Here is a 72089-nt window from a genome sequence, read left to right as displayed (position 1 = left end):
ACAAATCATAGCGTCTCTGCCAGTATGTGCTTGACCATGGTACATTCGGGCCATATCTGAAATCATGCTATCGGGCATTACTGGTCTTTCATCTTTGTAAACCCAAATTTCATCTTCCTCCCTTTGTCTGCAACCTGATTTTAACTAAATATCTTTTTCCTCTGTTCCTGCCTCTTCCTCCATCTGCTTCCTGCCAAGTCTCAACTACCGTGGTTAGCATTAAAGGACTTGGAACAAGTTCTTCAGTTTTTTCTCGATTGATTGAAATTTGATTCTTTGCGCAATGCTTTGCAATTGCATCAGCGTAACTCTTTTCTTCTTGTGATATAATCTTCTCCTTTCTTGTGAGCGGAACATTTTACCACAGCCAATTTTTCAGGCAACTGTATCACATCAATCAGTGTCTTTACAAACTCTGCATTCCAAATGGGTGTTCCTGCAGAGGTCAAATAACCTCTTTGGGACCAGAGCTGTCCATACCCATATTGACTATCAGTCACTATGGTTACTTTCACCTCTTTTCCCAACTCACATGCTCGTATCAAAGCAATCAACTCAGCTATTTGAGCAGAATTAATTCCTTGCAGACAAGATGCTTCCAGCACTTCTGCCACTGTACAAACAGCATATGCAGCACTTAGAACACCACTCTCTGTTCTCAAGCATGATCCATCCACGAACATTACAAAATCTGATTCGTGCAAAGGTTCATCTTTAATGTCTGGACGAGGCTTTGTGCAATACTCCAGAACATCCAAACACTTGTGATCAAGCTCACCTTTCACTTCTGCTTCAATTGTATCAGGTAACAGTGTTGATGGGTTGACATTTACACACCTCGCAATTGTCACATTCTCAGCTCCCAAAATTATTTTCTCATAACGTGTCATTCTGCTGTTAGTCATGTACTGAGTCTTTGCTCTTGTGAGGAGAATCTCCACTGAATGAGGTACATAGACTCTCACAGGAAATCCCATCACAATTCCTTCACTTTGCTCCAGACTTACGCTGGTTGCTGCTACTGCTTTGTGACAACCTGGCAAAGCCTTTGCAACAGGGTCCAAAACAGCTGAGAAATACGCAATCGGTTTTCTCATTCTTCCATGCCTCTGAATTAATACTGACAGAGCACATCCTTCTCGCTCACTGCAGTACAGTTAGAATTCTTTTTCATAATCAGGCATTCCCAAAGCTGGTGCTTCACACAATTTAGTTTTTAGCTGTTCAAATGCTTCCATCTATGTTTTGGTCAAAACAACAGGGTCTCTGATGTCTTCCTTTGTCAGTCTCTCCAATGGTTTTGCAATCAATGAAAATCCACTTATCCACTGTCTGCAATAACCTACCATTCATAGGAACATTCTTACCTGTCTTTGAGTTTTAGGGGGCTGCATTCCTTGTATCATTTTAATTCTCTCAATTGTGACCTGTCTGATTCCTTTAGCAATCTTGTGACCTAAATACTGTACTTCTTTCTGGAAAAACTGCAATTTTGATGGAGACACTTTATGTCCCTCCTCAGCCAAATGATTCAATAATGCCACTGTGTCGGTTACACAGGCATCCTTTGTTTTTGATGCAACCAAAAGATCATTAATATACTGTACTAACACAGATTCTCCAGGCATGCTCAAATTTTCCAATGATTTCTTTAGCAGCTGATTAAAAATCGATGTACCCTTGTGGGATTCTACACCATGCTAGGATATGATTTTGGAAACGAAACGCAAAAATTGGTTGGCTTTCTGGATGCAATGGAACAGTAAAGAACGCATTGCACAAATCAATCACTGTGTACCATTCTGCATCATGAGGTATTTGGTACAAAATCACTGCTGGATTCGGGACAATTGGACAACATGGGACTACAATTTTATTAACCTTTCTCAAGTCCTGCACAATTCTAAATGTTCCATTTGTCTTTTTCAATCCCATAATTGGTGAATTACAAGGACTACTCTCGATTTCTCTTAGAATTCCCTGCTCAATCATTTTGTCGATCACTGGAGTAATTCCTTCAATTACTTCGGCAGTCATTTTATACTGCGGTATATTCGGATAATTGGCACCTTCTTTTATGGACACTTTCACAGGATCAACTCCTTTCATCAAATCTATATCTTTTACAGTGAAATCCCATACACTTTCTTTCACTGCCTCTTTCAATTCAACAGGAATCTTCTCCTTATCAAAAACAGGAAACAGTTTGTCTTGTTCTGCCTCAATCATGAGCATTGTCAGTTTATACAGACTATCTTCGTCTGGAGTCTGCAATTCTATGCCATCTGGTGAACAGTATATGGCACAGTTCATTTTACACAATATATCCCTGCCTAACAAATTAACAGGACTGCTGTCACATACCACAAACCAATGCATATCTTTATACGTCCCAATCTCTATTTCAACTGGTTTTGTCAAAGGAGTATTTATTTGTCTGTTAGCTACACCTACAACCTGGATTGTCTCACCTGAGAGAGGAAGATTTTGAATTTCCACTGATCTAACAGTAGAACGGGTAGCACCAGTGTCCACTAGAAAAGTTATTTCCACATCATTCACCTTTCCGCTCACAAATGGACCTGACTGATCTACCTCAAGAGTGGCTCCAAGCACACACTCTTCTTCCTCCCTCAGGCACCGTCTGTAACTTTCATACGGCTCACTGCCATTCTCTTCTTGCAACCAATATTGAGGACACGCATTTACTATTTGCGGTCTTTTTACCTGCTCACCACCGCTGAATCCTGTCTCTGCACTGTATCTCTGCTGATTCCCACTGTATGGCAATGGCGGTTGCGGCACCTGACTTTGCTGATTTGCTATCTGCTGTTGCTGCGACTGCTGCTGATTTACCTCAAACTGCACCTGTGGATTCAATGATGTATGTTCCCCATTAACTCTAGGCGGACATTTACACTCTCGTTTCCAATGCCCTATCTTGCCGCAGTTGAAACATGGCATTTTCTTCTTCAATTCCCTAACAATTTAGGTTTGCCTTTAAACCCACCTTGATCCCCTGCATTCTTATTCTCCATCTGTGCTACTTGTTGCTCTGCTACTTTTACTTGTGCCCACATGGCTTTCTCTTTCAACTTCTTTTGTTTCGCATCAATCTCCTCACTACAATATTTTGCTTGTCTCAGTACCTTATCTACTGAACTCGACTGCCAATCCATCATGCTATGCCTAACCATGTCTGAAATTTCTGGTCTTAATCCATATACAAACCTATATACAAAGTGACTCATATCTTTCTCATTTAATTCCTCATAACCACTATACTGTTTAAAGACTAACAACAACTTTTCATAAAATGAATGCACAGTTTCTTTCGGCTCCTGTGTTGTTCTGTCTATCTTTACCCAGTCAGTTTCTTTTGGAGGTATTTTGTTTTTCAACCATACTATCACTTTGCTCGTACTTCCTTATCACGTCTGGTGAGGGAGCTCCCGTTTTCTCATCTCTGGGATACTCCTCCCTTGGCCAATCCACAGATATTTTACATTCTGTCCATAAATCTGTTGGTACCACTATGTCAAATAATCCATCTAAATCAATCCATAGTACTTTTGACACCTTTACAAATCTGTCAACTTGTCAATACCATTCTACTGTCTTCTCTCTCAATCTGGGGAAATCATTTGTAAATGACAATATATCTTGTCTGCTCCAGGGCACATGTACATATCCTCCTCCAGGAATATCTCTCATAGGAAATTCAGTTGCCACTTTTCCCTTTTCTCTAATGGGGAAAGCTAAAGTAGATTTATCACTATTTTCTTCTTTCTTCTTTGCCCACTTGACTCTCCATTTACCTACATCACCCCATTTGCGCAACAACACAATCAAATCTTTTATCTGAGCTTGTCTTCCTGCAGTGTTCATTTTTTCAATGTCTCTTTCTGCAAAATCTACTCAATAGGTTTTCTGCAATGACTTTATTTTGGAAAAATCTATTCCACATTCACTTGCCACTTCTTCTGATTGATCGTACATTGTCTTAGCTCTCCCTGGTATACTTTTACATAAAAACATGAGCTCATCATCCTGATAAGTTTTTAATCTGTCAGTCCCAATTGTTCCAATTATTAATTCTTCCATGTCCACTTTTAATTTAGTCACATCCAACACTTTTAATTCCTGCTCTTTTAATTTTAACGATTTTATCCATTCACTTAACTCTTTTTCTGATGGTCCCATGGGTGTCTGCGTTAAATCTACTTTATCTGCACTTCTCTCTGGAGTAGCAGAGTCAGATTCTGCTCCTGTCGGGTATCCGCATGACAAATTTTGATTAAAAGTTAACTCTGGTGGATTTACACTTATATTCTGCCTTATTTCTGATAGATCAGGACAAGTACTCTCTTTTGCTCTCTGTAGACTTTGTTTTATTGGAATGGTTAATCTCGGCTCTGTTCATTTTTGATCTTCAAATACCGGTATCACAGGCCCTATGGTTACTGGTAGTTACAGCTTCCATATTCTTAGTAAGGTTTTGAATTAATTCATGTGCAGAACGCTCCTAATCAGACATGTTTGGCTGTTCATTACTTCGTCTTTCCACACTTAGCACAATTCTGTGTAAATCATTACTTTGTACAGGAGTTCCTGTAATTCTAACTACTCCTATCGGTGTACTCTGGACATATCTTGTTTCTACTCTTTCAGGAAAATCTTTAAAATGTGATGGTTGTCTTGGCGATTCATTAACTCTTTCTTCTGCCATCGGGGCATTTGGGGTAGTCCATAAAGAACTTGGTTGATATGGGAGTGGTCAACTATTTAATATTCCTTCTAAAACAGCATCCTCTGATTCGCTTTCACCATAGCTTTGATTTCCCAATTCTGTATTCTTTTTGTTTTCTGTACTTTTTCGTCCCTCATATTCTTCAACCAATCTGACGGGATACATGCCATCGCACATACTTCCATCCCTCCATCTTCGCATTCTAGTCTCATGTGTTTCTCCCCACAAATCTCTGCCTCTACCTCTCGGTCTAAGATGCCTACTCAACCTCTCACTTTCCATTTGATGCATCTCATCTTCCCACTCAACTAACGCCTCAAATTGAGTTGGTCTGGGTCTCGGTTCAAGTTTCATCATTTTGTCTCTCAAATTTCTCAGAATAGCCAAATCAAATGATCCTCCTTCCGGAAAAGCTAACACACCATCATCCTTGGTATAATGTACCCAATTTTCCAACCAAACACACGTATGGTAACCATATTTCGTCAACATATAGGCAGCAGGCGTTTTCGGTGAAGGAAGTATTTTTCCCTCTCTCGTAACTACCTCTTTATCTTTTACAAACATGTTTTTCAGCTTTTTAAACCATGACGATTTCTTCCTGTCATCATCATAATAGTAGTATGAAATTTTCGGTAAACTTTCCTGCTTTCAAAAGATCGCGTACTATTCTGTTGTTGATTCCGTAACACCAACCTATCACAGCGCGGTTTGCACTAATGCACCAGTTAGAACCCGATACGTCACTATAGTGCTTAACCAATAGCCTTTGCTGCTTTCTGTGATGAACCAATCAACTCCTACTCTGTCTCGGTCACGTGGACCAATCCCAGCGCGACACTTTTGACGTCACCAGCGCTCCGGCTTCTGCAGCGCCGACTGAACCCTCCCTTCACAGGGTTTTTTTCAAGAAGCCGTATTTACAAGATATTTTCACTAATCTGTTTCGCTAATAAAGTGATAGAATTTTCAATCGCACAAGTATTCTGTAACCGGAGTAGACGACGCTCATCTCCTCAGAATTTTAGACTCGCCGATAAAGCAACACTACTGGCTTTACCCTTCTATCAGGCAATAACGATCTCGCTTCTCTAGGAAAGCACAAACAGAGATATTTTTCACCTCCTTAGAGACAGTCCCAGAGTTTCACTTGAACGCGTATTGCAATATCATTTACACACGTTCATACGGGAAACCCTATTCATATATACATAAACTCTGTGTTACCAGTAGGCAGCGCGTCCACTAACCCACCACAGAATTCCTCTATTGTTAGCAAAAGAGAGACGCCACTCCCTTTACCCTTCAATCAAGCTCGGGTTAAGACCTATTACTCTCCCAGCAGTAAGTTTTAGTCAGGATGCACGGAATGATCCCTATACTTGAAGGCTGAAATTTCATAGGCTGTCCTCACTATACATTTATCCTTTCACACTAGAGGGCCCTAAACAGTGATATGCGACGATACCACCGCAGTATTCGACAATACTCGAAACAGACTAATTCACTGTGCGACTTTACCTAGCCACACTTCCTCTGCCTGCAGACAGAGGCACTGGCTTCACCCTACACTATGAAGCCTTTTCAGGACTACATGTAACGTAATACAAACTCAACAGACGTTAGTCATAATTGTGTACGTCAAACTCTATATAGTACTTTACCATAGCCCTAGCTAATTTCGTTAGTAACCACTACTCTGCTAACAAGTTTATAACTGCTACAGCGCGGCTCCAGAAATCATTTCTAATTAATACTCACCATTTCCCCGAAACCTTAAAATACACAAATCATGCATCAGTGGGGCCCATAACACTGCGCATTTACCCTGTTCACTTACGCTTGGCTTCAAGGCTCTGGTGAATCGCAATGGAGAAATGCTGTAACATTTGGTGGAGCGTCTAAACCTATTTAGCTATTTATTATTTACACCTGCAGATTTAAACATTTTAGCATGGTTTTATTCAGACTTTAATTATTCAGACACACCACCATAGTGGCAATGGATCTACTAGAATGAAAATTAGGCGTAGGAAGAATCAAAGACCAGCTTTTACTTCTTCATTTATCTAATTTTTATTTAAAACAAAACTTTATCATGTATGACTTTTATGCATTAGTAAATCTATATTCAGTAAAATCTTAAACTTTATTTCAAAATGATCATTTATTTAGAGCTCAAGAAAATCGCTTTATTTTAGAAAACAGTTAAAGTTTAGCAAAGAACAGATAGTTCCAAATTCATTCTCTTCTAACATCCCTAACTAACACCCTCATCTTATCCTTACAATCCTGCAAAGCAAACAAGTAAAAAATCATTAGGATCTTACATCCAGGAATCGGTCAGCAATCGGGCAGCATCTCCAGTAGAAATCGGAAAAGCGACCCGTTCTAGCTAAAACCAGGGTTTTTTATACCCTATTTCTCCAACTTAATCTATCTAAATTGGAACTACCATCACTTATTTGGTTTCTGAATGGACAAAATCGGGGTGGGTGAACATCTCTTCACCATTACAGCATCATTTTCACAACGTGTCAGCAGGAAAATAAAGGGTCTTTGTTTAAGTCAGTCCGTGGCCTAGGCGCTTCCTTGCATTTTAAACATGCATCAACTTTCTCAGGCTCTGAGCATTACATCGTCCATGCTTGGCACCCATCCTAGGTTCCGGGTAGCCTTGAACATCCTCGAGCACAGGCAGTTCACTCTGACTTGCAGGTTTTGGCGTGCCTGCGCTGTCCAGCTCTTGCTCACAGTTTACCCGAGCAGCCATCTTTCGCATAGGCCTCAGAGGCCACTTTTGGAACTATCATAGAAACAAACACAGATTCATGTTAATTATTGAATTTAAACCCATTCTGTTTACCTCCCACCTTACTAATGTTTCCCAATTAGTTGTTACCTAGCAGATAAGCCACATGAATGAATTTTATACTTACATTTTCGACCTCTCCGCCACACAGAAACGTGTAAAATAAGCACATTAAATTGCTTTTGTTTACAATTCAGCTGCACATTAGTTCACAACACGATAACAATACATATTAGCTGGGTTTATTGCAACATGCAAGCAAAGTTAGTTTTCCCCGTGTGTAATAATAAAAATAATGTGTGTATTTTACTCTATGGTTGGTTAATTTCGCAAAACATGCAACCAGTAAATATTAACGTTATGGGACATTAACTTTGTGAGGGGTACACAAAATTTTGCGTTTGCCACCTCGCTCCATCCAAAAAAAGCTTAACAGGAACCAACGAGATGGACACGCGCCCCCCTACCGCAATATGCGCTCACTGCACTTCCCGCCTGAAACAAGGGCCGCGGGTGGAGCAGGAAAGCTCCCGCGGCTCTAACAATGAAATAATAATGCCACGGAGACAATCCTTAAATTGCGCTGCTAGCACCACAACAAGAAACACTAGCAAAGCGGAACAGAACTAGCATCAAGCTACAATAGAATAATCAAATAAACATTCTCCCTCGCCCGAAACGAGCAAGCGGAAAAGACCAGACTTATCTCGTTGCTGAGCAGGAAATGAAAGAGGAATAGTGTTGGCAGCTGCATGACCTCGTCACCCATGGAGCACGCTGATTAGAGGACTGTGCACATCCCCTGAACTACAGGATTGATGGGACTTGAAGTTTTTGGAGTGTTAAAGTTGAAGTTGCTGAAATGGAAAATAAATTAAAGTTGAGCATAATCCTTGACTCCTGTCCTGACATAGAATTAGTAAATCACGCTATTTATGGACTCTTTAACATGCCACTTTGGCCAGCACTTATGAACTTCTTTTACCCACTTGCAATATGGTCGCCACATTGGGTGCACATTACTTACCACACCTATGCCCCCGTGACGATTGTCACGTACAGCTCCCTCCCCCTCCACGTCATGTCCACTCTGGAACAGGTCCGGGGTACATCTATGGCCAGCTGCCAGGTTCACTGTTACCGCCGAAACAGACAGCGGCGGAGCAGGTAATGGTTTGCAACTAAGGGGAAGTGAGTATTTTCTTGCTGACTTGCTCACAGACACAGGTATTTACCAGCGGATTTCGCCTAACTCCAAGCTGAATATGATTATATGATCCCCAGGTAAACTTCTTCACTACCACACGGTTTAGCCGAGGAGGCCAATATTTACAAATTAAGGGATATGAAACAACCGATTGTTGTATATGCTCTATGTGTGCCGATGTTCCCTTTTTAACTGTTTTACTGCATTTTGTGCACTTGCTTTACACTCCTGAGAGCATGATTTATACTTATTAAAAGTAACGGACTGCCACATTCACCATGGCTGACATGCCTTAACTTAGCACACTTTAGAGACATCCCGTTGATGCCATGGTGTCCACGTGAATCGTATTGCATGCAAATACTAAGTCACATTCGGCGTTTCTTTGCCATGTTGAGGTGCCACACCGCCCTGTGCAGGCCACACGAGTGCAGCTTGTCTGCCAGGCACCAATGTGTTGACTGATGATGAAAGGGGCACATTTGACTAAGCATGCCTCTACACAAGCATCCGTGAATGGAAATGCAAAGAATGATTTCTGCATTCCATACTGAGTGAAAGAGCCTATTCACCCTATTACCACTTTCTGTCTTTATTCTTCCCACCAGGTTGGAATAGGGAACGCCAATCATACATCTGACTGTAGGTATCATAGGAATATAGAGTGTTGTCTTCTCTGATTCCTAGTTTTAATATTTTATCTCTCATTACGGTCCTGAAGAAGCGCAACGGCATCCTCTAGGGACAAAGTCTTAGCACGAAACATGTCGACCTGAATCTCACCTGCACTCACACTCACAGATAAGAGAGCAGCAAGACAATACTCACTCCTCTACTATATGTGTTTGAAAGAGGTTCTCCTTATCCTTTGCTTTTAATCTTAACACCCGTACCCCTGAATAAAATTCTGTTTCTGGGTATCGTGGGGGTAATTTTAATTCGCTCACACAGTTTTTAGACCTACACACCCACAAGCACAACTGCAGCGACTCTCCTAAAAGATCTCCGACAAAGAGCCTTCTTGCGTGGCCCATGCGGGCATCAGCGCCACCCCCACAAGAAGCACACACCCGATGATGACGTATGACACCTGCATGGGTGTGTGAGGGCACTTTTCCAATAGGAGAAATTCCTCCACCTTAATCGGTATCCAACCTTTACTATAAACAAGACTTCACTCTTGAATTTCTTTTCAGCAACCAGATTAGGCTGCTTCCTGTCTTTCTCCATTAGAAACAGTTACCCCCTTGTGATTACTACGTGATTCTTTGGAAGCATTGGTACTGGAACTTTCCTTTCAAATTAGATCCCGGTACCCCCCTCTACATTGTGTTGTGGGGACTTTTATGACTCAGGTGGCTTCCCTTTCAGGATTCCAGCAGTGGGATGCCATCAGCATCTCAACTCTAGGGAATATCACACATGGCCCAATCCTTAAATCCTTTCAGGAATTGTAGAATGATTTTCAATTGACCTGCCAACGATTGTATAGATATTTTTAAATACAACCTGCCATAACTCCCTACATACAGGGCTTGCAGGACCTAGCAGAATTCAGCCCACTAGAGGGCAGATTACTGACGGGAGCCTTGGGCAATCATAAAATAAGGAAAGTATCTCAGACACTAGTGACACATAGTACCTCCTAACGCCCGGCCTTGAAACAGACTTGGCTGGAGGACCTACCCACACTGGATAGTGGCAATTGTACCGAGGCTTTGATGGCCCCTCATAAGGAGACGATATAGGCCATCCTGTACCTTATTCAATTGAAATTTCTTCATAGTGTCTACTTCACTAGATGTCATTTATGGAGCATGGGAGTCATTGCCTCGCTGCGTGTCTGAGGTGTGAATTAGCCTACGGCACCTTTATACATACAGTCTGGGAGTGTGCATCCTTGATGAGCTTTTGGAGAGGGTTAGTGACCTGTTTGGAGAGGGTGCTGTATTGGGAGATTCCCTTCCACATAAAGACTATACTTAAATGCACAGATGGCATTGGAGGTAATAGATATAAAATGCACTTACTCTTCCTGGGCTTAACCCTGGCCATACGGGATAGAGCAAGTCCGTGGCGAGATGTGTCCCCGCCCACTGTAGCTGGGAATGGACCATTGCATGTGAATAGAGGTAGAGGTATTCCGAGCACGAGAGTGTCCACATAAACACGCAAAGATCTGGCAGCCGAGTGCTTGGAGTAGGGTTGTTGCGGAGTTCATAGCAATGGCGTCGGCCTCGGTCATCTCCTCTCTCAGCACTTGGTTGATCACTGGTACTGCTGGGGGTAGATCCGCTTTGCCCGGCCACCCCACTCGGTCTTTCTCCTGCTGGGGTTGCCTCCATTGTTTGGCTATCTTCCCCTGCCACCTCTGCTGCATCATCTTCCCAGAGGCCCCTCTCGGGCTCCATGGCAGCCTCACCAGGCCTTGGACATTTCTTACACGAGGACACGTTGCGAGCTATCCGCTGGTTCCCTTTTTCAGTAACCACGAGAGTTCCTTGGACTCTCACCACCTTCCACGGATCAGGCTCAAACGGTGTGCGAAACTTGGACCTAGGGTGTCTGTCTTTACCCACCACATAGTCTCCCACCTGGATGTCCACCGGCCTGGCCCCTCTTTTCTGGCTGGCCCGATCGTTGTTCCTTTGTCGGCGGGCTTGAGACCGCTCCACATCCAGACCGGCAGGAGTCCAGGCATCACTGCTTGGTATGCCATCACGTACAGCTCGTTTCAGTAAAAGATCATGGAGCGCACCCTTGGTCGTGCAATGAAGCGTTTGCCGGTAAGCTCTCAGAAACTGGTGTAGGCTATTTTCCAGATTGACGCTTTGCGCTACTATAATCCGCACGGCCTTGTTCAGTGTTCTCATAAAATGTTCCACATCGCCTTTGGCTTGCGGCCACTGCGGCGTTATTTTCCGATGCTTTATACCATACTGCTCTAGGAACTCTTGAAATTCTTGCCCCTGGAATGGTGGTCCATTGTCGTTCGGAGTCCCCCCGGCAGACCTAGCAAGGCAAAAGTATTTTCCAGAGCCGGCTGCAGGTGTTTAAAAGCCGTTGAAGACACAAACTTCACTACGGAAAATTGGGAGAGGCTGTCCACCAACACCGCCATCTGTCGTCCATCCGGGAAGCTCCCAAAGTCCAAACTTACTCGCTCCCACGGTGACTTGCAGGGACCATCCGTGATGATAGGTGCTTTTGGGGGGTCAGCCCCCGTTATGATGCTGTAATGAATGTGCTATTTATGTGGATAAATAGCTTGATAATGACCGTCGCCCATCACCATCACCATCTTAGTCTTATTTAGCATATTTTAGCATAATATAGTGATGTGTAGGCCTGACTTGTAAGAATAAGTTACAAAGTAGGGTTTAATTATGTCACTTTCTGTTTCCGACTTTACCTTGCTTTATGGCAGTGCTGACTATTGCCTTTGATATGCTCTCATGTCATCTTGCATACTAATTTTACTCTTTTGCGTGAATAGAGGCTTATGCTTGAGTGACTCAATTTTCTGAGCTGTAGCCATTTACTGAGCTTCACTAGGTGAGAAGAACATGTTTTGCTTTTCACTTGTTTTTCACACTTTACTGACTAGAGAGAACTGGTTCTTGTGAGAGGAATGTGCTCACTCTGCTCTGAAGCCATAACAGACGCCTGGCCAGCTGAAGCCGTGGCCTTGGTGTGGAGTGGTACGAACTCTGATGGGAACAGGGGGCGAGGCTCACAGGAGCTTCGTCTTACGTTTCCACTGGAACTAAAGGAGGTGTCTGGGTTCTGTTCCGTGGAAGTTCATCACAGGGCAGACGTGCAGCTGTGGCGGTGGGGCGTATAGTGTCACTACTGTCTCCTAGCTCGGCCGAAGAACCGGACTCCCCTTTGGCGAAGTGGAGTGGGATGGAGAGACAGTTGGTGAGGTGTTCCACTAATCTCTAATTTTCCTACTGTTCATGCTAACTATAACTTTATTTTCAGGTTCCATACATTTATATATATATATATTTCTGCATATGTTTTCCTGATTGCGTTTAGTAATCGCCTAATTGTTAGTTGGTTGTTGGCTAAAAGTAGTACAGATTGGCCTACCGTGTATCATATATTACTAATAAATCCACTCCAAAATGCACGAATTGGTTTCTTCCTTGTGGCGGGAGATTGTATGTACGTATGTGGTGTTTTCTCTGGACGAGTATTCTGTTATAGAGAGGACGGCGAAATTCCCTCCTAGGCAGCGCGTGTCTTCAGAGAAATTGTTGTTGTTCTCCCGGCAAGCGAAGATTCTGTATGAGATTGGGTTTTATCCCTGCCTTGGGTAAGTATTGTAGAGTGTGGTATTTTTGGATCCCAAGGGGGATGTGTCTGCATGACCTGTATTGACAAAAATCGGGTCATTACAGATGCACGCCTGGCACCTCCTCACTTTGTCTTCCACTAGCCTGTCCACCCCCGGGAACCATGCAGGCTTTGATCTTCTCTATTCCTTAGTGCCCTTGGTGTGCCAAGTCGATTGTGTGGTCACGTAGGGCAGCCGGTATCACTATCCTCGATCCTCGCAGGATAATGCCATCCTCTGCCGCACTCAGTTCCCCTCGGCACCTCCACACACCTTCCCAGTATTCCTTGTCTTCGGGTGACCTTTGGTTGTTCCCACTGAGAAACCACTTCCACTGGTGATCACGCAACGTGCAGACAATGGCCTGTAAACATCCATCTTCTTGCGACGCCTTCCTGATGTCCTCCAGCAGCAGAGCATGGGGGCGGGCTTCTTCCAATAGCTGCTTCACGAAGCCTTCAGCGCTGTCATCCACTTCCGGTCCTTGAACTTCCCTCGGAGCCATCGGGTGCCATGACAAATAGTCGGCAGGATTGCTCGCCTCTGGATGGTACACCACCTCAAACCGGTACTGCTGGATCTGAACAACCCACCTTTCAATTCACTGGGGCGCATTCTGCGCCGTTACCACAAAGAGGGGTACCATTGGCTTGTTGTCTGTCACTACGGTGAAAGTGTGTCCACATAAATAGATGTGACAGTGTTGACATGCCCAGTGGATGGCCAGGGCCTCTCTCTCAATCTGCGCATATCGGGTCTCCACCGCTCTGAGTGCCCTGCTGGCATAGGCAAAGGGCGCCCACTCATCCTGGTCAGATCTCTGTAGAAGTACTGCTCCCAGCCCCACCGGGTTGGCATCCACGATCAGTTCCGTCGCCGCTCCCGGCTAAAAATACGCCATGGTGGCCCCTTTGAGCAATCCCCTCTTGACATCAGCAAACGATTGAGCCTCCGTATCCGTCCACTGCCACCTAGTGTCCTTTTTGGTCAGTTGTCTTAGGGATTCCGAGATGGTGGCTAGCTGCGGAATGCATCGGCCACAGTAGTTCGCCATTCCCAAAAAGCTCCTCACTTTGGATGGCGTTTGAGGGATTGCTGCTGTTCTGATCGCCTCCACCTTGGCTAGATCCACCTGTAACCCTTGGGCGGAGAACCGATATCCAAAGAACTCTACCTCGGTGGTATAGAAATCACATTTTGTTCGATGCAGGGTGAGACCTTGCTCCACCAGTCACTGGAGAGTCGCCCAACGACTTTGAGAAGATGAGAATGTCAACGCTGACATTGATGACTCCCACCAGGCCAGACAGCGCCTCTAGCACAGCCTCTTGGAACACTTTTGCCGCCGAGGACACTCCAAAGCTTAACCTTTTGAAAAGTCTTAACCCCACGTGGGTAGAGAACGTGATGATGTACCTACTTTCTTTCGCCAACCTCAGTTGATGGTACCCGGAGTTTAAGTCCACTTTCGAGAACCACTGGGCCCCGTTGAAGTCTGTCACAATTTCATCAATGGTTGGGGTGATATGTCTTTCCCGCCGGTTGGCCTTGTTCAGGAGCCTCATGTCCACGCACAACCTAATAGCCCCCGGTTGCTTTGGCCTGGGTGCAATGACCAGGGGTTTCTAAGGTTTAGAAGCCAATACACATTTGGCGCCCTTGAATACTCTACAGTAATTGACTTTTAATCACTGCCGAGTATTTTAGGGGCGCGAAGTGATTTATGCAGTGGTTTGTAAAGTTTAGAAACCACTGCATATCCCACTCACCAGTGCCCTCCATACTCTGCAGTGATTCAAAGTAATCACAGCAGAGTATACAAGGGGTGGGTGCCAAGTGATATGCAGTTGTTGATAAAGTTCAGAAACCACTGCATACCACTCTGTATGTTTGTCTGCTCTATTGTCATAGTGTAAAATGAACCCTCGCATCTTTTTTTCTAGGAAAATAGCGCCAAAGTCCCAGTTTGCCACAAAGCGGAATTCCATAGAATTTTTATGTATTCTTGCGTGATTCAGCAGAACAAAACTCTGCCGGTGTCACCCACCCCTGCTCTGTATAATCTGCCTCCCAGATGATCACTACCCTGAAGACTGTAACCGCTGCCAGAAGATGTCCAAGGGGACACTAAAGAACAGTCGGAAGATAATGTGGCACTGGCTGCAGGAGAGACTTAAGGAGGCACCTTCAGGAGGTTGTGGGGTGGGGTGATGGTGATGATTTGGCATCTATTCCCACTCCATATTCATGCTCCAAGGACAGCTAGAGGAATCGATCGAAAGAGAGGCATGCACCCGTAGATTATCTCAGTACTTTAAAAAAAGTATTGGTAAGGAGTGAAGGAAAACTGGGTATGTGCATAGGGACTTTCACTACCACCACATTGGTTAGTTTTAGGATATTTCGTCTTAGAACATCTTCTTTACCTCTCTTGCAATTGGTCTCTGCCCTCAAGGAACAGGTGATACAGCTGTTCTTAATCCTGACCTCTGCAATTGCTGCTCCATCTAGACTGCAGGGGAAAAAGACAAAGTGCCAGACCAAGATCTTTTTTTCAGACAGATGGGTCCACCACCAGATTCTGTCATCATTTTGGCAGCTTGGAAGAGCAAAAGAATGGATTTGGTTGGATGAAGATGTGCTGCACTGCAGCTAAAGGCATGAAGACACGTGCATAATTGGAAGTATGTAAGTGCCGCCTCCTCCTTTTTCAATGTTAGAAAGAAGAGAGTGCTCCAAGGCTCCTAGTGTTGATTTTTTATTTTGCTTTTGTTCATAAATTTTAAGTTTTCATCATTTGATCGGGATGTTACAAGGTACAGTTAGGCACTTTTAACAGCCAACGGGTGTTTCGCCCTTACAAGGGCATCCGGACATGGGCATTTTCAAGGCTGCAATCGATTTTAATAAAAAGTCTATGATTCAATATTCAAGAGATCACTCATAGCCCCCACCAAGTACTATGTGACAAAGGTAAAGGTAGTTTTTATTGTGCCATGCGTTGTCAGTCTGAATGACCGCGAAAAGGGGTCAGGGGTAGTAAGCGCTATATAAATGCAATTACAATACAATATCATGCCTTACGTTAGTATGTTAAAAAAAGTTGTTGTCAAAAGATAGATCTAACCAATTCATGCACTGTTGGTCAGTAATGTGTATCATGTCTTAAAGTGATAGGTAAGAAAAACATACTTTTGAAAGAGGAGTACAGCTGTCATATGGCCGCGTCTATTAGAAAGGTAAGTTAGTGCCATGAGCCCATTTGTGTGGACAGTAGATATGGATGATTATGCAGGAAAATACCTTTTAAGATGGTTAATATCAATTCTTAAGTTTTCAATTTTGTTACAGATAACTCATATTTCACAAGTCAGGAATACATATCTAAAACAGGAGAGATAATATAATATTGCACTTCATTGACCACAGATATAGGATTCATGCACAATTGTCACTATTGCCTCATGTAAATAAGACGTTTGCTTTTGTAACATGCTCACTTTTTCTCATGTATCATTTCTGTTCCTATTGTGAAGCGCTCTGACACCTTCGGGAAAGTCCGCGCTATATAAAAACGCATATAAATAAAAACAATAAAATAAAAAGAACAGCGTTATTCTTGGTCGTCTAATGCAGACTAGGTGTTGTTTTTGAGCACCACACGCATAACTTAGATGCAGTCTGATCGGGAGTTGAAATTCGATGCGGTGCATTGGTTACTACTACTACTACCATTTACCACGTCTAGTAAACTTAATCACGTTAAACGGCATAGATCGAGAGAGATCTGTTTAGACTAGAGCAATGTACTAGTTGTTTTTTTCAGATATGTGCCCAGGAGTTACTTACATACGGTGCGCGTCGTGAGGCTAGGCACTGGCGTATTCCATGCGCATAGTTTGAGGTAAAGTTCGTATTTTCTACCGTTCTTAATCTATACATTTACAACAGCGTGTGAAATATTATCATTACGAATCAGCAAGTGCATGCCTCGGGCGGGGGGCGGGGGGGTGCGGGCGCTTAGAGTAGCTATATTGCAACGCTGTACAAAATATAATAAAACGCGTCAGAATGAGGTTGCAAGTGAAAATGGAAAGCCAAATCCTGTGAGGCCGGGTCATATTGCTAGCGATTTAAGCATATTGCTCGAAATAAATATTATTGAGGGGTGTAAATCCTCATCTGTTTACTTGATTATAGTCTGTGCGACGACATCTTCCTGGGTAGAATCCCAATCCACAGATGGTGTTTTCGCGTGTGATGCGGGCTCCATTATTATAAACTCGGGTTAGTTCATGCCTTCCTTTGCGGAACAGTATTAGACCACTACGACAGGTCCCAAATGGCCAAGAAAGCACAGGAAAGATTTGTATGAAATACATCAGCAGACATGCTTGTTTCAAATCAAGTCTTAAACACAACACTGGGTTGTCGACTTTCCATTTCCTTTCAAATGACTCTTTCCTTCCTCTGCTTGCCTCTATCTGTGCACGTCTTACTGAAAGTCACATGTATGTTCGCATGAGTTCTTAGTATTGTATCTGTGCAAACTGGAAGCTCTTGTATTAAAACCGCGGCGCCAATCAGTGCATGAATTCACATCCCCGGCCTCTCCATTGAAGAGCACAGCTAACTCCTGTCCATTTAATCTACCACATAGAAACTGGCATAAATGCTTGAATGGCTTCCTTAAAAAAATTAAGACTAATCCCAATAGCCAACAATAACACAGCAAAACTACTAACCCTCTGTTCCGGAGCAGCGTGCACATGGGTAGTTAATGCTATATAAATGCAATTCCACTACAACAACAATATACAACCCACACTAAACTAATTCCATAACACGCTGCAGATGGGCAGTCATGGTATATACACGCTGCATCATTTGACACACGACTGCTAAGGGTAATGACCATAATCCAGTACTGTACCAGTCGACAGCAAATACACCCTACACCACTAACTGATTAGGCATGGAATATCTGCCAGATGCTACAGGCCAACAAAGGATTTTAATTTAGTCCAGGACTGCAGGTCCCAAGTAGCTACATACATGACCTCTTCCTGGCACCTGACAATGACAATCGGATATAGGTTAACTTTAACAAAGGCCATGCCAGCACATCTCTCCCTATGCCTGCTACGGACCATAAACTTTAAATAAAATATGACCGATAGGGCAACCCTGTGCAGTAACTAACTAAGTGGACTATGAATGTAAGAAATTCCATAACAGGATCTGAAGAGCTGATAGCTTACTGAAAATCATAAACTGTGCACCTGTCTCTTGCACTTCTTCTTCCATCACAGTCCTTAGAGCTGTGTCCCATAACATGAGAACAGCACCCCTGTGGTCCTGTCGCATGACATGGAAACACTTTCTTTGTAGGATCAAAGCGGAGAGAACACTTCCAACCTTCACCCTACAAGGTGTAACATGCTACTCATGTAGGCAAGAGTTTCTCAAAGGGGTAGTAAGTGCTATGTAAATCTTGTATTTCAAGACAAGTAGGTGCTCCATCAGCTTTTTGGCTCAGAGTCAGATCAAAGCCAACCACCACTTGGAGATGACAATGGAGACGAAGGGGGTGATTTCTCCCCCACATTCTGACAACAACAACCTATTTATGGACAAAAAAGAGCCTAGTGGGCTGGATACTTGCCTTATACTGGGATGATTGCCCCACCAACACCCAACAGAAGAAAGTGCATCTTTTGCTGTGGCGATTGGATTTTCAGCTAGACCTACTCCTCTCCTCTCTAAAAGTTAAAACAAATGTACTTAGAGAAGTTTTGTAGCCTGGGCAGGCCCCATCTGAGCCCTAATACAGTTTAATGAAGCCCTAGCTGATGTGTTATTTCGGTCCTGCAGGGCATTTTGGTCTGAGCCCATTCTGCAAACCCTCCACCTTGGGAGCTACTGCTTTTCGTATCTATTCTAAAGGTGAGGAATCTGCGGTTAGAATAATCCATCAGAAAAAGAAGTTACTTACCTTTGGTAATTATCCTCCTTATATCAAACCGCAGATTCCAAATGGGAGAAAGGCTCTTATGCCTAACGTGACCTGGTTTCTCTTGCATAATTTACTTATAAACCCATTTATAATGTGGACAGTACCCTGATGTGATAGAGAAAAAATGCTGGAAGGTTTAAAAATGTATTGCAAATGATTTATTCCCCAAAAAATCCACACAATAAGTGAAAATAATACAACACTAGAATCATCTCTACACCATATGAAAAACAAGTGCCTCAGTGAAAATATGGGGTACATATTTGGAATTATCCAGGTTTCAGGCAAGTGCTGCAATCAGAATTCACTCCAGTAGTCTTTCCTTGTGCCCACTTTTGACCTTCCTCAGACGCAACATTAGGCGTGGCAGCTCAGAGGCAGCTACGTTGCAACCAGAATACTAGTAAAAATGTTAATACAATTGCCTGTCACTGGATGTATCATTTTTAATCTACAGCACCCCCCATAAGCAAACCCATATAGCAAAAGCAATAAACTACCAAATAATAGGGAGGACAAAGTCAAACAACGCTTGCAGATAGAAACCCTCAACTGAGCAACTTCAGTCTCAAAATGGAACATTACATAAGCAGATTATCTGCAGTAGAATATTTAAACAGACCAAGGACCCTGCAGAGCTCTATTCATACAGAACTCTGTGCATCCATATAGCATTCTTTTATTAACATGTGAATGATAATGTAAAATTAAGGTTTTCTAAAAATGCAATGAAGTTCTCTGGTACGATACCAACTAGTTGCCTTTATACAGAGCATCTGATGGAGACTTCTATCTGCAGATTCCTTAACTTTCAATTGCCCAGGCATCAGGCTGGATTCAGAAACTTTTGCGTGAGAAGTAACCCATGTGCTTGCCATCGGGTGGCTCCACTTGGCTCCACGTGCGGTCTTAGGCATTGTTAGCCTCGGTTATGATGTCGGGGTCACCTATGTAGGCGCCACCCAGGCATGGGTGAGTCTGTAAGGAATCTGCAGCTAGATATTGTGTCTACCAGATAATGTGTTACCAAAGGTAAGTAACTTGGTCATCTGATAGACTTCTAGCAGCAGATTCCTTACCTTTGAATAGATACCCAAGGCATACCATCCTGACAGTAGGCTGCAGGCAAATTCTCACACTAAAATGTCCTGCAGGACCAAACAGGCAAAATGCCTGTCCCTGCGGACTTGACTGTCTAGACAGTAGTGTTTGGCAAACATGTGCAAAGACGCCCATGTTGCTGCCTGGCAGATGTCCAGGACTGGGACACCCCAAGACAACGTGAAACAAGGCTTAAGCGCACAGCGTTAGGTTGAAAGGATGGTAGGTAGGAGAGCTAATGTAGGGCTCGATAGGATGAAGGTGCTCCAACAGGTGACGCAACTGGCCAAATGCGTCCGTAGATGCTTGAGGTGAGTGTGTTACGCGATGCGTAGACACATCCCTGTATACTGGGCACACTTATAATAGTTCAGAAAAACTGACTCCAAAAGATAGTTTAAGCGAAAGGGTTAACAGAGAGTCCACACGAAGGTTTCATCATATGTTTAGTTTTTAGTGGTTCATAAATTCTTAAGTTGGAAGCGTTACATCACGCCAAAATAATTGTATACAATCCAGCACAGTTTCCAAAAAATGCCCCAATGCATTTCGGACTAATGAAAGTCCTTTGTCAAGGAGCCCTGCGAAAGGATACAAAAATGCAGCTTAGATCAACGAAGAATGAACGAAAGGTAATCAAGTGACATGCTATATACAGTGATATCGGGTTCGACATGCATTAAAGAGGAGGGTAGATGGGCTAAACCGGAAACAACCAGTGCGTGCGGGAGGGAGTGATAGCGATCCGATCAAGTTGAAGAATCTTGCCAAGGGTTGGTGAGTGAACGGTTGAAAAAACAGGAATAGGACGATACTAGGTGTGCTAGGAGGAAGCATGCGGGTGAACGCTACATGAAAAACAAACGTGACAAAAAGTAAAAAAGCAGGTCTCACGTTTACAACTTAGCGGAAGGCTCACGTCAGTGCTGCAAAAGGGAGAAGGGATAGTGAGAGGTGTAACTCACATAGGGTGAGAGGTTCAAAAAGTGCTCAAGACGTGCAACTAAGGATCACTTACTGTGGAGCTGTTTAAACGGTGAACCGGGTGCCTGGAACTTCGCGGAGTTACTGCGAAGTTCAGAGGAAGTGAATGCGGTTGAAATAGACAAAGGACAACGTGGTGGGGGAAAGAATGAGAGCGGCCATCTTACAGTGGAGTGTGAAAATTAGAGGGTGTGATAGGATAAGTATGCAGAACAGAGGACACAGTATCAAACATGATATAACAGGTAAATCAATTATAGGTAACAACTGAGTTCTGTTCGGTCGTTCAGGCCGAAGGGTTTCAGAGACTGAAGTCTATAAATCCATGAGGTTTCACGTTGAAGGAGTGTCTTATTATTGTCTCTGCCCTCAATGTGGGCAACAGTTTCCAGTACAAGATATTTCAGTTGTGCCACACTGTGGTGGGCTTCATTAAAATGAACAGCCACGTTGGATTTGGTGTTTTTGGTCCTGATATTGGACTTATGTTCATTAAGTCTGATTTTGATTTTTCTGCTTGTTTTTCCCACGTAGGACTTGCCACATGGGCATTTAAGCATATAGATAAGGTTGGCCGAATCACATGTGGCATCTACCTTGAGATTGATGTTAAAACCTCTCATAGGGTGGTTCAGGGTGTTACCTCCAATGACGTTATTGCAATTGCTGCAGTGGTGGCACGGGCGGGTGCCCGTGTGAGTGGTTTTTGTAACGGCTGGTTTTGATAATATTTCTTTGATGTTCATTGGTCTGCTATACGCAAAAATAGGAGGTTCTTTAAACAGGTCACCAAAGTCTGGTTCCGATGATAGTATGCGCCAATGCTTTAGAATGGTTTTCTTGTAAATCCTACTTGAGGTAGAATACCTGGATACTAATGCCATTCTGGAACTTGGATCCTTCATTTTGCTTTTCAGGGTTTCTGACCGTGGGATCAATTTCACTTTGTCATGGGCCTCTTTGATAATATCATGTGGATATCCCCTGGTGGAGAATCTACTGGCCATTGATTTAAGTTGAATGTCTCTTTTGTCTAAACATATGATGAAACCTTCGTGTGGACTCTCTGTTAACCCTTTCGCTTAAACTATCTTTTGGAGTCAGTTTTTCTGAACTATTATAAGTGTGCCCAGTATACAGGGATGTGTCTACGCATCGCGTAACACACTCACCTCAAACACCCCAAGACAACGCCATGGTCACAGCCTTCCCCCTGGTGGAAGTGGCTCTTAAGCCCTCTGGGGGCTGCTTCTTAGCCAGGGCGTAGCAGATCTTAATGCAGAGAATGACCCAGCGAGAAATGGTCCTTTTCTGCACTGCTAACCTTTTTTAGTTCCCACATACCCCAAAAAGTGTTGCTCATCCACGCGGAACTCTTTTGTGCAGTCAAGGTAGAATGATAACACTCTTTTTAGGTCCAGATGATGGAGACACTCCTCTTCTTTAGAGGGATGCGGGGGAGCGAAAAACGTGGGCAGTGTGATTGATTGACCCAGAAGGAATGGGGTCACCACCGTTGGTACAAATGAATGGCTGCGTGGGAAGCACCACTTTATTGGCAAGGAGCATCATATAGGGAGGCATGGATGACCATTCCGGCAACTCTTGATGGTAAGCACCCGAAGGATACAATTATTCAATGGCTCGAAAGGAGCACACATGAGAAATGTGAGGACTACATTAAGGTCCCACTGAGGCATGACAAAGGGCGTAGGTGGAAACATATGTACGAGTCCTTTAGGAATCTATGTACAATAGGAGATTTAAGCAAAGAACGTTGGTCTGGCTGCCGCAAGAAAGCAGACAAAGCAGAAAGATAACACATGAGAGTACCCAATGCAGAGCCCTGCTGGGCAAGGGTAAGAATGAAAAGGATAGTACTTAAGAAGCAGTAAGAGGGTCAATAGACCTTTCTGTACAATATTTTACAAACTTTTGCCAACAGCAGGGGTATACCGTCTTAGTGGAGGGCCGCCTGGCTGCCAAAATAACCTCGCATATTTCAGGAGGAAGGTCAAAAGCGATCAACTGTCGCCGCTCAATCTCCACTCATGGAGGCGGAAAGTTGACAAGTTCGGGTGGATGACCCTCCCCTGGGGCTATGACAGAAGATCCTCTTGAAGGGGGCAGCCTGATCGGAGGATCAATGCTCATTTTCAGAAGCTTTGGATACCAGACTCTCCTTGCCCAGTCTGGAGCCACAAGAATTACTTCTGCCCGGTTGTTCCTGACCTTCTTGAGAACATTGGGCAGAAGTGGTATGGGCGGAAAGGCTTTCAGTAGGCTTATGCTCCACTCACGACGAAAAGCGTTGCCGAGCTATAGCCGTCTTGGAAACTCGCACAAAACTGCTAACATTGCGCCTTCTCTTCTGAGGTGAACAGATCTAACCAAGACTTTCCCCACTGCTGAAAAAGACTTTGTGCCACCTCTGACTGGAGATGCCATTCGTGATCCACTAGGCATCAACGGTGAGTTCATCCACACTGGCATTCAGAGAATCTGCCAGGTGTTGAACCACCAGGCCTATGTCCTGCTGTTCCAGCCATGTCTAGAGATGCAAGGCCTCCTGACAAAGGGTTCATGACCCCACCCCACCCTGTTTGTTGCAATAACATATGGGGGTGGTGTTGTCCATGAACACCTGCACTAACTTCTCCTTGAGAGAGGGAAGAAATACTTTCAATGCCAACCGGATGGCTCAAAGCTCTAATAAATTGATGCAGAGCCTCAACTCTGCCAGAGACCAGTATCCCTTTATCTCCACCTCTCCCAGATGGCCGCGCCACCCCAGTAGTGACATATCTGTCACTACTGTATTATCTAGTTGGGGAAGAGAGAGGAGTCTGCCCCTGACCCAATTGGGGTTCGTTAACCACAACTGCAGGTCCTTTGCAATTCCTTCTGATATTTGGACCATGTCGGAGAGATTCCCCTGATGCTGCGCCTACTGGAACTTCAGGGCCAACTGCAGAGCCCGCATATGCCATCACCAACAGGATGCAGGAGGCCATGAGGCCCAGCAGCCTCAGAGTCGGGCCCACTGTAATCCAGGATTGAGTCTGAAACATCGGTATCATAACCTGAATATCCTGGACTTGCTGCTCAGGAGGATAAGCCTGAAACTGCACTGTGTCCAGAACAGCTCAGATGAAAGGGAGCGCCTGGGAAGGAGTCAAGCTGACTTCTGCCGTTTATAGCAAACCCCAGCGAATGCCGGAGATCCGCCGTAGTCTGGAGGTGGAAGACAACAGCCTTTGGGATAGATGCCTTCAACAGCCAGTTGTCAAGGTAGGGGAAGACTGAAATCGCTAACCTTCGCAGATGATCTGCAACCACCACCATCACCTTGGTGAACACCGTAGGGGCGCTGGTAAGGCCAAAAGTTAGCATGGTAAACTGAAAGTGCTCATGGCCTACATTGAACCACAGGTAATGTCTGTAGCCCAGCAGGATGGGGATGTGAAAATACGCATCTTGCAAGTCCAACATTACCAGCCAGTCCCCTTGGTCTAGGGCAGACAAGACCTGAGCAAACGTGAGGCCCGCTCAAATACGCAGCACATGGCCTCGTAAAATTATTTTATTTGAGCGGGGGTTGCCTCGGGTCCCGAAAATGAAGGGAGGCACGGAGTCAACCCTGGTTCGGCTCTGCAGAACCATGCCTAGAGCGTCGGTGTTCTTACCTCATTCATCGACGGACGATAGTCGAGGCGAAAATGAAGTCTGCTTAGACTTCTTTTTCTTGTGCCTCTTTCCCAAGTGTCCTGAAGACCTCAAGTGGGAGGAAGAGGACTTGGGGCTCCGGGAGCGGCCCCACAACCTCCTTTTCTTCGAAGGGGACCGAGATCTCCGCTGAGTCTGGCTGGCCGGTGTCGACTACCAGCTGCAAGGAGCTTAATAGTCCCCTTCTGTAAGGCTTTCGCAGCCATGGTCTGACAGGGGGAGCACGACTTTGAGTCGTGATCGTGCTCGAGACACCCAAGACATACGAGGTGGGAGTCGGTTACCAACATGGTGCGGTGACAGGCACAACACACCAACAAAGTTTTGGTCGACAAAAAGTTAAAAAAAAAACTGCCAAAAAGTGACAGAGGGGTAGCTTTTACCAGCTCTGTGCTCGACTGGCACAGAAAGAAAATAACTGACGTCCGCACCCCAGAGTAGTGCCTATATAGGTGATGGCGAGGTGATAAATGACTGTAACAGCGCCCACCTCAGGCTGAGCCTAAAGTAGCCACCTGACTGCAATCTGCAGCTAGTTATTCCCTTCCACATAATTGTAGGAAACTGGCTCTGTATATACTACACCAAAATGAGGTATAGTGTGTATAGACTCCAAGTGACCCCAGAGGTAGGCAGAGGTTAAAGTTAGATAGAACCTTACTCTCTATTTGTGGTAGAGTGGTCGAGCAGTACGGCAGTATCAGAGGACAGTGTTAAGCATGTGATGTACACACTCAGTCAGCAAATAAATTCACAACCTCAAGGACTGAACTCTAGACCTATTATTTTTTTATAAAAATATATACTGTTGTTTTATTTTTAGAACCAAGCAAGCCTGGCACATGTAAGCATTAAATACTTTACAGTAATAAATTGCTGATTGTAAAACCGTTTGGAAATGCAATAGGAATTGTACTTTGTTTGATTTACAGGGGATGCAGTAGGTTGCAATACTTAGAAAGTACAGTACATTGAAATTAATAGGATTTTTCAGTAAATGACAGGTAAGTTACTTTTTAAGTTACTTTTTTTAACTCAGGGCTGGGTACCTAGATCCAGCACTGGGACATTTCCTGTAAACAGGTAAGTAAATATGTTTTGGTTATTCGTGCGATTTTTAAAGAATATTTTAGATTTAAAAACTCCACATTTAGAAACCTTTTAGAAGAAAATTGTCAATGTTATCTTATAGAGGAAACCCAGGTTATCCGTTCACAGGTAGGTTATCGACTGTGGGAGTTAAAGTTCTGGGGTTAGACTCAAGGGTCCCCCAGGGTCAGTAATGCACTCTTGTTATACCCTCAGCGGCACTAGGGTGGATGAGTGCGGAGTTTTGAGGTCCAATGTTATTCAATGGGGGATAGGGGGCCTCAGGTTGGTGGCTGCTGGCAAGCAGCCCACTGGGTTGTGGGAGCAAAGCTTCTAGGGTTTAGGTCAGGGCAAATGGGGAAACAAAGTAGCACAAAAGGGGCATCCTCAGCGGCACTGGGGTGGCTGGGTGCAGAGTGCTATTTTGATGTTGGGCTCCCTGTTGTTTTCTATGGAGAACCTCCGGTTTGCAAAAGCACTGAAGTCAGGGAGACGAAGGACTTCTGGGTGCGACCACCACTTCAAGAGGTAAGTTGGGAAGTTAAGGGTTGGTTAAGCACTGTTGGTTTGGGCACACAACGCCGTGGGGCGTGGGGTGCCTTTTTGGGGTCGGATCTTTTTACCAACTCCTGGTCGCGGTTAAGGGGGCTTTCTGGACTTAGACTGCAGGTGTCAGCTGGAGGCTTGAGAAAGGTCAGGGGTCACCAGATCTCGGGTCAGGATTGCCAGGGTGACCTCTTTGTGGTGTTTTTCCGCTCTGGCTGGGTTCGGCAGGTGCAGAGTGGGCTGGATTTTCAGTTTCCGGCTGCTGCCAGAGGTTGCAGTTGAACAAATCCGGTGTTCACTGGAGAAGCAGTCTTTGGAAGTGAAGGCAGGCAGGTCCTCTGGGGTTTTTGAGGTTGCTAGCTGCAGGACACACCGGGATCTTGCAGGAGCAGGTTCAAGGGGAGACAGGCCTGTAGGGTTGGGGCCAAGTCAGTGGGCGTCTTCTTCTTGTTAGCTGGCTGCACGGCTGTTCGGTCCTTCTTCTTCTTTTCTTCTTCTTCTTTCTGGGTCTGAGGAAGCAGGGTTCAGGGTGCCCCCTAAATACTAGATTTAGGGGTGTTACAGCTAGGTATAGGGCAGGGACCAATGGGTCCCTTCCCTGGGGTGGGTACACCGCCTATCGTGCCACCCTCCAGTGGGAGGGGGGCAGGAGCCTGTCCCTGGTTGGTTGGGTACCCCCATTCTCATGATGGCGGGGACTCAAAGTTGTGCTTCCCCTCAACTCCCCCACCTGAGGGGTAGAGTTGGCAGAGGTGAGTACACCTCTTTTCCTCACTTGTTTTTCCTGCCGGCTCTCCCGCCCAAAGTGGGGGGTAGAACCAGTGAGGACCAGTTGCTGAAAGCAGCAAATGGTCTGTGGAGGCTCACAAAGGCTGTTTGCCTTTGAGGCTTCCCCTTCGTGAACCCTGCCCGTCCTGGGGGAGGAGGCTCGGCACCTCATCTTGATGTGCATTGTTTCAGGCACCTGAGAGCAGCAAGCTCTCGACCCAGGGGTCCAGAAACATGTCTGTTGGTGGCAGCCTAAGCAGCCTTCTGAGGATGGAAGGTTCAGGGAGCCCCTAAATACTACATTTAGGGGCATTACAGGTAGGGTAAGAGCAGGGACCAATGGGTCCTTGTCCTGGGGAGAGTAAACCCCCTATCCTGTTCCTCTCCTGTGAGAGGGGGGCAGGAGCCTATCTCTGATTGGGCAGGGCTCCCCATCCTCAAGATGGAGGGAGCCCGGAGTTGTGCTTCACCTCGCCTCTCCCACCTGAGGGGTGGGGTGGGCACACCCCTTTTCCTCACTTAGGGTTTCCCCCTGTATCCCACCAGAGTGGGGGTCAGAACCGGTGGGGGCCAGTTGCTGAGTACAGCAATTGGCCTGGGGAACCTCACAAAAGGCGGCATGCCTTTGAAGCTTCCCCTGCCCATCCTGGGGGAGGAGGCCTGGCACCTCCTCCCAGGATGTGCATTGTTTCAGGCACCTGAGAGCAGCGAGCTCTCGACCCAGGGGACCAGAAATGTGTCTGTTGGCGGCAGCCTAAGCAGCCTTCTGAGAAAGGAAGGTTCAGGGAGCCCCTAAAATACTAAATTTAGGGGTGTTAAAGGTAGGGTTAGGGCAGGGACCAATGGGTCCCTGTCCTGGGGTGAGTAAACCCCCTATCATGCTCCTCTCCTGTGGGAGGGGGGCAGGAGCCTATCTCTGATTGGGCAGGGCTCCCCATCCTCAAGATGGCGGGAGTCCAGAGTTGTGCTTCACCTCGCCTCTCCCACCTGAGGGGTGGGGTTGGCAGAGGCTGGCACACCCCTATTTCTCACTTAGGGTTTCCCGCCTGTCTTCCCGCCAGAGTGGGGGTCAGAACCGGTGGGGGCCAGTTGCTGAGTATAGCAATTGGCCTGGGGAAGCTCACAAAAGGCGGTATGCCTTTGAAGCTTCCCCTGCCCATCCTGGGGGAGGGGGCTTGGCACATTGTCCCAGGATGTGCATTGTTTTAGGCCACCGAGAGCGGCAAGCTCTCGACCCAGGGGTCCAGAAACATGTCTGGTGGCAGCCTCAGCAGCCACGCTGTCAGGACTCTGGGAGTTGGTTAGGTTTCAGGGGGCATCCCTAAGATGCCCTCTGTAGTGCATTTTACATTAAATCCCACACTGGCATCAGTGTGGGTTTAATGTGCTGAGAAGTTTGGTACCAAACTTCCCAGTTTTCAGTGTAGCCATTATGGTGCTGTGGAGTTCGTAATGACAAATGCCCAGCACCATATACTCTTAATGGCAGCACTGCACTTACAGTCCCCAGGAATAGACTTAGGCACTGTAGGGGTACAGGGCTCATGCACCTGTACCCTCACCACTGGGTAGGACACCCAGCTAGAGGGGTGAATGATCTATGCCAGGGCAGTGGTTTGTGGGCGTGGCACACAGGGATGTGTGCCATGTCGACTCTTCACTTTCTTCTGCACCAAGACACGCAGCCTGCAAAGGCAGTGTATGAGTGTCAGGGTACAGGACCTCTAAGGGTGGCACAATACGTGCTGTAGCCCTTAGAGGCCCTCTCTAGTTACAGTGCCCTGGGTACCTGTGGTACCATTTAAATGGGGCTGACATGTGACCAGAGATGCCAATTGGGTTTAGGCTTCAATGCAATTTAAGAGAAGGAACATAGGCCCTGGGTACCTGATTAGCAGGAGCCCAGGGCACACTGAGTCAAAGAACATCAGCAATTCAGCTACAAGTGGGGGCATACCATGCAGAAAGAGGGCACTTTCTCACAATAATGAGTTACCGAAGGTAAGTAACTTGTTCTTCGGTGCCCTGGAATTAAATTGTCAAAAGTCGTCATTCACTGTCATTCCTTTCATGACTTGCAGATCACACCTAAAGAAAAATGGCAAATGTTAGTTTCCCACTTCCACATACAGACAGAGTGATCCACTGGCAAATTCAAGTGGTCTTGCTTTGCAGTGTATGTGTAGTTCAAGCATTGGCAAAGCCAATACCCTGGGTGGAATTATTGTTTAGTATAGTAATTGTATGACATACCGTCCAGGAGTGCTGTCATGTTGTCTTTACATGCTACATGGGGGCCATTTTGGAATGACAAAAGACTATAACAAACAATCCAACAATAGTTTGTTCCAAGACGGCTGCCACATTGCATCAAGATGCAACATAGGGCATATTTTGAAAGAATAGAAGTACAGAAAAAAGAAAACAAATTCTAAGATTATCACCACGTTGATGTAGATATCATGTGGTGGCTATCCTAGTATTCTGTAGTAAATAATAAAAAAAGTAGAATTCTGACAAAACTATTGTAGGGAGCTGGCTCTGTTTATACTATACCAAAGTAAGGTATAGTGTGCACAGAGTCCAGTCGCACACCAAAGGTAGGCAGAGGTAAAAGAAGATACCTTACTTCCCATTTGTGGTAGTGTGGGAGAGCAGTAAGGCTTTATCAGAGGGTAGTGTTAAGCATTTATTGTACACACTAAGGCAAGAAAGGAGGTCACACACTCAGACTGAACTCAGACCAATATTGTTTGCATAACAATATTATTTAGTTATATTTTTTTCTACAACCAAGCAAGCATGTGACATCTAAGTGTAAATGGTTCTTTTCAAGGCAGGTTGAACAATACAAGCAAGCTGAATGAAAATGACTTTGTTACAGGTTTGTAAATACTTTGAATACAGTTAAAATTACTGTTAGATTACTTTGCAAATTACTTTTTCGATTACTTTTCTACACTGTGTGATATGCCTAAATATCACATTGGGGCACTTCCTAGAGAAAAGGTAAGTAAATCAGTATTTGTACATTTGCAGTTTCTTAGAGTTTCGTACAAATCAACTCCACACTAAAACAATTTTCACAAGAAAGCAATTCAATGCAGTCTTATAGGAGAAAACAATGTTATAGACTAGGGGCCAGATGTAGGTAGCCCAATACCGGTCGGTAACGGACGAAATTACCGAATTTCGTCCGTTACCGACCGGTATTGGGCATTTGAGATGTAGGGGCCAAATTTAAGGATTCGGTAATTTACCGAATCGGTAATTTAAGGAATAGGTAAATTATTGATTCCTCAAAATACCGATTTGGTAAATTACCGAATCCTTAATGTAGGGAGCACTCAAGTGAGTGCATTTCTGAGTTAAGGATTCGGTATTTACCACCAACTAAAAGTTGGTGGTAAATATCGAAAACCTTTGAAAAAGCAAATGTGTGCTTTTCCAAAAGTACCATGTGGCAGACATACATGCCCTTAGGGCATGTATGTGTGCCACATGTGCACCCATACACTATTCAGGGGTGCAACAGGGTGTCAATCTGACACCCTGTCACCCTTGTAAGTCTTCCCCCTATTACTGATTCGGTATTTACCGAATCGATAATTCCCATTCATTCCTATGGGTCTCCAGGCCCATAGGAATTAATGGGAATTACCGAATCGGTAAATACCGAATCGGTAATTACCGGATTTTACTGATTCGGTAAAATTTACCGAATCAATACCTACATACCATTTACCGATTCTGAAATACCGAATCGATAAAATTCTGTATTTTAGAATCGATAAATAGTATTTACCTACATATGGTAAGTACTGGGTTTGGGAGTTATTTTTCTGGGGTTAGGAACAGGGTTCCTCCAGGTTCGAGGATGAACTCTCAAAGCACCGTCAGCGGCACTAGGGCGGCCTGGTGCAGAGTGCTTAGGCCCAATGTTATCCAATGGGGGATGGGGACCTTCGGTTGGTGGCTGCTCACAAGCAGGCCACAAGGTTGTGGGAGCAAAGCTCCAGGTGGTAGGCTTGAGGCAAAGGGGGATCTGAGTTAGCACACAAGGTGCACCCACTACTGAACACGGGCAGCCTGGTGAAGAATGCGGGTTTGGCGTCGGGTGCTCTGTTGATTTCAATGGGGATTCTCTGGTTGCAACAAACAATGCAGGCTCTGGGGCGAAGATCTTCTGGAGGTGACCACAAGTTGGAGAGGTAAGTTGGGTTGCCTGGGAATGCTGGGCCACCCAAGGCCGTGGGACGTCAGGTTCAGGGGTGTCTTTAAGGGTCGTGGTTTTCTTACCGGCAGAAAGGGGCTGCAGGCGTCATTTGGAGATTCGGGGGAAGGTCAGAGATCACCAGATCTCAGGTCAGGTTCGCCGGAGAGACCTCTTCATGGTGTTAAGCCACTCGAACTCGGGCCGTGGGTGTCGGGTGCAGAGTGGTGCAGACTTGCCGATTTGGCCAGAGCCAGAGTATGTAGGTGAGCAAATCCGGTGCTCACAGGAAACAAAGTTTTGGTTTTGGAAGGCAGGGCAGGTACTCCGGGTTCTGGGGGCTGCTGGCTGCAGAACACGCCAGGATTTTGCTGGAGCAGGTTCAAGGTGGGGACAGGCCGGTAGAGCTGGGGCTAAGTCCGGGGGCGACCTTCTCTTCTTAGCTCAGCAGGGCTTCTTCAGTCCTTCTTCTCTCTTGTCTGAGGAGGCAAGGTTCGGGGCAGCCCCCAAATACTAGATTTAGGGGCGTTACAGGTAGGTACAGGTCGGGACCAATGGGTCCCTTTCTTGGGATAGGTACAACCCCTATTATGCCCCCCTTCAGTGGGAGAGGGGCATAAGCCTCACCCTGGTTGACTGGGTCCCCCCATCTGCAAGATGGCGAGGACTGAGAGTTGTGCTTCACCTCGCCTCTCCCATCTGAGGGGTGGGGTTGGCAAAAGTGGGCACAGCTCCTCCTAACTTGGTTTTCCCACTGATTATTCCACCCAAAGTGGGGGTTAGAACCAGTGGGGGCCAGTTGCTGGAAGGTGAAAATGGATGGGATAGTTCACAAAGGTGGCAAGCCTTTGAAGCTTCCCCTTTGTGGATCCTGCCTATCCTGGGGGAGGAGCCTTGGCACCTCATCCCGGGATGTGCATTGTTTTAGGGCCAGAGAGCGGCAGGCTCTCGACCCAGGGGTCCAGAAACGTGTCTGGTGGTGGTAGCCGGCGAACAGCCACTCAGCCTTGACACTAGTGATAGGGATGCCGTCTGAAAAATGACCTAAGATGCCCTCTGAGTGCATTCTTCATTACATCCCACACTGGAATTAGTGTGGGTTTAATCTGCTGAGAAGTTTGATACCAAACTTCCTAATTTTCAGTAAGGCCCTTATGGTGCTGAGGAGTTTGTGACGACAAACTCCCAGCACCATACAGTCATTATGGCATTACTGCACTTACAATGTCTAAGAATTTACTTGGACACTGTAGGGGTACAGGGCTCATGCACCTGTACCTTCACCACTAGTATAGTGCACCCAGTTAGAGGGGTGGCTGACCTATGCCAGTGCAGTGGGTTGTAGGCATGGCACACAGGGATGTGTGCCATGTCGACTCTTCACTTTGTTCTGCAACAAAAAACCCTCAGCCTGCAATGGCAGTGTGTGTGTGTGTGTGTGTGTATTTAAAGGTACAGGGCTTCTAAGGTTGGCACAATAAGTGCTGCAGCACTTAGAGGCCTTCCCTGGCCACAATGCCCTTGGTACCTGTGGTACCATTTACAAGGGACTGAAAAGTGGCCATAGAGTGCCTATTGGGGTTTGTCTCAATGCAGTTTTAGGGAAAGAACATAGGCCCTGGGTACCTGTTTGGCAGGAACCCAGGGCACACTCAGTCAAAGTACATCAGCAGTTTCTCAAAAAGTAGGGGCATCCATCCAAAATTAGGGCACTTTCTTACAACCCCCAAAGTGCACATGAATGTTTGGCCGGCCCTCTTGGCCAGTTGTCAAACATTCATGCTCACCTAGCATGTTCTTCACCTGGCTGTGTTGCGCAGCCTGATGAAGAACATGCCCAGGCTCCCAGGCACTGCCTGAGCAGCCAAACAGGCCTCTCAGACCAATCCCTATGCTACTTATGCAGCGTTGTGATTGGCTGGGAGAGTCTACTTCTGGTGCTGCCAGTGCAGACAAAGAGGACAGAGGACAGAGGAGAGGTGTGCGGCAGCAGCTGCGGTGAAGGGAAGGGAAGTTTATTTATTTTATTTTTTTAATCCATCCCACCCCCTGCCACATTACCAATGTTCAGATTTTATCTTTTTTGTTTTGACATAGTTTGTTTTTTGTAAAGCCTCAATGAGACTAAGGAGATCTAGAGATGTTTGAAGTATTTTAAGGTATTTAAAGCCCTCTAGGGTGTTGTTTTTAATATGTCATTTTTTGGAGAACTTTTTTTCTGTATATGTGTATATTTTGATAACTATGCTATATATGTTGTGGTGCGTTTATGGTTTTTACTGTAACCCAATGAAGCTTACTTACAATGACTATGAAAGGCAAGGTCCCTTTCGATGGTTTTAGATATATAAATGTCTTTCATGTACTCGACACCACTTTATCGTTTCCCGAGGAACTCATTTTCTGCACGGATGGCTTTAGTGTTTTGGTTTCCCTACTATTTCTGCCCTGGGCACAATAATACTTTCCAAGTGTGCCAGAATACATGGGCTCGGTTTCAAAATATATTTTTTAAACCACTTGTATGGATACCGGATGTTTGTGGATACCGGATGTTTGTCGTTCAAGGCACCTTTTTACAAGCTACTTGGACAGAAATTGATCATAAGGCTCTGCATCATCTGTTCCAAAATGGCATCAAATAAACAGACCCCTGGTAAACAAAATCACATGCATGTTTTTGCCTACTCACCACTGCTGCTGTTCCCTCTCATCATCGTCTTTTCTACGTCACGGCTGCCCCAGAGCGAGGCAGCAAAACTTGAATGTCCTCAACATATGGAACAGAAAGAAAACTCTCAACCCACCAGTTGGAAAGTCACGTATTGGAGCATTATCTGTTCACACTAGACGCCATAACGAATCCTACTGACTCCATGTATAGTCGACACCCTAAGTTAGAACGTTTACCTCAATGATGCAGTTCCAAATCCAACCACTAGACGGCGGAATATTAAGCAAGTGGAACTAGATGGTTCCTGCTGCAAAACTCTACATGCGATGATAATCAGTTCACTGGGGAGTGATGAAATGTATAGGTGTTGCCTCCACTTTGTTATGCGAAAGTTCGGTTTTTGTGTGTAGGGGGATTCTTAGATACTATGGAGGATGGCCATTAATGTTATAAGTGCAGGCTAGTGCCTGGAGATGGCGAGAGGCCTGGGGTTTGCCATCTCTAAGTTTATGATGATGGCAAAATGAGTATTTTTGGGAAGACAACCTACAAGACGAGGAGTAGGAGAATCTAGCTAAACTGGACCTCTCTTGGGCGGGGTGTGTTAGGGCTAGGGGTACAAGTTGGGCAAATAATAATTTCGGAGCAAGTTCTGCTGAGCAACACCAGTGTGAATGTAGGGCCTTTTGTTTACATTATTTCCGGACAAGACAAGTCAGCGCAAGTCAGCGCGGGCACAACTCGAGGCTGGATGCAAGTGTGTATCAAAAACGTGTAGGTCATCACAGGTAAGGCTCATCATATTTCCATTATAAATAGTGCTTTAAACGGGCAGATACTGTCCGGTACTGGGTACCTGCAATTCTTTAATTTTAAAGGGACAGTACCTGCACTTCTTAGCACTGCTGCAATACATGTAATGGGAGAGTACAGGTACCTCTCAGGAGCAAACAGGTACTTTGAAGAGGGAGTACTTGCACTTCTAGATTTCCATTAAAACACGAACTATGAATCGATCAGCAGAGTAATCAAGCCTCTGCCTCTGGTTCGAAATACTGTTTCCGAAATGTAGTGATGGCTAGTTAAGGGGCGCTTCAAGGACAGTAAGAGTTGGAGCCCAAGTCTGGCATGTGACGTGTCACTCTGTCATGTGGCATATGCCACATCTGATGTGACATATGCCATAGATTTTCTACTTGGTCTTTCATTATTATCAGTGGAGCATTTCCAAAGGACTATGTTTCACTCTGCTAAAATAAATAAATTGTTGAAAAAAATAAAAATAATATTAAAAAATAATTTCCCGAGGTGGGGTTCGAACCCTGGTCAAAACTCACTCAAAGCCCCTGTGAACTAACAGTGAGCCATCTATTCTGCTGAAATTGCCCCAGCCAAAGGCATGTATGTCATAGAATAATGATGTTGGTTCTTCCTCTATTTCTATTGTCAATGGACTTTAGATACCAGAAATCTTCTCTCGATTTACATTCTTTAAATACAAATAGCCCTTCCTTTCATACAGTCTGCCACTAGCCCCATGCATTTAATATTGTTACACAAGCATCCCCACATTCTCATTCCACTAAATAAGTGATTTCTTTCATAGCAAACCTGTCCCCCCTATCCACATGCCACCCAGCATGCCATCAATGCCTCACATGCACTATGACTAAGGAGGCCATAGTTCTCCCAGATACTGCTAGGGGGTGATTTACAAAGGCACAGCTTTCATTTGTGGAATTTAGAAATAAAATTTAAAAAAAAAAAAAAAAGGATTTTCCCCTGCTGGAGTTTGAACCTTGGTCAAAACTCACTCTAAGCCCCTGTGAACTAACAGTGAGCCATCTATTCTGCTGGTATTTGTCTCCAGCCACAGGAGTATTACACATGGAAAAATGATGTTGGTCCCTCCTGTATTTCCATGGTGTTTGGACTTTAGCTGGTACAAACACTCGTTCTATTTATATGCTATTAAGGAGAGAGACGCGGGCGTATTGGCCGCAAGGACGCGGACCAGTCTACTATGTGTGTCGTGCGTCGGGGTGTAACAAGTAAAGAGCCTCTGAGTGGGATGGCTGTACGCCACACATCCACAGCTCCCAAATTATGCATCACTTCCCCTAGGCGTGCCGTCATACGTGGTTTCGTGCCAGAGCGAGGAGGATGCCGATCTAGATCCGGGTCCAACACACAATTAAAATCCCTAAACCAAACGAAGGGGGTGTCCAAGTCCGAGACAATAAGGTCCTGGAGATGGGAAAAGAAACCCGGATCATCAACGTTAGGTGCATAGGAATTTAAGAGCAGGAAATCCCTACCATCCAGCTTGATTCGCAGCAGCAAGTACCTGCCTTCGACATCTGCCTCAACATACTGAACGGCACAGGGAACCCCAGGTGCCACCCAGATTAGGACCCCCCTGGCATAGGTAGAATAGTAGGAATGAAACATCTGGCCCGCCATTTTTTGGACAGCTTCTGGGCACCCTCTTCGTTCAAGTGGGTCTCCTGGAGGCACGCAATGGAGACGCCATGGCGTCGGAGGAATGAAAGGACCCTGTATCTTTTAGTGCAAGTGCCCAATCCACGCACGTTCCAAGTTAAGAATTTAAACCCCATGACAGGAGATCACGCCCAACCTGGCCATATATCACAAACAGCGTGTTCCGCCACCCACTGGCCCAACCAGCATCCAGGCCGGGGGACCTAGCCCATCTGATCAGCCATTCAAAAACCAGAAACACAGTACTCTCGATGCCAGCAACAACTTCCCCTCCCAACCCCACCAACCCCCCAAACACCCCCAACCCCACAACCCCCCCATAACATCTACCCCCACCCCCACCCACGAGCAAGATGACAGCAACACCAAAACACGCTATCCTGCCCTCCCCCTGCTGGTGCCAGGACGTACACAGCCACCCTATTCGTCCCATCCAACACACACACACACACCCAACCAAACACCACCCACCCCCCCTTCTAGCTCCCCATGGGACCCAGACGTACAGGAATGAACCTGGGCTTGGCCGCCGGCATCAGTCCCGAAGCAGGGCCCTCCCCAGCCAAAATAAAGACAGACACCGCCACATAAGGTCGTTCCACCGGGATACAGGTGTCCTACGCTCCACTCCGTCATTCAAGCTCGAACAGCACGGCTCCCAGGTACCTCATACAAACTCAAGGCCCAGCACTAAAGCCCCCAAAGCAGAGCACAACACTCTTCACTCCAACAGTACCTTATGACAGAGCCGTCCCTGGCAGCAGTTCAGACATTCCAGTCTCTGGGATCACGGAGCCATAGAGTTTGTACCTGGCACAATGTCCTGCAGGGTATCTGGAACCAACACGTCCCCAGGGGCGGATGCGCCCGAGGACTCTGGACCATCCCTCGCCAAGGAAGGTCCCAACATCTCCGCCTTCCGCATCGTCGTCTCTGGGGATGGTTCCCCCAGGTCTCACGGGGCCCCCCTCGCTCTCCCGGGGGCATGTCGTCACCCCTGTATCTCCTGCCACTCCCACACCTCAGCGGGCTATTCGAAGAAATGCGCCCGGCCCTGAGATATCACCTTGACCTTTTTTCCGGATATAACAGCATATATTGTAGCTTCATCTCCCGGAGCTTCTGCTTGACTCCCAGGTAGGACTTCCGCTGCTCTTGCACCTGTTGGGTGTAATCAGGATAGATGCATATGCGGCTGTTCTCAATGGTGAGAGACTCCGTCTCCCTCGCCGCCTTCAGAATGCAATCCCGGACTTTATAGTTCAGGATCTTCGCAATCAATGCCCTCGGGGGCTCCCCCGGGCGCGGGGGGGGACCATGGCCCTATGCGCCCGTTCGATGACAAATACATTTGATAGCCCATGCGGGCGCAGTTGAGTCCGAATCCAGTCCTCCAGGAAGCGCTCGGCATTCCCCGCCTCCAATCGCTCCGGCACACCCAGGACTCTAATGTTGCTGCGGCGCGCCCTACCCTCCGCGTCCTCAGCTCTTCGTTCCAATGCGTGCGTCGTAGAGTTGAGTTGCGTGACTGTCTTCTGGAGGGAAGCCACCTGCCCTTGTAACTTGGTAATGTTACCCTCCGCATCCGATACCTTATCCGCCACTTTGTGAAGATCCGTTCGCAGGAGGTTGACATCAAGCGATACAGTCTCTATCTGCCGCTCCAGCGCAGAATGGGAGCCCTGTATGGCCTTCAGCAACTCCGCCCGGAAGGCTCCACCGGCACATCCGCGCACTCCTCTAGACCTGTCTACCGCGTAATCCAATGCGACGGCAGACGCTGGGTTGTATACTGTGTGATACTATTAGGCTGAGTGGATTTCGACATCCTGTCCTTACGCAGAGCCAGCAGACTAGGCACTCAGCGACCACCGCAGGGGAGCACCAAGGATCGTATACTGGTACCTCCGCTCAGTAGCGCGCCTCCTGGTCGCTCTTCAGGTCACTGCCATTCCGCTCCCGATCTCCCATCCAGCAGGACCAGGCTGTAGCAATGGGGTGGCGCACACAAGGATCAAGCACTACCTCAGTACGTCCCCAGCGAAATTCAAGATTAACAATACTATGTCCACACCAGTTCCTGTAACACTTGGTGTCCCTCAAGGATCCTCCCTCTCCCCTACTCTGTTCAATCTACTCATGGAACCACTTACCGCACTACTTCAAGCATCTAATGTTCAATTTCACATGTACGCAGACAATACCCAGATCTACCTTAAAATACACACCCTTGATGACATCAAAATACTCAACACAACGCTTAGGAACATACAGACTTTGCTGGCAGAGAATCACCTCAAACTTAACGCTCAAAAAACGGAATTCCTCCTAATAGTGCCTCCCACCAAAGTCCCCCTCACTCAGTCCTGGCTTAGCCATCTCATTGCACTCAACGTTCAACCTACTATTGTGGACTCGGCGAAATCTTTAGGCAAAACCCTTGACTGCAATCTCAATATGCATCATCACATCAGCAATGCAACGAAGGGAGCTAATTTCCAAATAAACACATTGCGGAAATTGAACACTTTCCTTCCTCCCAATGACTTCAGAACTGCAGTCCAAGCCCTAGTCATCCCTCCAGTGGATTATGGAAGTGTTGCCCTCTGTGGTCTCCCCATATCGACAACCGCACCATTAAAAGCCTCTATTAATGCTGCAGCCAGACTAATCACGGGCTCAAAAAAACTTTCACACATTTCTCCTGATCTAAAATCTTTCAACTGGCTGCCTTACGAAGCTAGAATACATCTGAAAATCGCCTGCATGACCCACAAGGCTATACACCACAACTCCCCCAGCTACCTCGCTCAGAAACTGACAATCTCGGGTGGCTCAAGAGTGACAAGAAGTGCAGACAATCTTCTTTTGAAACCTCAGATATTTCACAAGAAAAAAACCTATAAACGCTCCTTCTCAGGGATGGCGCCCAGGATCTGCAATGCCCTCCCTCCAGAAATCAGACTTATCTCATCCTCGGCATCCTTCAAAAAAGAAGTAAAATCTCTCCTATTAGCTACATTTACCTGAACTTTGACTAATGTAATCTCGTAACTCAGTACTCTTCCTCCTATGACTAGGTATATTGACCACCTATGCACCGTTGCTACCTTACCTTGTTTCTTTTTTTGTAACCATTTGCTCATCTTTGCACAAAATGTTTTCTTTAATTATTACTCCTTGCCTTTTTATCCCATTCTGTATGTAAAGAGCTCTGATATCCGTAAGGATCTTGTTCGCGCTCTATAAAATATTTAAAATAAATAAAAATAAATTAAATTCACTATCAGGACATGCCACACACACCAGCGCATGTCCTACCTTTCACATACAGTGCACCCTGCCCATGGGGGTACATTGGACCTACCTCAGGGTTGACTTACATGTAGAAAAGGGAAGGTTTAGGGACTTGCAAGTGTGTGCACTTGCCAATTCGACATGGCAGCCCTAGGCTGTGGACAGGCTACGCAATGGCAGGCCAGAGTTACACTTTACAGGCTGTTTGCGTGGGTGGCACAATCCAGTGCTGCAGCCCACCAGCAGCATTTGATTTATATGCCCTGGCACTCGCAGTGCACTTTACTAGGGACTGACACATGAATCAAATAGCCAATCATGAAAAAACCAATCCATAACACAGTTTACACAGAGAGCATATGCACTTTAGCACTGATTTGGAGTGGTTAAGTGCCCATAGTCCTAAAACCAATGCACACAGGTCAGGAAATAATAGGAGGAAAAATCAAAATATTTGGGGATAACCCTGCAAAAAGGGCCATTTCCAACAAGCAGTCACACACATGCAAGCACAAACTCCACTCAATAGCAGTCACACACATGCACACTCGACTCACGAGCAGTCGCACACACTCCACTCACAAGCAGTTACACAAATTCAAGCGCAAACTCCACTCACGAGCAGTCGCACACATGCACACTCCACTCACGAGCAGTCACACTTATGCATGTGCACACTCTACTCACAAGCAGTCGCACACAGGAGCACTCGAGCTCTTCCACTAATGTTATGTGAATGTGATGACATGCAAACAGCTCCTTCATTCTGCAGGCAGAATGCGTGGTGAGCACAGTGCGGGGGAGACACTCAGAGTGTTAAACTCTCTGATGGATCCTGTCTGGATTGATACTGAAGGGCTCAGGAAACAGAGGAAAACTATGAAACAATGAAAACAACAGTGTGGGGACGCCATTTTGTATTCCATATATAAACATAAGCCTGCAAATTTTTAAAACGATCCCGGATAGCTCAGTTGGTAGAGCATCAGGCTTTTGATTTGAGGGTCCAGGGTTCAAGTCCCTGTTCGGGCCGAATGTTTATTTTACTTTTTTTTAAATCTATGAATTCTATTTTTGTTCTTAAAGGCCAACGCTCCTAGTATAAATAATCTTTGCAAGCTCTTTAAGGTTGGAATTTGCTAATTGCTCTCCTTTTCGATATTCAATGTTGTCTCCGTAGCGCCACCTCCTGTCTGTCTGTCACGGTGCACCGGTTTCAACCAGTGATAATCGGAAGTGCAGTCTGTGTGCAGCCGGATCCCACTCGGGCTTCCGCTCGTTGACATCTCTGCTCATTATCAGTTACCTCTGTTTTGCGTCTTATAAATGTAACAAACTTACTATATTCTATTCACAAATTTGAAACAACCTCGTGCAAGGGAAATGAGTGTAATCCATTTTTTTTTTAAATTAATGTCTTCTTGTTGTAAATCGTTTGAAATAAAAGGACGTGAACATTTTCTAAAAGAAGTCACTGTGTGTGCACCATCTTCCCTCAACAAGGTCTAATTTTTGCCACTTCCAGTGCAATGTGCAGAACTGCTGCGAAAATATAGAGCACGAGCTCTACGTGTACCCACATGTAAACCCTATTGTTAAATGAACCTCTCAGTTGCATGTTGGTCTAGGGGTATGATTCTTGCTTTGGGTGCGAGAGGTCCCGGGTTCAAATCTCAGACGAGCTATCTTTTGATTTTAATATTTTTGTTTTAAAATAGGGGCACTGAAAAACACATCAGAAAGATAAAAAAAAACTTTTTCCTTATTTAAAACGCATTAAATAAAAATTAAAAAATTTGAATATGAGAAAAATAAGAAAGAAAATGGGGCTCGTCCGGACCTCTCGCACCCTAAGCAAGAATCATAGCCCTAGACCAACAAGCCACGTTGTATGTTATTGCATCTTTCTCATATTTCAATTCTCAGTGCTCAGAGCTGCCACCAGAGCAGCATAGGGCTTTCAAGTAGACTTTTAAAGGGACCGCTCCATTAAAACCCACTCACTGAACAGCAGAGAAGGAATTAACAGCAGAACCAGAAGGACCCATAAGAACACTTCTTACCTCCCACGTCTGTTAGACTCACCGGCAATAGAGCAGGGGCCCCACATGCACAGAGAGCGCTGTATCAGGACGTGCGTTATTTATACTTTGATAAACCTATTTTGTGCAGTCATTTTAAGGGCCATTTTCATCTCTCAGTAATTCTGACCAATATACTCGAATATGCTTCTACGCCAGTGCATTAAATGGAACTATAGAAGTGAAGGTGCTCGCTATTTACAGTATCTGTTATTCTGCTTGCTCCTGAGAAGTGCACTGGCAGCACTGCGGAGAAGTGCACCTACTCACCCTTTCAAATGGAAGAAGTGCAGGTACTCAGTACCGGACAGAGTACTTGTCCATTTAAAGCAATGCCCAATGCCATAAATAGCAAATAAAACCATATATATGATGAAATTAGTGGACACACGTACAAGCTCTGTCATCAGATTTTCTCCACACCCCTACTCATCACTCCCACGTTCACCAGTAACTAGACGTAAAAGAATGAGTGAGTGAAAGTGTGTGAGGGTGTATTCTAGGTTGCACTCCCCCATCCCATGAACATAGAGTGGGATTATGCACCCACTACTTCTTTCTCCTGAGTACAAGAAGAGCAGTCCAGTCCTTCATGGCTCCTCTCAGGTCAAAGACAGCAGGTCCAGTCCTCTTCAGTTCGTCCTCAGGTCCAGAAAGTGTTCTGAAGTTGCTGCCTGGAGATCAGGGCATAGCTTCAAGGGGGTTGTTTGGGGGTGTGACACCCTCCCAAATTAATGCATTAATTACTTGGCATTTGGGCTCAGGGCCCTGTGTCGGGTCTGCTATCTATGTGTTTTTCTGGTTTTGACCCGAGAATAAAAGACAAAAGATTAACCTTTTATGTGAATTGGCGCCAGAGATATGCAACTGGAGACTGAATTTCAAAATGTGAAACCAGATAAACTTAAATCAATACCTGCTTCCATGCTTCTTCAAATTGTGTGATCCTAAACAAATCTTTTATTTTGGAGCCATCTTTTTTCTTTATTATCCTACATAGGCACAATTCTAACTACTTCAAGTTGTGCGCTGTAAAACCACCTCTTATGCTTGATTTAATAATCTATAATGTTGTGCCTTCTATAATAAGAATCTAGGACACGTTTAGCATTTAAATGACTACTTTAACAATTGCGATACTAAAGGGGATGATGGACGGAGCGTTTGAGCGAATCAAACACTCACCCCCAGTCAACTGATCTGGGTTTAATCCATCACCATTCTTTAGCCCACTCTCCCACCCCAGTTCAGACATGGCCATATGCAAATCAGTCTGACCCTGTGCCTCATGGGAACAGTCCAGCCCGAACTGCCAAGCCAATGCCTTCCCTGGACCGGAAACAAACTTCCGAGGACCGGTTTCTGGCATTCCAGCCGTCTTCAGCCCGGCTTGCTTGAATCCAGTGGTAAAGTGAGCAAGGGACTCACGTCTGAGCATACCCTGCCACACTTATGGCGGCCAAAAGCGGTACAAAAGGGGGTGGTAATGGACGGAGCATCTGAACCAATCAAACACTCACACCCAGTCAAAAGATCTGGGTTTAATCCATCACCGTTCTTTAGCCCACTCTGCCACCCCAGTTCAGACATGGCCATATGCAAATCAGTCTGACCCTGTGCCTCATGGGAACAGTCCATCCCGAACTGCCAAGCCAATGCCTTCCCTGGACCTGAAACAAGCTACCGAGGACCAGTTTCTGGCAATTTCAGCCTTCATCAGCCCGGCTTGCTTGAATCCAGTGGCAAAGTGAGCAAAGTACTCACGTCTGAGCATACCCTGCCACACTTTAACAATTGAGCAGAAGCGTGCCTCCGGCTGCGACAATCGGTCTCCGCAGGACACCCTTCATTTTTTTTTATAGGACGCCTAGACTGAAATTTTTGGTAGATATCTGAAAACAGGCGAAATTCTGTCATGCTGAAGCTGCCCTGCTCTTTCTACAAAGAGCAAACGATATGCGCACTTTATGCTGTATTATGAATTTCATTAAGGTCTCAGTAAGGCTGAGAAACACTAGAGGACTGAGTTAATCAATGTTTAAGATAAAATTCGTTTCTACCTTTTATCTGTATCAGCGATTTTTAGATTGAGTGCAGATATTGTACTTAATTGTATTTTTTAACTGTATATATGTGCTTTTATGATGTTTTTTAATCATCGAATAAAGATTTCTGAACTTGAACTTGAATTTGAACTTGACTACTCACTTGCTGCTTAGTTCACTAATGACATTGTCGGGTTGAGCAATGAATATTTCTAAAAAAACTATCAGTTTTAATAAACTTGTTTCTATGCATTGACATCATCTGATGTACAAAATTAAAAGGCTTCTGCATGTTTAAGAAATAATTTTTTTGGGCGGAAAGAGCGGTCTATATGCACAGAGCATGCCCCAACAAGTGGTCTAGGATAGGGGGTACATGGAATGCATTCAGAGGAAACATATATGAACCCCCACAGGCAGAATCGATCTCAAATGTCAGTGAGTAATGGATGTATAAGGATAATATGTATGTATGTTTTGCAGCCGATTTTATAAGATGTATTGTTGTGGTTTTAATTAAATGAAACAATAAAAACTTTTTCACTTAAAAAAAAATGTATGTTTTGCTATGCTTCTATGCACTGTGGTGGAAATGATGCAGCGTTTTTGCTAATGTATCAGCGACAAAGATCAATACTTTACTATATAATGAGAGACAAGAACCTCGTAATATGCTCTGTAGGCACAAAGCAAGTGGATTGCATTTGGTTATGGTTTAAAAAATTCAATACAAAATATATATATTTTTTGTAAGAAATACATCTTTTGAATTTTGAAGCGATTGCATCGTATTTTTATTTTATGTTTGTTGCACAATATAAGTAGCAACATTTTTCATGGCTCCGTATTCGTACAGACTCTTGGGGCCAAGCCAGACACATGTCTCAGTTCTGGCTCTGTCCACCCAAATAATAGGCCCTCAAGTTCTCCTCTATTTCAGAATCAGGCCTATTACATGGGGTTGCCATTCAGTTAATAACATTATTTGCAAAATGCAAGGACTAGAAACATGGGGCTCCGCCACATGCAGCAATTTGACAAGTCTACCATCAAGGCTTCTTGTAGCAGAGAAGAAGAAGAGCGCATGAAGCGGTCATACATGTAAAATAGGCGATCCCAGGGAAGGGACTCAAGGCCTTTATGGTGTACATGACCGTAGTCATGAGTTCCCAGGGAGAACAACCAGGTCGAGGTGGGATGGGTAGGGGCGTAGCTACTACAGGCGTCTTTAGGGTATAACACCCCTCAAATGCATTCTTCGTTTGGTAGTTGGGCCAAAGGGCTCTGAGTCCAGTGTGCTATATCTGTGTCCTTTTTTTCCCATCACTCTCATTTCACAAAGAGGTTTTAACTTGTTAATTTTTTTGATTGCAATCTTAAATATATATATAGTGACTGCTTTACCAAAATATGAAATCTATCCCTATAGAAGTACACCTTGAATGGGTGCAAATATACTACTTTTTTTAATTCACATAGCTTGGCAGTAGTAGACTTATGAATGATGCTCCAGTCTGAGTTTTTCAGGTATATCACTGACAATCGAACAACCGAAAGGTGATGGGATGAATAATTGCAAATAGTATAACGAGTGTCAAATGCTTGGGGAAGCATTCCAACCCATCGTTTTGTGCCCAATGTTACACTGCAGACAGAGGCCCACTTAACCCCTTTTGTGCTCCCGTCGGCCACTACCTCGCTGGTGCTGCCTACCGGCCGACGGAGCCCCGTCCAGCAATTAGAACGCCCGCGCCGCAGCCGAAAAAACGCTGCGGTTAAGGCGTTAAAGCAAATGAGTACTGATGCTGTTTCTCATGGGCAAAGCCCACGACAAGCCTTGATCATCTTACCTGTCCACCCTGCAGCTGACTGCTTTTTTAATTGGGAAATTTGAGCCCCCCCTGAATCTCACTAACTAGGCCAGTCCCCTGCTGGAGATGCCACATTCATGCCTGGCACGTAATCAGACACATAAGGGCTTGATTTGCTTGATGCACAGAGTCAAGTTTACTCTTCCTGTGAGTTCATGTCCCCATTACATTAAGGTTGTTGAACTTGTTACTGTGCCTACTACATAATACACTGCAACCTACAAGCTGCAGGCTCCAATCCCTAAAGTATAGTTAAAGGTGACTGAGCCAGCTGCACAGGTCTGCTTGTGATCTCCAGGTTACACATCCCAGTCCAGTTACGGTTACTCAAAGGCTCAATTTACTGCAGAATAATGTAAATAAACTGCAGATTGCACTTTTGAATTCACATAGGAGCTACCCAGCCTCTCACTCTTCTAAGGTGGACACAATCTGTACATTTAAATATAATGCTAACATGAAGTAGGACTCAGGTTACTGTGGGTGAGTCTCCAGCACATCTTTCATAATAACCATGTATCTTTCAAAATACTCCTCTCTTATTACAGTATTGCTGGGGGGACTGGTGATTTACATGGTGAGCTCAGGTCACATTCCCTACTTTCCCCAGTTGTAGCAGTAGGAATTGTAAAGCACATTTTCACCCTGAAAAGTACATTGGTACTGAAAAACAGATGTTCATTGTTCTCTAACTCAATAGTGCTCCTTTTATTAACCACAGAAAGATGAAAGGCTGAGTCAACTTACCAGCCTTTGAACCCGTGACCCTGAAGTCAAACACAGATCTCTGCAGTTAAATGTATGAGTCCCCAGAGCCACCAACTGAGCAAAAGCAGCAGGTCAAGCAGTGCACTATTCATAGTGTTTGGCTACAGACAGCTGCAGCTGTCTGTTAGCAACTGCTAATGAGTAGGCCTGGGCGGGGTTCGTGGAGTTCCGCATGACTGAAAAACTCTGCTGTGCTGCGCGGACTTCCGCAAGCAGCAGAGTGCGTTAGGTTGCACCATTCGCACTGATTTTTAGAACTTGGTGTTTGACCCGTGCTATAAAATCAGTGCAAAAGGTGCACGCACAGCGCAAGAGGGTGCAGCTTCTTTCTGCTGCTCGAGTTAATGTTCTACTAGGGCAGCAGCTTCCTCAGTGCGAATGGAAGGTTTCTCAACGCAAGTGGTAGCGACCATCCACACTGCTGGCATTGAAAGATATCGCCGGGAGGTGGTCTGGGGTAAAATTCTCCCCGCTTGCAAACTTATTGTTGGTGAGCGCAAGTAAGTAAAAACTCTGCTCTGCGGAGTTTTTCAGAACTCCGCGTGCTACGCGGAGCGTGGAGTGGGAAAAACTCAGCAAAATCAATGAGCGAAGTGGAATTTCATGCTCAGGCCTACAAAAGAGCTCCACACTATCAGGGTCACTGCATATTCATTTTTTTACATTTTGCTGTTGAAAACCATTATATCAAATGTGAAGTGACTGCCATCTTCTACTTCATAACTTGTAATGCATGAAATAATGGTATTGTTACCTTAGGTATCACAGGCAAACCACTTGTGTTGGCTTTGTCAAATGCTTCTTTCTGTTCTTATCTTTGTGTGTTGCCCGTCACGCCAACACTCTGTGAAAAAGCATTGGCATAGCCAATATGTTGTGCCTTTGGGACCTTATAATTATTTGGCCATGCAGCACATTATCCTGGGTGCTACAGCATCTACTGTTACTTCACGGAATGGGAGGAATGGCACCCTCACAGCTGCCCCATCCCGTAAAGGACAGTGCCCTCACAGCCATTGTTAGAGCACAGTGCTGCTACAGCTGCTCCAAGCAGAAAACACACAGCACTCCTGTAGCTGCTGTGATACGTTGGCCTGGCATATGCTGTCCACTATTCTAGTGGGCACCTAGCACCAGTCCAAATGACCCTTATTGATGGTAGAATTTGCGTGCCCATACACACACACGCACACACACACATACACACACACTCACACACACCCTCCACCCCCACCCACCCCCCCTCTCCGTCACCAACAAACATTGCGTGCTTTTTCTTTCCCTCCCTCCTCCTTCTCTATGGCTGGTCTTCTTCCGTCCCTGCAGCGCTGTTACTGGTAGAATGATGCGTGTGCTGTGGCTCCTCTGGGTCCTCGGCTGGGCCAGCATGTACTCACAAAAAGACCCACTGGTCATCTTGGACAGCGACAACCGATCTCTCCTTCTTCACCGAGTTCTACGCCTCGCCACTGGGCACGAGCTGCAGGCCACGCCGATGTGCACGGTCACGGCTTGCCTCCAGCGTGCGCTGCTCTTTCACTTTCCTTAGTTTTGAGTCGTGGAGCTCAACGCTGAGACTACAGTGCGGAGTCCTTTCCGGAACCAGGGAAAGCACACGTAGTAGAAGAGGGTACGTGGCATAGCCCTTGATGAGCAGCTGAGGAAGAAGCCTACCAAGCCGATACCCGATTATGAGTTACAGCTCGACGTCCGGCCCTGAAGACGAGCTATGCAATAGAGACCTACGACAAGCCAAGGAAAAGCATAGTGGCGAGACACTGGGTGCAAGTGCTGCATTAATTAGGTGAGAGCTGCGGGTTTGACAAGGCAGCTTGGAGAGGACGGCGTTGGAGACTGGCCCTTACTAGTTGTCTACAGGATCATTAGGCAGATGCAATTGCATTTTCGTTGCAGAGCGGAAAATCCCCCTGCTCTTTCTAGCAGTTGCTCCTAAGCGATTCCTGCACGCACCAAGTTCATTAATGACTCCTGTCAGGCCACCTCCAAAATGAAAACGCATTTTCAGAGCTGCCTTTGTTTCGAAATCACTCTTTTGTTGACTTATCAGCTTTTTTGCCTCAGAGCGTCCAGCTGTGTTGAGCTGACACCTTGAGCCGACACACGTACACGCAGGCGGCCTTCATCAGTGAGGTCAGCGCCCCCTCGGGTGTCCCGTGGACCGCTCTCCTCCAGTCTAAATAGCCTCATTTATCACGACAAGGCCCAGTTCTCTTCCAGAGTGAGCCAGTCCAGCACTTACAGTATTCACATCAATTTATACAACGTATGCTTGGCACACAGCGGGGAACCTCGGGAGCCATACCAGTCAAAGCATTTGCAATGCAATAGGTCTCACATTTACACGAGTTTAAGCTAGTGGCATTGTAAATGACAATGCATTTTATTTATGTTTTAAAAAAGAAAACATAAATAAAAGTCATTTATTTGCAATGTCAATTGCTTAAACTTGCGTAAATGCCAGACCTATTGAATTGCAAATGCTTATTTAAAATGCCATTGTACTCCAAAGTACGGGGCAATCCTGTCATGTGTACGTATACTTCTGATGCCTCAAAGAATAGCATACGGGATTGGTACACCACCCTCAGCTTGGCTAGATACAGCAATGCATAGGGAAGTTTCTGCTCACCTAGTTGGGCCTTGTCTGCCATAAATTACTGTTGCTTCTGCTGGACTAGTCTTGTGTACTCATGACATTTGAGGATGCAAGTGTTTTTGAACATCAGGTGTTCTTTGTCTGGATTGCTTTCAAATCATGTCTCTGTTGTGCTTATTCAAAATCTTTGCAATGAAAGGACTTGGTCTGGCTTCCCGGGGCGACTTCTGCATCATGGCCCTGTGTGCCCTTTCTACAACAAAATAATAGGACAACAACTATGGGAGTTGCCAGCCGGTGAGCCACTTAGTCAGGAACTCTTCCATGCTCCCCATTCATTTTGAATAAGCTTTATTCGATAGCAATTATCATAAAAGCATTTCACAGTCACATAAAAGTATATAAAATTTATATTTCATATAGTAAAAACAAGTTTTAAACACCTGGCTATACCGTCCACTCTAAATCTATGCTTAATATCTTAATTGGCATTTGCTCATTAGGTTTAAAATTACAGATTAGCTAAAACACATGTCCCATACAAAACAGTTAATCTTCAGTACTTTGCAAATAATTCCTATGTGTAAATTATCTCTCAGATCCACAGATTAGATGGTATTTATTTGCACATTACTCCTTAATTGTGCCCTTATACGGATAATCCACGCACACCCCAGGTACTTTGTAACACCACATAGTAGCGAGGACCTACTTGAGTCACTTCTCATGATTCGTAGAGCATCAAGGAGGTTTCTAGTGCCCAAATATAATACATATAGGCTTGATCCATTTGGCCCTTGCTTGCTTGTAGGCTGGGCAAGCAAAGACTACATGGTCTACAGTTTCTTGTTGTGCATCACAGCAGGGGCAGTTATATAGGTTGGAGGTTGTTGGGTCCCATTTTGCCAGTTTGGTATTTAGCCTTACTGACCCTAATGTAAACTGCATATATAGTGCCCTGTCTCTGTGTTTCCTTATAAAATGTAGATAAGGTTCCAGGGATCAAACTGATTTATGCTGGATGAACTCTTCAAATAGTCAGACAAGCATTGGTTTATGTAAGACCTGGTGATTTACCCAGTTCCAGTAATTCTTTTTTAACTCTCTCTTAGTCGGAGTGACCTGCTTGGCCCAAGCTTTGGCTAAGCCCAGCTTGGTCAGTAATTCCTTTAGATCTTTAAGCCACTTAACACCTTTGTTGTTATGAAGGGTAATTAGCTCAGAAAGGACCGTCGCATAGCTATGGAGTTCTGGGGTGCGTCTTAGTCTTATCCAGTATAGAATAGGGCAAAGTATATCCACCTCGCTAAAAGTGTGTCTGCCCATGTCAGAGACTATGGGCTTGAGTGGTGTATTGGTAGGGACGGATACCAGATCTCTAAAGAATTTACTCTTTGAACGTCCAATCTCATTAGTTTTTTCGAAGCCCCATAGTTCAGCGCCATAAATTCTTGACCTCACAGCTTTACCTTTATAGACTACTAGTGAAGGAGCTACCAGTCTAATTGACGTTAACCTTTGGTCCCTACCAATGGCATCCACCACCCGCTTATGGTTCAGTAACATTTTGTTCATGTGAGTCCCCCATTGCATTTTATGCGATAACCTAATAACCAGATAATCAAAGGAATGGACTCTCTCTAAGGGGTAAACCATTGTTAGTGAGAGTGTTATTAAAATGTTTGCCCAGATTGAAAGCCATAAACTTAGTCTTTGTGATGTTTATCATTAGGCCCCTTTGTGTACAGAAAAAATTGAAAGCGGGTGAGGAGTTCCCGGAGGCCCATTGGGGTTTTCGATATTAAAATAGTGTCGTCGGCCAACAGTAGGGTATTTTTTTTTTTCTTCTTCAAAAATTGGAACAATTTTTTTTTTGAAATTGGCTCAAAAAACTAACCACTCCATTTACATAAAGTGAAAAGAGGGTAGGAGCCATCACACAGCCCTGGCAAACCCCCTGTTGAACTGTATCTTGTCTTTACTTTGCCCATGAGCCCCCATCTAACTCGGGCATAGGTTTCATCATGGAGGCATATTAAAATATTTAAAAGGTATGAGGGTAAGCCCATTTCCTGGAGCACTGACCATAGCTTCTCTCGCGGCACTAAATCATAATTGGTTTTAAGCTCAATGAACGCAAGTAAAGACTTCCCATGACAATTATGACTACTTTCCAATATAAAATAAGTAATGTAAACACTCCTGTACTGGCACCTTTACTAAAACCTGTTTGATAGGTGGAAAGATTATCTTCCTCCTCCATCCAATTTTGAATCCTATTTACAAGGGCTCTGCCAACCACTTTCTGCATGGTATCTATTAGGGTGATAGCCCTGTATTTGTTAGTGTCCTGGCCGTCTCATTTTTTATATATAGTTATGACCTCTGCTCCTTTCCTAGATATAGCGACTTCTGCTCCTTTCATTATATTGTTGATTAAAAGCAGGATATATTGGGCCCACTTCTGTAGTTCTAATTAGAGCAAGTCACCCAGTATACCATCTGGGGCTGCCGCCTTTGCAGGAATAGTACAGTTAATTGCATTCTCAATCTCTTTCATTTGGAAGAGATTGGTATCTTCAATTGTAAGTGGAACCTGAATTCTCTTCAACTGAGAGGTAGGTAGGGCCTCTAGTTCATCCGTGTGCAGTTGGGAAAAGTCATCCCACCAGGCCTCATCACCAATATGGTTCGTGATTGGGATGTCGTCTCTCCTATTTCTCATCTTGATTAGAGGCCAAAAGTAGGCGTAATCCCTCTTGGGACAGTAAACTTTCATGTCCTCCTAATGTACCTCTTCCCAATCACGTTTTGCTTGCTTTAGTGATATGTTGTACTCCATCCTCGCTATTTTTACTATTGTGTGTTTTTTCACCTTTTCCGCAGATATTAGTACTTGCGCCTTTTCTCCCTGCAAGACTCAGTGCACCATGAATTGGAGCTTTTTGTTCGGCTCCTAGTGGGGCCACTGCGTCGTCTTTCAAGGAAGTGTGCACCAATTTGAGCAATTGTCTCGTGGCGTATTATGTGGATCTTCCTCCCCCCCAGACATTATCTCAAGCTGCCTTGAGTTCGGCTGTTTTTGACACTAATATTGAGGAGATGTTCTTTTGTTTTTTGTCCTCTCCTGCGACCTTGGGCCATCTTAGACGCCTACCACAATTAGATAGAATTAACTCCTTTGTGGATACGAGGTAATTCCCAATGGTATTAGAATTTTTGTTGGGAGGGGCCCATTGATTTTTTCATTTTAATATTAGATTGTTGTGGTTACTGTCAATAGTTAGGCCCACTTCCATGTTCATGACATCGGGCCAGAGGCGTAAGTCGAACAAGATATAATCAATGCTGGAAGGGCAAGCAAGTTTATTGTAAGTATTTTTCCTCCTGATGTTGGATAGGTTACTGCCATTTGTGTCTCTTATGCCATATTCTAGTATTATAGTATTAACTTGTATTACAATCTCAGACCATCTTTTAACCGGTGGTAAGACTAGGGGGGGGGGGCACTGACCATTTGCTATCCTCTTCAATTATCCCTAGGAGATCTTCACTGCTTAGTGGCTCGAATGTGCAGTTAAAGTCACCGGCCGCAATGATTTTATCAAACTAGGGGCACTTGTTTATTTGATTTTCTAGCTGTCTTTCGATGGTCGAGTAATTGCCATTTGCTTTCCCTCTTATATAGACTTTAAAGCGCTACAATACATCACCACCCTTCAGGCCTTTTATTTTAAGCCACATAATGTCGGGACTTCTGGTCTCATGTAGGAGGGATGAGCAGCCCAGATTTAATCTGCTCCAAGCTGTTATTCCTCTAGAAGGCCTGCACTTTCCCGTAGACACTGCTGGGATATGCAATGTACTTTAGACAGATTTTTACAGTGCAGTTACACTCCAACCTCTTCTCGTCTTGTCTTCTTGGCTTCATGGAACAGAAGCACACAGGCTCACACACTCCCCTAAGCCAATCACAACTCTTCTGTCACCAGCAATACAGCAGTTTCGATATTAGTCTGAGCGCCCTGTTTGGCTGCTCAGGCAGTGCATGGAAGCCTAGGACAGTTCTTCACCTGGCTGGCAGGCTAAACTGACATGTGCAGTAATGTTATACATATTTTCACCTCCCACTGGCTCATATAGCCCAGCCCCACACCACCCTAACCTGGCTCTGAGTTCACACTGAAAAATATCTGATAATAACATTGAGTTTTTACTTATTTATTTTTTGCGCTGCTCAAACAGCAGTGTGGTCACTCTGTTTCACTCTGCTGGAGGAGCCGCTGCAGTCTCGACCTGCAAGTGACCTATTGTCACTAGTGGATTTTGCAATTGACTTCAATGCTATTTTGTCAATTTCTTTTTCAGCACTGATTTTTTATTCCTTTAAAAATCTATAACTCTTATTATAAATATGCTATTCTGTTATTTTTGGTCGCTACATTAAGATAACATTAACCTTACTGTATATAGATTGATGCTGGATTTCTTGGAAATTGTGTTAATTACATGTTCCTCTAGTTAAGCCTTATTTCTTCTAGCCACTCACTTCATAGGACCGAGAAAAATAAGTATTACTGTGAATTCAAGGACCATCTTTGGGATATAAATATAACATGATTTGGTAAGGCTCCCCAGCCATAATATTTTCTAATGCACTTTTCTACAGGTAGTCACACATTTTCTTTTTTAAACCATAAGGTTAGTGGATGGGACACACGGTGCTGCAGTCCAACAGTGACATTTAACTTGAAGGCCTTGTGTACAATTTGTGCACAACACTAGGGGCTTAGAAGTAAGGTTAAATATGCCAAAATAAAATCAATCAATTTCATCATATTGAAAATAGGAGCACAGGCTCATCTTAACTGTGAGGCATGTTTAACGTATAGAGTAGTACACCCAACAGTAACCGATATGGTAAGACTTTGGGTATATGTAAAGCAAAAGATGTAAAACTCCTGAAGATAAATCACAGGTTCTTTTTTTACACTGAACTGTTTATTTCCATAAAGTCCACTACATTTGTTGTTCTTTTTAATTTTGACAGACATTAGGTTTATTTGCCAGCTTTTTTGAACAAATATACACAGCAATTCAGTGCATTCTAGATTAATAGCATTTTCAATTAGTAATAACATGAAATTGTAGTTGATGTAGAATCCTAATGATAACATTGCACAATCTGGTATTCATTTTAATTTCTATGTTCATCAAATCAAAAATGTTGTACAACACAATTCTTATTGTTTATGATTACAAGTTCTTTGTTTCAATTGTTTATAAATATTCTATTTTGAAATGAAGCATAATCACAATAGGCATCACAGACAATATCTTCATAGTATTTTTATCTCATTACTAAAAAAACTCAACTTTTTAAGCTTTTATTTATAATTGAACCTCAGTAAACAGTTATACATATTGTATTTTAGTAAATAAATATTTAAAAAAAAATTTTTTTATTGAAGTTACATGTAATACTTTACTCCATTTGACAAAAACATACAATTAAAATTTTCAATTTAATAAACAAGACAATCATTCAAAAAATTTATTTCAGTGCGCCCATTTTCAATTTTTTCAATGTCTCAACATCATCTACTTCATCCTCATTGGAGTCTAGGAAGTCCCCTCTCATCAGTACAAGTTCTGCTTCATATCTATTTAAATCTTCATGTTTTTGTAGAATTTTGATTGTCATCTGCTAAGAGAAAAAATTGACTTTTAAAGCAACATACTTTTAGCTTTAAAGCTTACATGGAAAGTAATCATACCATATAAACATTCAATACAATAATTACATTCCGATGTTATTTTATTTTTTAGTACTATACATTTTTAAGATGTATTAATTAGCAGGTGTTAAGTGTGTACACTTATTTACTCTTTTCAAAACTTTGATGCAAAATAAATGTTGTAAATTAGCTTTTTCTAATAAGATAAGCTTCTTAATTTTTATTCTTTTCTTGCAAACATTTTTATTTCATGTTATACGAAAAGACACATTTAAATGTACAACTATTTCAGATTTTAAATATTGCTTATCTTTTGTTGTCTTTCATCATTTCTATATTTAGTATTACCCTTCCTACCTAAAGTTTTGAACATGTTACAAGTTGTCTGATTACACCCAATTTAAACATACAAGGATATCCGTTTGCCTATTGAGTTTTTGAATGGAAAATGCCTGGTTATTTTAATTTTCAATGTTTTACCATCTTTGGCTAAATAGTCGAACCCTACATACTTTCAGGTTAATGTGCATACACTGTTAAATAGCACATTTTAATTTATATTATTTTATGCAATGATATATGTTTTAGATGACATGTTATTTAGGTGACATGTAATGAATTATTGGCAGTTTTCATAATAATCACAAATTCTAAGGTATGTCTTGTAAAGAGAAGGGTTTACTAATTTGTGTCCATTTATGTTTTTGGAAACTTTCCCAATACCCTCATAGGTGTATAACCACATTTACATGCACCACGTGCCCAAATATTCATTTTGGCCATTTGATCACAGAAGATGGCTAAACACCAACTCATAGTTTCATCCCTTTCAATAACAATGCATTATATTTCTTTTTTAATATAAACATCTTATAACGGTTAAACACACTCAAATTAAATAATGTTTTGGCATAAAAGTAAACTACATTTTTAATTCAAAAACATTTTTCAAGTATAACCCCTATTTGCCCGCTTGTGATTCTCATAATGCGAACTAATCTCATTAAAACTTTCTGCTTGGCCTGACCAGGTTTAGTTTTTCACATGCCAGATTTGTATTCAATAATGCTCAAGATGACTACTTTATTCAAGGAAGCCCACTGTTTTGTCAGGTACACAACTTTTCAATGGATGTCCATCATAATGATAAGATCCTTCACAACATGTCAGTCATAGACATTATTATTCCAAGAATAGTCATAAATATGATAGAAATGGCCACAAATATAGCATGATTACTAACAATGTGGCATTTAAAGCTTCCATTATCCAATAATTACTTTTGGGAAGCCTTTATTTAAGCTGTATTAAACTTTATTATGCCATTGTAAACATAATACCAACAAAAATGTCATTAATTAATGGGAACGCCTTGCTACTGGGGTTGAGCAAAAAGGGCACTTACCAACTCCAGTCCGCTCAAAATGCCGCAGCGCGCCTTGTGCTCAAGCTTCCTCGAAGAGCCTCAGGGAGACTGGCCTTGTCCAGACTCCATTGGCTCCCTATCAAGGAGCGAATTAAATTCAAGGCCCTATGCTTTGCCAACCGCATAGCCCACGGCACCGGCCCAGGATATCTGCAGGGTTTACTCACTATACATCACCCTACCAGGAACCTTAGATCTGCTGGTACGATGGTGTTCAACATCCCTAAGATAGCTAGAGCGAAGATGGGCGGCTCCTCTTTCAGATACTTGGCTGCCAAGGGCTGGAATGAACTCCCTCTTGAGATGCGGATGGAACCCTCTGAAATGAGATTTCGAGGAAAATTAAAAACCTTCCTCTTTCCCCGCATCTAATTTTCCCATTCCCCCTTGTCTTGTCTGTTTTTCCTGTGTTCATTCCTCTTAGCTTCTTTGCGGTTTTCAGCGCGGGGACACTCTGTTCCTGAGTAACCAGGCGCTTTATAAATGGCTTCTATTCTATTCTATATTATATTAATCACAAAAGGTCATGAAAGTCCGTTTTTACTGCACTGTGAGAAGTTTTCACACTTTTTAAAGTCAAAGGAGTGGCTTGGCATTTGCCGTATAGCTAATGCAAATTAGTATCCCTGGGTTTTAGGGTGGGAACAGGTAAGTTAACCTTATAAAAATTGGTTTAAATAAATATTTGCAAAATATTACATATCAATGTAACCTCTTTGCATCAATTTAGTACTAATTACCTGTCAATACAAATGAAAGTATATAAATCTTTACTTTGACATTTTTCAGAAAGATGCTTGTGCCTTTTTAGTAGAGAAAAACTTTTTTGTACAAAATATATACAATAAAGAATGCCTTGGACTATAGACACAACTACTTTTTTTAACATACCAGTTTTCGGAAACTTAAGTATTTGTAGGTTATTGTGCTCAACCTGCAGGTGCAATGGTCTTACATACCTCGTTGGTTGTGAAAAGCTAATGATCTCCTTCCCTTACGCGCAAACTTAATTTGAGGAACATCCAGTAACAGGGCATCAGCAGATATTAAAGATCGGTTTGGATTTTATCTTAGTTAATGCTAGACAGTGTAAACTGTGGACTATGTCTGGGTGACCGTGTTGTGTCAATTTACAGCAAGTGGAATCTTAACTGCCCTTTTCTGAACATGTTGCAAACAGGGCCAAACATTTAAGAAAGAAGCCAAAAATATAGTGCATTGCATTACTTTACCCGAGAAAGAATGGTAGCACTATGTTTCATACCCAGGTTTGCAACCCAAAAAGAAAAAACAGGACACTAAATTTAAATTTACTTGCTTTTAGAAAGTCAACTAAAATTTAATGAAGAAAGACAGTGCTATATCAGATTAAGTGCCAGTGTACAAGCCCATTTCAAATTAGAAGCGCATCAATTACTATTTTCAGTTATTGACAAAGGTTCTAAGTCAGAAGATGTGTTTTATCCCTCCCTAGGCATTTTTTCACAGCCCCATGCTCAATGACAGCATACATGCATAAAAAGTAATCTCAGATGTAGATTCACCTCTCAGATGTCTTGTCACCTCTCCTGTGGTCCGGTCCCTTTGTAAGCACCACACGGAGATCGCCTTCCTCATCGAGTCCGCAGGGCTCGATGTTCTGGTACTAACGGAAACCTGGACGCGGGAGGACTGTGAGGTTGAACTGGGTTTTTGGCCTACCCTCCAGGGTTTAAAATCAACCATACCCATCGTGTGAAGAACCGGGGTGGTGGGATTGGATTAATTTATAGAGACATGCTAGCTCTCTCCCAGCTTAAGATTAGAGAGGTGTCGGGCTTTGAATTGATGGGGTTTTCTCTTAAAAATCCAGAGAAGACTTTTTGCTCGGGTGTTTTGTGCTACCGTCCGCCTGGCAATGTACCTTCCCTCCCTGACTTCATTGACCTGATTTACGACCTCTCTAACACCCACTCTAAGCTAGTGGTCTTAGGGGATTTTAACCTGTGGTCGGGTGGCCCGCTGGACAGTGCGCTTTCCACTCTGTGCCAAGCCTGCAATGACATCCAGCTGCAACAGCTGGTCCGGTCCGGTCCGGTCAGCCACACATCGGAAGGGCCACGTTCTGGACCTAGTTTTCGCAGACACCCAACTTTTGTCTGTGGGTGACATCTTGTGTCAATACTGGACGGATCACTCGCTGGTTGCTTTCTCCCTCTATTTGGGGGATCACTCCTCGGTGGAGGCTGGATCTAGACAGGCTAAGTTGGGCAGACCTTGGTCTCGACTCCTAAAAGCCTCGCCTCTGCCCAGACTACTACCGGGCAACTTCAGTTTGAGTGACTCGGTGGAAGAGAGCTATACCACCTTGCGTCAGTCCATCTCGAACTCTTTGGACAAGGTAGCGCCACTCCGTAGGTCAAGGGGCAGGCTGAATCGTGCGAGCCCCTTGTATACGGACGCCCTGCGGCAGTTAAACCTTAGCTGCAAATGCGCCGAAAGGCCGTGGAGGAAGCAGTATTCTGGCTCGGCGAAGGCTATCTTTAGGCAGTCCCTGCAGGAATATAAGACACAGATTAAGGTGGCTAAGGCGTCCTATCTGGAAGCCACCTTGAATCAGGCTTCCAACAAGTCGCAGGCACTGTTTAAAATCGTTAGGGACCTGACTCATCCTTCATGCGCGGTCAATAATGTTCCTGCGTCGCAGGTCTTGTGCGACTCCCTGGCCTGTGCCTTCGAGGAGAAGATCGTTAAGATCTTGGAAGGTTTACAGAGCCCAGTACCTTCCTCCCCCGGTTCGGGAGCTCCGGACGGCTCGCCCAGTCGACCCCAGCTGTGTGGTCCTGCTCTCAGTTCGGGAGCTCCGGACTTGCCTCCCAGTCGACCCCAGCCGGGTGGCCCTGCCCTCAGTTTGGGAGCTCCGGACGTACTGCCCAGTCGACCCCGGCTGAGTGGCCCTGCCCTCAGTTTGGGAGTTCCGGATGTGTCGTCCAGTCGACCCCAGCTGAGTGGTCATGCCCTCAGTTTGGGAGCTCCGGAGGACTCGTCCAGTCGACCCCAGCTGAGGGGTCTTGCTTCCAGCTTGGGAGCTCCGGACGTTGTGTCCAGTCGACCCCAGCTGAGCTGCTTTCCCATCCCCTCCTTTGAGGAGTTCTGTAGTCTGGCACAGACGGTGTCATCTGGCTCCCCGCTTGATCCACTCCCTCCTAAATTTTGGAAGGTGTTTCAGGACGAACTTTTCCAGCCCTTGTACTCCATCTGTCTCCAGTCGTTTGATACTGCAACGGTCCCGGAGTGCTGGAAACTGGCAGTGGTATCACCTCTCCTTAAGAAATCCACCTTGGACCCCGCCTGCTTGTGTAATTACCGACCCACTTCCTTGCTTCCCTTCCCCATTAAGATCATGGAGAAGTTAGTGACCCGCTCCTTGTCTGGTTTGATGAGGCACAGTTTGGCTTTCGCCCAGCACATGGGACGGAATCCGCGCTGGTGACCGTGCCTGACAACTTGCGGTCGCGGGTCAACAGTGGTTGGGCAGCCTTTTTGGTGCTGCTCGACATGTCGTCCGCGTTCGACACGGTCAGCCATCCTACCCTTATCAGGAGGCTGGAGGAGTGTGGGGTCACGGCAAGTGCAAGGGACTGGTTGGTCTCTTACTTGGACAACCGGCAGCAGGTGGTGGCGTTACCACCTTTCAGCTTGGAGGTGCGGAGAGTGGGGCAGGGGGTGCCACAGGGCTCGGCCATCAGCCCTATACTCTTTAACCTTTACCTCCGCCCTCTGGTCCAACTAATTAAATCATTTGGTATCTCTGCATTTAATTATGCGATTGATACCCAGTTGGTCTTTTCGCTGGAAGGGAAGAACGCGGTCCCACTGGAGACTTTCCATCGATGCATGTCAGCCACAGCTGACTGGCTCAGTTCTAACTCGTTGCAGTTTAACAGTACCAAGACTGAGGTACTGTACTGCTCCTCGGACCGGGTTCCTCGTGTTCTCCCGGCGAACTTCTGGCCCCCGTTGTTCCCCGAGACTGTGTCAGCCGCCGAGTTCCAGGTGCAAAGGGTGGTGGTGGGGGGCTTCAGTTCGGTAGTAAGGGGGGTGGAATGGTCGCCGAAGATGTTATGTATGTCAGCGATTTTGCTGTGGAAGAATGATGCTTGTGAGTCGCAGAGGTCTTGAGAGGGAGTGATGTAGTTGGAGACGGCGCTGGGATTGGTAAACTCTTTGACGATGCTGAGGAGTTCCTTGCTGTTGTGGGCGTTGTTGTCGATTCGATCCTTGAATGCTGATTTCTTGGAGGATCGGATCAGCTGGTGGTCTTTGCGGGTGGCGTCATTGAGGGCGGTCATGTTGTCTGTGGTTGGGTTTTTTCGCCACGTTTTCTCGAGGGTGCAGCAGTTCTTTTTGGAGTTCTTGAGGTCGTCATTGAACCAGGAGGCTTTTTTGCTACCTTTGTTGTTGTGATGGTTTTTCAGGGGTGCTAATTCGTCAGCGCAGTGGGTGATCCATTGTGCGAGATTGACGGCTGCTTGATTTGGGTCCGATGATTTGGCGGGAGGGTTTTGGTTTAGCGATGTGGTGAGTTGGTCGGTGGTAATTATGTTCCAGTTTCTGCGGGGGACTTGTTGTGGGTGGTGGTGGGTCGTGGTCTTTCTAAAGTTGAAGTGGACGCAGCTGTGGTCTGTCCAGTGGAGTCCTGTGGCGTGGTTGAAGGAAACGTGCTTGCTGCAGGAGACGATTGGGTCCAGCGTGTGTCCGGCGTGGTGGGTGGGGGTGTTTACCAGTTGTTTGAGTCCGAGATTAGCGAGGTTGTCCAGAAGGGTGGTGGTGTTGCTGTCGTTGTTCTTCTACAGGTGGAAGTTGAGGTCCCCTAGGAGAATGTAGTCCTCGGAGGGGAGGGCGTGTGGGCTGATAAAGTCGGTGATGTCTTCGCTGAATTGTGTGCGGGGTCCTGGTGGTCTGTAGATGAGGGTGCCTCTAAGTGTGGTCTTGGGGTCGGTGTGTATCTGGAAGTGAAGGTGTTCGGCAGCTGTGAGGGTGTCGTCGGAGCTGGTCGTGATGCGGATGGTGTTCTTGTGGACGATGGCGATGCCTCCTCCTGTTTGGTTGATGCGGTCCTTTCGGATGATCTTGTATCCGTCCAGGATGGCTACGGCGATGTCGGGCGCTGATGAGGCATTCATCCAGGTTTCTGTAAGAAAGGCGATGTCCGGTGATGTGGTGTTGAGTAGGTTCCATAGTTCAATGGCGTGTTTGGGGACCGAGCGCGTGTTGAGCAGGATCCACTTTAGGTGGTTGTTGTTTGGGCTCTGTTTGGCGGTAGTGGTTGCAGTGTGGGTCCTGATGCAGCAGAACTTGCAGGATTGGCAGGTGAAAGGTCCATGGGTGCGTCCTGGGGCGGCTTGGTGGCAGTCGGGGAGTTGGCCGGTGTTAAGTGCAGAGAGGGTTGCGACATCGTACGTTAGGCGGGTGGAGTGGTTTTTGCGGGGGCCAGGGGGTCTTGCGCTAGGCGCGGTCAAGGCGCGGATGGACGTAGACGGGCTTACCTTTGGCGCGCCCGCTGCGCGTAAATGCATCTGTCATAAGTAGATAGTGGCAGGGGGCGGAGCGAGGGAGGAGCAGCTGGGAGGCGGAAGCGGGGTGGCGAGTGGGGAGGGGATCATACGGCGATGCTGTATATAATAAGACAGGTGCTAATTTCGAGCTACATGCAATGGCAGCGGGGCCAGAGCCTTCAACGACTCCAGGATACTGACACAGTCTAAAGAGATATTTTTTGTTCACAAACCCAGGTCTTCCTCCAGGCGGATAGCAGCACACTCCGACCCGCTTCATTACACCACTACCCCATGCCAGCCATGAAGCTGTGGGGGACCAGCCGACCTCCACCTCATCGTAATGGATTGCTTAGTCAGGAGTAGAGGCAAGTCTATAAAGCGAAGTTGTTCTTTCTGCGCCTTATGGAGCCGCATCAATCCCAAAAGGAATACTGCATGAGTACGTGGAATGGGGACACCAACCGTAGCTGATATCAGTGATAACAATTCTAACCAGTAAGACATAATCACGGTGCATTGACATAACATACATAGCAGGTTAGCATCTTATATTTTAAATCTAGGACAGCAGTGCTGTGTGGCTGGGAAGATATGCTGCAGTCGGTGCAGGGTGAGATATGCCCTCTGCAAAAACATGTATTGAATGAAGTTGAATTTGGCATTCCGTGGGATTCTCAAAGGGTATGCCAAGGACCTGCTCCAGTCCCCATACATCATGTCTGTACCCAAGTCTTCGTTGCATTTGTTGCTTAAAACATTCTGTGAAATTCTAGTTTGGTTAGTAATGCCTCTGTAAAGCCAGTTGGTGAGGTGTCGGCCATTCACTATCAGGTAGGTTATGAAGACCATTTCATGGTGGGGAGGTTTCTCCCTGTGGGGGGACCAATGTTTCTTTACATATTGCAGAAGTGTGGCATGTAGTAAATCTAATGCATCCGTGACTCCTTTGCTCCAGACAAAATTGTCGTGTTCCATAAATGTGCGGTTGTGAAATAGGTCTCCCACTCTAGCTAAACCGCCTTCCGCCCAGGGGAGCAGTCTCAGTTTAGTGAGGAGGCCATTTGGGGTCAGGATCCCAAGTAGTGGTATGGTGTAAGAGTAAGGGAGGCAGCCACATGTGTAGTGTGTGGATTATTTCTAATAAATGAGAGCTGTGCGTAAAAGCAGCGAGCATCGGTCGGAATCTTAGCCTCTGGTAGGATCAGAGTATGAACCCGTCCGCGATCCACATCGGCAGGTGAATAATTTAATGTAATGTAAGTTACGCCCTGACAGCCAATCTGAGAGCCACTGTAACCTAGTCCCCTTTATCAGTGTCCAGTTGCAGCTTATTCATTCCTACTCTGCGGTGGCCACTTCCCTAAATCAAAACAGAAAGAGTGATGTTCATAGTTAAGCAGCAGGGTCGGGATCACAACCGGCAAATTGGTTAAGAAATACAGTAGCAAGGGGAGGGCTACCATTTTCGAAATTGCCACTCGGCCCATCTATGATAGCAGTAGGGAGGACCAGAAGGTTACATGTGAGTGTAGCGAGCGCATAGCCTTACCTAGGTTAACGTCAATGAGGTTTGGTGTTGAGCGATAAATCTGTATACCCAGATATTTTAAAGTATGTGCTGCGACTTTTAAAGAATGAGGGCCAAACTGAACCGTCTCTGGGCAATCCCCTTGCCGGGAAAAAAGGCATAATACATACTGACATTAATTCTGATGCCCGAAAGCAACGCAAAAGCATAAAAAATGCCTGTGGCCAGTGATAGAGAGGTGAGGTCTTAAGCATACAGAATGATGTCATCCGTGTATGCGGAGATAATGTGTGTTGTTTGGCCGATACGTATGGCCGGTTGTACAGCCGATAACCGTACCCTAAGGGCTAAGGCTCCAGGGCCAGCACAAACAACAGAGGAGACAGTGGGCAACCCTGCCGTGTGCCTTTTCAAACCGGGTACTCCTCCGAGATATGTCGCCCTGTACGGGCCCTTGCCGTGGGGTCCTTGTACAGGAGCCTGACCCACATTAAATAACCCGGCGGGATGCCAAATAGTTCAAGTGCTGGGAATATGTAGTCCAATATGAGCATATCGAATGCCTGTCTCAGATCCAAGGTGATACAACCTGCGTGGGCTCTCTCCTTGGGGGTTGCAGTCATAACATGGTAAAACCTGCTGATGTTAAGTGAAGTGCACTGCACTGGTACAAACCCACATTGATCTGGTTGGATTAGGTTGTGTAAATATGGAAGTAGGCAGCCAGCCAGTACTTTACTGAATAGATTGTAGTCTGTAGTGATTAGAGATAGTTGGGGGGAACTCTGAAAGATACATTGCCTGGCGTGCTGGTTTGGAGAGAGACATTAAGAGTGCCTGTCTCATGGTGGGTGGCAATGACCCCGAGAACAGCGCAGCATTACACAGTTTCTCTAGTTGTGGCACCAGAGTATCCGCAAACGTGGCATTGAATTCGGACGGGAGGCCGTCCAGACATGGGTCCTTGTTTTGAGGGAGGCTCCTGATGGCTGCCTTGATTTCGGACCTTGTGATAGTGCCAGATAGAGCGTCCTGCGCTGTTTTTTCAAATTGTGGGAACTGTGCGCCTGTTCAAAATGGCATCAAGGGGTCTTCCCCCAATGGGGGGGGGGACCTGGTACAAGTCTTGGCAATATTCACAAAATTCTGCATTTATATCCCATTGTGTATTCACGGTATCCCCAGCGCTAGTGGTTATCTCATGGATCGGGGGATGTGGGGGGTAATCTCTGAGAATACGTGCTAATAGCGGGCCAGCCTTATCAGCATCAGGCGGAGGACTGGCTGGAAACCTTCACCAATGTGGGGCCTCGGGACATGGCCACAACAACAAGGCTACCGAAACTGAAAGGCCCTTTTCGCAACTGGCGGAGAGAGCAACGGTATACGAGAATAAGGACACCGCCTTTGCCACTTGTGGGTCCACGATCGGAGCTGATCCTGAGCGGACAGCAAGACACCATGCAGGCAGTTGCAGAGATCAGGGGTTCCCCAATGAAGAGAATGCATCTAAATCCAGCCAATGAGACATGTCGAGTGATGACGAACAGATATATGGCCTACAGAATTCGCAGGATTCAGTAGGAAAAGTGGATGTCAACCAGCAGACGGCGTACTTGATTGCATAAACGCTGAAAGCTCCTGTATTTGTATGGACTATGAATTGAGGTATTGGGGTGTATGTGTGGGGGAATGCTGTTGCTAGACGCGTAGACACCTGGGATGCACGCTGTTACTAATCCACAGTATTTGCTCAATACTGTGTTGAACACTGAAATACATGAGGGAACCGGTACGACTGAAACGTATATTTTATTGCTGATTTGTGAAATATTCCTGAGTTAACATATGAAGTTTGCCCCAACTATATTGTATGTTGCCTGCGCATGGGGAGCACCTGAGACGCTAGAAACGAGGACTGTACTCTAAAGTATAGCAGTTTGCAGCGCACCACCCAGGATTGTTTTGACTGTTATCTCAGATTGGGAGTTTGGAGGATTGCTGGTTACATTATCGGATTTTTGGAATTATTAAAGCATATATCTTTTTGTGAGACGACAACTGTTAAGAGTAGATTCATACAGTGTACCATGCTGCGAGTCAGCGAGCAAAGAGGGGTATGTAATGATGAGCTGTGTTTAATTAACACAGCTGTTGGGCTGCCACGTACACAATTTCACCTGATGCGTTGGAGGGTTAATGTCTTCAGTTAAGATTGGTACATGGGGAAAAGCTTCGCGAGCATCCGAGATGGCGGCGTGAGCTAAGAGCTCCCGAGACCCTCGCTGCCTCCTACATATATACTGAAACGAATACGGATTATTCGGATGGAATATTGAAGTGCAGACCCGGCAGAGGCACTAGCTGCTTTCCAAAATCGATTTGGACATTGGGAACCTGAATTACACCGATTGCAACTTTCTGGCCCACAGGGGTGGAAGGGCATGGAGCTCAAGTGGCACCAATACCCAGGCAGTAGTTGAACAACAACGGCTAGCTGCAGTGGGATAGATGCCCCTGGTCAACTTTCGGTTTCGTTTTTGAGACCTCACTGGTGAGCGAGGGTGTTATCGACAGATTGATCATCGGCCTGCGCCGGGCGCTTCACTCTGCAGTGTATCTACCGCAAGTACTTGGTGCGGACCGGGAGAAACCCTTTCTCAACCTGAACATTCGAATTCTAGTGGGCTATGAAGTGCGGATATTGACAACAGGTCGCACAGGGCCCTCCGGGGCACAGAACCCAATATGGCGGGCAAGCAAGACGGAGACCGGCGGAAGACCAAGTTCACCGGCAGGGGCAGTCTGACGCAGGCGGATAGTATCGAACGATTCACCCAGCCGAGGGGATCACCCGGTACCATCCCTAAAACTACCGGAGGGGCGAATGTGACTTTTGAAGACCCAGAGGAATTGACCCTCCAAGTCGTCATGGGCGCCATTGCTGGCATGAAAACTTCAATCGGACAACAATACGAGGCTCTGGCTTTAAAGTTGGATACCGTGGCTGTGGATGTCACCTTAATCAGGGCGGACCTCTACAAAACGAACGAGAAGGTCAAGTCCCTAGATTTGAAGACAGCCAGTCTCACTACCAACGTTTCTGACTTGAAAAAAGGAGGTCCGTAATTTGCAAACTGCCAACGAACAGTTCGCCCGCCGATTGGAGGATTCCGAAAGTCGTGCAAGGCGAAATAACATAAGCATTATTGGTATTCCTGAAAAATCGGAAGAAACCAGAGTGCCGAAGCCGGGTGCCCCACCAAGTCCTATTATCGCTAGGATTTTCAACTTCCGCGATAGAGACGCTATTTTGCAGGCCTCGAGAGTGGGTGGACCCGTCAAGTTTGAGAATACTACAGTGAGCTTCTACCCGGACGTCACTCAATCTGTCCAAAAACAACGATTGGGCTTTCAAGGAGTAAAAAGGCCAATGCGAGACATGGATTTGAAGTACGCTATGCTCTTCCCTGCACGGTTGCGGGTCGAATATGAGGACAAGGCCTTTTTCTTTGACCGCCCAGATGTGGTTAGTGACTGGCTTGACACTCTGCCCGTGAGAAGAGATCCGGCAGACCGCTCTGGGGGTACGGTAGACGGCGGATCGGCGCAAGAATAAGGAATATTGACTAGGTTCCCTGAACTATTGCATAGTGTACTGCTGGGGGTCGCATATCGTATGTATAAATTGTTGTATAGCTCCTATATATCCTTATATCGTGTTAAGTTAGCATAGGTACATTTGAGATTTAAACGCCATTTTTCCTTTCTTGCATTTTCTGCACACGACCCTTAATTGTTGACTTAGCTTTCAACCTAGTGGTTTGCCGTGGTGTATGTGAGAATAATATGTTATTGCTCTGATATCAGTTTTGTTTAATAAACCATGTCTGCACGGAGAGTGCTGAAGTTTCAGGAGCAACACGATATGGAATTGTTATGAGGTCTGATCTCCACGCCTTCATAGTCATAACACAAGTGCAGCCTTTGCCAACTTGGGCTTGAGGCGGGATTGATATTGCTTTGCACGAGAGTTGTTAACACACTTGATGCGGTGCACATGCAGAGAGAGCTGGTGTATGCTGATGTGATTCCTTCATGCTAGGACACTAAGGTATGGGCCCGCCCTAAAACAACCCAAAGAGACCTTCTTAGCTAATAATATAATATATGTGTCAGGGAGGGTGAGATATAAGTGTTGTTAACTCTTATTCATTACAGCATGTTAACATGCTGTCACCATTCGCTTTTTATGTCTTAGTAACTATGCTGATAATTTTGCTACTGATAATAAGTATACTTGTATTATCAAAGATACTGCGCCTGAGAAGACGGCATTAGTAAATACACATTTCAAATGCACAAGTGTCTTCTTTACTCCATGTTCTGGTTTGTAATGATAATATAACGAAAGAGTGTTCATGAGTCCCACGTACCCTGAGGTACTGTAAGTTCATGTTCTGGTTTGTCTAAACATTGGGTGTTTGATATGTCCGATGAGACACTGTAGCTAGCTCGGTAAGGGGTGAGTTGGTTGCTAAGGTAAGTTTTGGGACATCCTAATTTGCCGAGGTTCCACTCCTCTGTGCACAGTTCTGTGTGAGTACAGAAACCCTGCAACATGGCGCCCAACGTTTTGCCGCCTCCAGTTGATCAAACTTCTCTGCTAGCCAGAATGGGAAGTCATCGTTGTCAACAGGACGCGCACCAAAAACCGAATTTACCATCACTGGATTGAGACGCATACCGCCTCGTTCCATGGGAGCGGCCGCACCCCCCTGGGGACCACCAGGAAGATGTCGACCGATGTATTGCACTAAAGCACGAATCACGGAAATGGAAACTACATGCAGCCTGCGAATTTCAGCCAGGGTGCAAGCCCCGTGATTCGGGTGCGGGGTAAAGCCACCCAACGCAGGCCAATTAGTACCTGGAATTGAGAGTGGACCTAACCTCGCAGGGGACATAGAGTGGGGGAGGTAATCCTACCCAGTTTCGCGAACACTGTCTCGAAAGAGCATGCGCAGCATTTTGCAGAAGAGTGGGCTCGGGCTCTCGCGCCGGCTCTGTACCGTAACCAATGTGGTTGGGATAAATTGTCGCCTTGCCACGAAATTCCGTTGCGGTCTCAGCCGCAGCCTCAACCTCAATATCCCATTCGGCGTGAAGCAAAATCTTCCGTCGCGGAAATCCTTGAACAATTGGAATATCAGGGAGTTATTGAAACGTGTGTGTCACCGATGAATAATCCACTTTTTACTGTGAATAAACCTGACGGATCATATCGTTTGGTTTTGGATTACCGGCATTTGAACTCGCATTGCCGTAACTGTGCAGTACAGAATACCCACGGCTCTGCCCTAGTGGATAGTCTCGTGCGTAAGCGTTTCAAGACAACGCTTGACATATCCAATGGTTTTTATGCCCACAGATTGGACAGCTTTAGCTCCCAATGGACCAGCTTTACAAGCGCTGGAGTGCAAAAGCAATTCCGGCGTCTTCCAATGGGCTACAAGAATAGTCCTGGTGTATTTACCGCTCGAATTGTCTCTATTCTGGAGGCACTCGACCCTGATGCTTTTTCGTATGTGGATGACATATATCTCACAGACGACGATATTTGGGAGCATCTGTGTCGTGTAAATTCTCTTGTTTGCAACTTCGCAGACATGGGTTACAAATTCAACTTTGCAAAATCGCACATTGCTGAACACACAGTGTTGTTTTTGGGCTATGAGCTCAACAATGAAGGTAGAGGTTTGGCTCCTCACTTCTTGGAGAAGTGCGCACAATTGCGCGCACCAACAACTCTGAAAAAATTACAATCCTTACTGGGCTTTTTGAATTTCGGCAGAACTTACATTCCGGAATATGCCCAGCGTATCAAGCCTTTGTATGCTTTGATACAACCAACTTTCTCAAAATCATGCTGGCTGCCTGAGCATTCAGCCATTTTGCAATCCTTGCAGGCTGATCTGCTCGCTTCTAAATATTTACTGACTCGTGATAACCACACCAACCTGGTCATAAGAATAATTCCTGGGACGGTGGGTTTCACTTACCTCACTTTTAATGAAGGTGACACAGTACCTATTGCTTACAAGTCACACTTGTACACCTCGGCTGAGATGCGGTTTCCCACCATAGAAAAGGTTTTAACTGCTGTACAGATGGCTATTCTAAAGGAACGAGCTCTGTCACAGGGGAAGCGCATGCTAGTGGTAACACCCTGTCCTCATTTGGAGGCAGTCACGAAAGCCAGTGTACCAAATTCAAAAGCTTTGCACCCTCGGTGGATTCAGTGGGCTGCGTCATTGTCATCCTCGGATGTCATGTTTATTTTTGACGCTTCCTTACGGTCGCAGGAGTTCTTGCAGTATGAATTCGTTCACCCTGCTCCTCTGGCGATGCGACCTTTGGAGGACTTCCATTGCATCATTTACACTGATGGGTCGGCGCAGGTTGCGCATGGCTCTAAACATGCCTACGTTTCCGCTTGCGCCATTGTGGTCGGTGCTATGTTGAATGATGAGTTCATTTCCAGGGAGGTACACACGTTGCCCCTGGGCGATTGCACTGCACAATTGGCAGAGCTTCGTGCTCTCTTACTAGCTTTGGAGTACGCAGATCCAAGTGTTACTACTCTAATTGTAAGTGATTCTTACTACTGTGTCCAGTCTTACAATGAAAACTTGTTCTTTTGGATTCAAAATGATTTTCATGATTCCAAGGGTAGCACAATAAAACATAAAATGATCTGGGTTCGAGTGGCAGAGCTTAAGGCTATGTTGCCACTCGTTTATGTGATTCATACTCTCGGTCATCAGCGCGTGGGAGTTCACGCTTTTGGCAACTCGCTTGCTGATGAAGCAGCGAAATCAGCAGTATCTACATACTTAGTTGCAGCAGTTACTAGGTCTAAAACCAAGATTGATAGCGACATCTTGGCAGCGATTGCTGCCTCTGAGAAGGGAAGTAAACATCCTTCGGGATTCCCTTCGAAGTATAAATACCACTTAAGTCCCGAAAAGGTTCCTTTTGTGACAATTCCTGATGTTGGGGAACGGCTGATTCCCAACTCGGATCGCAGAACAGACTTGATTACAGCGGCTCATGAAGGTGTGGCGTCTGCGCATGCGGGCGTCTCAGCCACTGTAACGCAACTACAACAACGTTTCTGGTGGCGGGGACTGTACAAACAGACGCGTGATTATGTCCTTCTTTGTGACATATGCCAGCAGATTAAACCTTCAACTGCTACGCGTCCGCCTCAGACTCAGTTGTACATTTCTAATAAACCACTAGGCTGTGTTTATTTAGATCACTGCGGTCCATTTTCATCTGATACTGCGTATAAATACATCTTAGTAGCAGTTGACTCATGCACACGCTTTGTTTGGGTATGGCCACATCGCAGCGCTGATTCCCGGACTGTCATCAGAGATTTGCGTATCTTTATAGGGATTTTTGCCTGTGGTACCTTCCATTCGGATCAGGGTCCGGCTTTCGCCTCTAAGGCGTATAAGGATGCCATGACTTCGATGGGGGTCCAAGTCAAGTTTTCGTCACCCTACAGACCCGAGGGTAATAGTGTAGTTGAACGAATGAACCGTGATTTAAAGCAATCTTTGACAGCCCGAGTTATAGGCACTGGCAGAAATTGGCTGGCTCACCTCTATGGCGTGCAGCGTGCTCTTAATAATCTCCCTAGAAGGTCTCTGGGTGGGCGGACCCCATACGAAATGCTCTTTGGCATCAAGATGTTCGTCCCTGACCTTGACGGTCTAGACTCGGTGGTTCGCGCCACTTCCTTTGACGCAGATGAACATTGCAATGTTTTACAGAATCTACAAAAGACGAGAGACACTCTTGCAAAGGAACATTTGCCCTCCACGTCGGATGATGCGTTGCAGATCCCGGTAGTTGGCTGGCTACCCCAAGTTGGAGAACTGGTTCGAGAGAAGATCGACAACAAGAAAGAGTTTGGTCCCTCCTATCGAGCTCCGGTCCCAGTGCTTGGAGTGAAGGGCACAAGAACAGTCATTTTACCACCACTTCCAGGTCGTAAGGAAAACAGGTTTATTTCTATTGACAATGTCAAGATACACAGAGTGGCCGATTCTTCTTAGCATGACACCGGCTGTTTCCTGTCCTTCCATTGTGAGAAATTCAATTATGCCCACTGCTTCTAATAATGAACCTGAGGTGGCCATCGAATTACCTGCTGTTTCCACTCCATTATTGAATAATTTACCAGGAACTAACCTTGATGAGACAGACTATACATACCCCACTGATTTGTCCATGCCTGACCTGCAAGCTCGTTTAGCCACGGAATCCAGATTTTCATTTGACTCTGCTTCCCTTGCCTCGAAAAAACCCTCTAAAATTGCATTATATGCTAGCCTGTTTAAAAAACATTTTTTGATACCTCCTTGGATATACATT

The sequence above is a fragment of the Lissotriton helveticus genome, chromosome 5_1 (assembly GCF_964261635.1).
Source record: "Lissotriton helveticus chromosome 5_1, aLisHel1.1, whole genome shotgun sequence".
NCBI classification, from domain to species: domain Eukaryota; kingdom Metazoa; phylum Chordata; class Amphibia; order Caudata; family Salamandridae; genus Lissotriton; species Lissotriton helveticus.
The sequence above is the reverse complement of the archived record's forward strand: the minus strand, read 5'-3'. Positions refer to the sequence as shown.